The sequence below is a fragment of the Hibiscus syriacus genome, unplaced genomic scaffold, assembly GCF_006381635.1.
Source record: "Hibiscus syriacus cultivar Baekdansim isolate YM2019G1 unplaced genomic scaffold, ASM638163v2 tig00008957_pilon, whole genome shotgun sequence".
In the NCBI taxonomy this organism is placed as follows: Eukaryota; Viridiplantae; Streptophyta; class Magnoliopsida; order Malvales; family Malvaceae; genus Hibiscus; species Hibiscus syriacus.
In genome coordinates, this window is record NW_024062178.1 from 782908 (window position 1) to 854996 (window position 72089).

The 72089-nt window shown below is 35.5% G+C and overlaps 4 protein-coding genes, 3 non-coding genes and 2 pseudogenes across 8 annotated transcripts; 5 read left to right on the forward strand and 4 right to left on the reverse strand.

Annotated features, from left to right (window-relative positions):
* Window positions 1–7998: 7998 nt before the first annotated feature.
* TRNAR-UCU lies at window positions 7999–8071 on the reverse strand. Its single transcript has one exon. It is a non-coding gene; the product is annotated as a tRNA-Arg (tRNA).
* Window positions 8072–10919: 2848 nt separating this feature from the next.
* On the forward strand, window positions 10920–10991 carry TRNAD-GUC. The gene has a single exon. It is a non-coding gene; the product is annotated as a tRNA-Asp (tRNA).
* A 10173-nt stretch (window positions 10992–21164) lies between these two features.
* LOC120202646 (acyl-CoA-binding domain-containing protein 1-like) lies at window positions 21165–24383 on the forward strand. Of its 2 annotated transcripts, none has more exons than XM_039203062.1 (6): window positions 21165–21797; window positions 22192–22297; window positions 22431–22534; window positions 23369–23460; window positions 23566–23663; window positions 23957–24383. In XM_039203062.1, exons 1-6 carry the CDS (start codon window positions 21295–21297, stop codon window positions 24131–24133), a joined length of 1080 nt encoding a protein of 359 aa, XP_039058993.1. In that variant the 5' UTR covers window positions 21165–21294; the 3' UTR covers window positions 24134–24383. The 2 variants fall into 2 exon arrangements, with proteins under 2 accessions (XP_039058993.1, XP_039058994.1); XM_039203063.1 differs by having other exon boundaries at window positions 22434–22534.
* A 1767-nt stretch (window positions 24384–26150) lies between these two features.
* LOC120202647 (importin subunit beta-1-like) lies at window positions 26151–30213 on the forward strand. Its single transcript, XM_039203064.1, has 3 exons — window positions 26151–26259; window positions 26805–29212; window positions 29323–30213. Exons 2-3 carry the CDS (start codon window positions 26808–26810, stop codon window positions 29519–29521), a joined length of 2604 nt encoding a protein of 867 aa, XP_039058995.1. The 5' UTR covers window positions 26151–26259; window positions 26805–26807; the 3' UTR covers window positions 29522–30213.
* A 1122-nt stretch (window positions 30214–31335) lies between these two features.
* Window positions 31336–32482, forward strand: LOC120202570 (annotated as a pseudogene).
* A 7631-nt stretch (window positions 32483–40113) lies between these two features.
* TRNAL-CAA lies at window positions 40114–40197 on the forward strand. The gene has a single exon. It is a non-coding gene; the product is annotated as a tRNA-Leu (tRNA).
* Window positions 40198–41027: 830 nt separating this feature from the next.
* On the reverse strand, window positions 41028–41972 carry LOC120202650 (protein ABIL2-like). The gene is made up of 5 exons (XM_039203067.1): window positions 41902–41972; window positions 41745–41808; window positions 41567–41661; window positions 41376–41494; window positions 41028–41231 (listed from the first exon to the last, which is right to left on the reverse strand). The coding sequence occupies exons 2-5, from the start codon at window positions 41753–41755 to the stop codon at window positions 41061–41063; spliced, it is 396 nt and encodes a 131-aa protein (XP_039058998.1). The 5' UTR covers window positions 41756–41808; window positions 41902–41972; the 3' UTR covers window positions 41028–41060.
* Window positions 41973–49780: 7808 nt separating this feature from the next.
* Window positions 49781–51306, reverse strand: LOC120202649 (protein ABIL2-like). The gene is made up of 7 exons (XM_039203066.1): window positions 51161–51306; window positions 50976–51075; window positions 50787–50879; window positions 50630–50693; window positions 50452–50546; window positions 50261–50379; window positions 49781–50068 (listed from the first exon to the last, which is right to left on the reverse strand). Exons 1-7 carry the CDS (start codon window positions 51242–51244, stop codon window positions 49898–49900), a joined length of 726 nt encoding a protein of 241 aa, XP_039058997.1. The 5' UTR covers window positions 51245–51306; the 3' UTR covers window positions 49781–49897.
* A 2566-nt stretch (window positions 51307–53872) lies between these two features.
* On the reverse strand, window positions 53873–59320 carry LOC120202648 (annotated as a pseudogene).
* Window positions 59321–72089: the final 12769 nt, after the last annotated feature.

Consider the following 72089-nt stretch of genomic DNA (forward strand, 5'->3'; position numbering starts at 1 on the left):
AGGTCTGTAACCTTTTCCTCGTTTTGCTCTGCAACCTTTGGCAGTCAATTCTTCAAAGATAGACTTTCATTACTTGGTGTATACCCGGTTCATCCTGAGTCTTTTATAATGCACCAGAGTGATATACTCTTCAATTGTGGGGACCACATAGTCGTCTTGTAGATTGTCCTCTGCATTTTCATCTCTTGTATTACAACCCCTTTGTCCATTAATGCAAATTATTCATGTTTAACAAACACGTTTTTGGTGGATCAACACCTCTTTTAAATGATGCAAATGATGAAAACAAAAATAAAAAGAGTTAGTGAGGTAAATCAAAATAATAAAAAAACAAAAAATCCTACCCCACATGATATATATCCCGCATGCTAATTTCAAACAAATCTTAACCGCATATTTGTCTAGTTCGCATGCTTTGAACAGAAAGTAAAGCAGGAAATAAAATCAAAGCAGCCTAGGGTCTGAAATGAGGTTTTGGGGTGGGCTCTAACTCCTTGTAGTCTCCCGGTTTAGGTTCTAAAAAAAAGATACCCGAGTTATCCTTTCCGGTGCCCCCTTGGGCTTACCAGACCCTTAGTCCTAAACCCATCACAGGCTTGTGTGGACTAAGTTAAACTCGGAAGGATACATTCCCTTATGCCCATACGGAGAATAAATTCACACGAAGGCATAAGGTATATGAATCCCGAAGGTTACTTGCTAGGCTCATACGGTGAATAAATTCACATGAATGCGTCGCTTTCACCCCCACTTAAAAGGGTTCGGAGCTCGGGTATAGAGCTAGAGATGACAATTTTAAAAAATCTGAAATCATTAAAAAACGTTAGTACAACTATTTATTTGAAAAAATAATCAAAGATAAATAATAAGAATCGAATAAATAAATTAAAATTTAAACTTGTAATTTTCGCTAAAAAAGACAACCGGAAATTAATTTCGGCCTGACTCACTTACCGGTCCCCAGTGGAGTCGCCAAACTGTCGAAACCGTCTTTCCGGTGGGCCCCGAAATTGGGCTTCGACTTGAATTGATCGGGTTGGAGTCACCACCGACCACTTTAGAACGAATTTAGGTGGGTCGGACACCATCTTACCTGATCTGCGTTGTACCATAGACGTGTCGGGTTCGGGAGTCGGTTACGGTCAAGGAAGGATTAGCACCCTTGAACCGCCCTTTCGGTACCAATTAATTTATCGATTGTCTTTAATTGCGAAATTTTTAATTTTTAAATTGAAATTTAAAAATTCGACTCAAATTACTTACCTTTTGATCAGTTGTGACTTCTCTAAAAAATGTTAGGTAAACAAACTTAATTGAGTAAAAGAAAATACAAAAGGCTAAATTATAATGTTTTAAATAGAACAGAAAAAAATGGGTACATGCCAGAAATATAAATTAACAGAGTATAAAATAAAAGTAAATAAAATAAGAACAAATCACACCTACTAGTAACACAAAATAATTAAAAACATAAACAAGAAAGGTGTATTAGATTAAAAAGAAACGCCAATGGCAAGATTAAACATAACCGAAGTCAAAACGAAAAAATTACTAGGATTAAGACATAAATAAATAATAAAGAAAATATAAAAATGATTAGTAAAAATATGAAAAATAAATGGAAACAAACCACAAAAAAAAATAGAAAAGAATAAAAAGCTAATTAGATTAAAAAATGAAAATAAATAAACAAACAAAAGAAACATAATAGAAAAATATATGATTAAGAAAAGAAAAAAAACATGAAAGCAAATGCTACAAGATTCCAGAGAGGCCATCACGTGAAACAACTATATTTTGTCTATGTGAACCATATTATTTTATTCAAAATATTTGGAACCATCAATGGACAAGATATTTTGAGTGCACAGTTCAACTTTAAATGATAAAATCAGAGAATCAATTGGGTTACCCTACTAATTCCAACATTTATGTCCTCGAAATAGTAAACTGAACCATTTGATTTATCCTCTCCGCCCAACTAAAGGTTCAATAACACAAAATCTAATTTTATTTAGACCATAATGCCTTGTGTCGTTTTCCTCCTCTCTTCTCTCCATTTCTCTTCAAAAGCTCACCAATATCCACCCCAAATAAAATACGAAAGTAAAAACTGACTACCTCTTTAGCTTTCGTGATTCCGTGATCGGTGAGATGATATAGCGTTCAACATCGATGATAATGGTTCGATCTTCCTTTCTCTCGTTTTTTCAACCCGAAAATCCTCTCTCTTTTTTATGTGTTCTGCTGTGGTTTCGTGGTGATCTTTGTTCTCGGTTGAGGGTGTTTTGGTGTTTCGCTGTCTCTCGATTTACTCTCTCGGTGTATTGTTTTGGTGTGACCGTGTATTTTTCTGGCTGTGTTGATCTTGTTTTGTTGGTACTGTGGTTGATCTTTATTTGTTCGTGTACCGTTGTGCCTCGATGTACTATGGTTTTGTGATGATGGTTGATGGTATGAGTTTGTGATCGTTTTGTCTAGATTTGGTTGTGTTTAGCTGTGTTGTATGGTTTCGCTCGGTTTACTGTTGATCCTCCTCCCCTTTGCATGGCCTAACCGGGGGCTTTTTATAGCCCCGGTGTTGGCCGTTCAGGTTCTGAGATGAGCGGGATCGTGGTGGGTTATTGCCGAGTACCTCGGGATGGTTCAGTCCCGGGGATCTCGGCCGGACTCTTCTGGCCGTTTGGCATGACTGGCCGTGTTGGTTTCCCATACGGCGCAGTGCTGTGAGACATGTGGGAAACCCTAAGGGTCTTGGGCTGATTCAGGCCCAACTACTTGACCTGTGCGCTGGACTGGATTCTTGGACCTGTACAAACACCCAAAAAACGATAAAATAAATAATAAAAACAAAAACAAATAATAAATAAAAAGGAATAAAATACTATATGATAAAAAATGTTTTAAAACTTTATATAATATATATTTCAAAGATATTTTCAAAATCATATATTATATAAATTTAAAAAACGTTTTAAAACTATATGTTATAGTTTTCAAAAACGTTTTAAAACTATATTATATGTTTCAAAAATGTTTTTTTAACTATATATTATATAAAATTTAAAATGATTTTAAAACTATATATTATATAAGTTTTCAAAATGGTTTTAAAAACTATATAATATATATGGTTTCAAAAAAATTCAAAAATTATATAATATATATGTTTTCAAAAAATGTTTTCAAAAACTATATATTATATATTTTCAAAATGTTTTCTTTTTAGAAAACCATATATTATATAGTTTTCAAAATGATTTCAAACTATATAATATATATATATATATATATAAATAATAAAAAAGATGGACGAAAATGAGTGTCTACAAATATATTCTTTTGAATACATGCCAACTAAAACTTTATATATTAAAGTACATATTAATCACCTCTTTTCTGATTTGACATTGAGTAAGGAGAACTGACTTGTCTTACTCCACATCGCTCTTTACTCCTATTCATACCTACGTGTAAATCACTTACATGCTAAGTCGTTGACTTAGTGAGGCATATAAAACATATAATAAAACCACAAACCATTTCATATAACATAATGCATACTTATACATATATCATTAATATACTTATCAGTACTCATATCATTATTACTAATTTCTTTCTATCATGTAAGCATATATTGAACCTTTCTATACTCACCATCGAGTATCCATGTCATTTCACAACAAAGCATATATATAGTATCATAACAAGTTATTTATTATCTTTAAAGCCCTTGCATTAGCCCATGTAAAAATTTGAGAACTTAAGGTATGTGAGTACATTGAGGTTGTGCACTAATGCTGTCACCACAGCTCGTATCAATTCCCTCATGGGGCACCGAACCTTAGTTCAGTATTCGTCCCGAAGGACCAGTCCATAGATCCTGAAGAACCTAGGTAAACAGTCCATATGTCCCGAAGAACATAGGTAAACAGTCCATATGTCCCGAAGAACATAGGTAAACAGTCCATATGTCCCGAAGAACATAGGTAAACCCTCGACCCTTGGCATGTCAACTATACCACTAGCTCTCTTATCACATAACATGGGCATTAACATTCATAACAGTTCAATTTACTTATTCATATCCTTTCTCTTATGAACATATATCTTTTCTTTTCAGTCACGTATCAAATGTACGTGTAATCATTGATCTTATAATCACATGTTCATTCTCTTCGGTCACATACTATATGTATGTGTAAATATATATCTAATATCATATAACACGCATCACAAATGCATGTATTCACATAAATCATTTCTTATAGCTTTATTCATATCACATATTCATATAAGCTCATATCTTATTTCACATATACTTTCCATATAACTTATATATCTCATAATCACACAAATCATAACATTGATCACCAATCAAATAACATTTTAGGAGTTACTTCTTACCATAGTAACTCCATCACTGGCTCATCGCAAGCCAAATGTTTATTCAATAATATAAGTACAAATTAAATTGCACTCACCTTAGCTTTGCTTTGATTCGATTATAATTCTTCAATTGATCCGGAACAGGATCATGTTCTATATCTACATCATCATACATAGATCTATATTAGTATTATAACTAATATACTCTAATGGTTCACTCTTTAGACTAAGAGAAAAGGCAATTTCATCTTTTAATGAAGGTATGCATCGATGCACTACTGATGCATCGATGCATAAAATGCATTCGATGTTGTATTATTACTGGGATGCATCGATGTACTAATCGATGTTTCTATTTTAAAAGAGTGCATCGATGCACTTCCTGTGCATCGATACACCTTCAAACGATTTATGGGTTTTAACCTTGATGCATCGATGCACTATGAATGTTCATCGATGCACTCTGCCTAGAACCTCTTTTTGAACCCGAAAATCATCCACTCTTCACTCAAATGCTTCATATTTCATCCCCTTTCATATTCCTAACTTTCATATACATGTTTAAACTCATTTATAATAAATTATCTTGTCTTTAACCTTAATATCCTCTCCTCTTTATTAACTTCAAGAATCATACCAGATTTTTAACATGTTTTAAATCTAATTCTAACACTCCATATTCCTTAATTAGATTGATGACAAGTCAAATTCCTTCTCAAAATTCACTTACTAACTCTTTTCCAGAATTTCCTTAAGAAACTCATTTTCTTTAATCTTTCATAACTTCTTTATCTTTTGATTTTAGGACAACTTAAGCTTTCCATAAGCTTAAGTATTACCTAATGATCAAAACCCACTCTTAAAATTAACAAATAATCAGCTAACAAGGAATCTTACCTTTGCAAGCTTGGCTCTTCTCTCTCTCGTACATGAAGAAGAAGAAGAAGAAGAAGATGAAGATAATATCTCTTCATCCTTATCCCCTCTAACATATATATCCTTATCATATCTATTTTTAATTCATTTATTAGTCAAATGACCATTTTGCCCTCTACTTCATTTGATAATTACTAACAACTTTTAGGATTTATTTCCAGATAAATCATTGAACTAATCCATTCTTCTACTTTAATCACCAAATTTATGAAACTTTACCATTTAGTCACTAACCCATAGTTTGGGATGTTACACCTGAGAATTTGTAAGGCTTACCTTCGCACACAGCAAAGGAATCTGATAATACTTCCTTCAATCATACCCCCAATGACAAAAATAAACATGTATGCATTGGAGTAAAAACGGTAATTAATCCATTAATTATGGAAATGTTTCATATTTAGAAATCATGTAGAAAAATACTATAACTATAAACCATATCAGATATATAGTTTAAAACTATAAGATAACACTGTCAGGAAGCACACATGTAACAGTCTGAGAAATCAGATATGGAAGCCTACTACTGGGTCTGTCGATCACGCTCTGCTGCAGCGCTAGATCCTACGAATCGGAAAAATTCATATTGGAATCCTAATATAAATAATCTTAATCTTTATTTATATAATATACGAGAACCTACAGGTAAGTCTCGTAGTAAGTGGTTCGGGCTGATCTGACGAACGGACAACACTGGACCTAACTGATCCCCTCTCAGGTGAAACACGAGTACCTTCATAAAATATTTTACTGAATCAATTCCTTAACCAAATTTTAAATAAATAATTAAAAATGCTAAAATACTAAGCCTTTTGGGTTCACAAGCTCGATTCGGGAATTTCGGGTCAGAATTTTGCAAAACAGACTTCGGAATCGGATTCAAAACGTCGAAAAACATAAAATATGACTTTCTGAAAATTTGAATTCTTAGTCAAAACAAAGTCAACGAGTTTGACTGATGATTTGGAGACTTTCGAGTTCGAATTTGGTGAAACAGACCCCAAAAAAGAATTCGGGACATTAAAAAATGTCAGAATAGGTATACTCGAAAAAGATTAATGGTCGTTTAATGGCCGGTCAAAGTTATGGTCAAAGTTGGTCAACAATTGATCAACCATTTTACAAAATTATCACCATTTTAAGAAATATTTACAAAAATATCACCATTTTCAAAATAATTACCAAAATGTCACTCTTTTTAAAAAATTACAAAATTTTACTTTAAAAAAAAAAGAAAAAGAAAATAGCATCATTTTTAAAATAATTACCAAAATATCACCATTTCCAAACTAATTAACAAAATATAACCCGATCAACGGTTAACGGGTCGGGTCAAACCGGTTCGAACCGGTCAACTCGGTTTAAACTGGGTCAAACCGGTTTCAAGCATTGGTCGAGTCTTCCCCACGCGCAGTGGGGACGCGTGAGACCTCCTCCGACGTCCTAAAAATCACGGAAAATTTTCTAAAAATTATTTTGAGCGATTTCGAGATTTACAAAGTTCGGTTCAAATTTTTGAACGGCGGAGAGCTCGATTTCAACAAATCGGAAACTTTGACCGCCTCACCTCCTCATGCGCCGCCGTCTACGGAGACCAAGGATGACACCGGCGGACTCGAAACAGCACAAGGAACACGATAGGGCGGGAGGTGTCGAAAAAGGAGCAACGATTGGCAATGAATTTAAGATTTTCTCGGCAAATGTGCTAAAAAAAGTTGAGACTTTGACTTGAAATTCACGGCGTTTGGTAGTGTTTTACTTCAATTAATTTAAGGGGTTTGTTGCTCGCTCAATGATGAACACAATGGTGTTTTCAAAACGACGATCGGATGTCGTAAGGCGTCGGGATCGTGGTGGTTGGAAGTTGGGTGTTAGAAGGAATAAAAACTTATAAATTTTGCTTATGAACTCACCCCTCGCCTATCTGATTCAGCATTTAATAGACATTTTTTGAGTAAATTCAGGGTTTAATCCCTGAATTTCCTTAAACTCTATAACAACCTACAAGTTTTGAAAACTTTCAATTTAGTCTCCAGTTTTCACCAATTACATAATTAAATCCTCAAATTTCAATTAAATATTTTTTTCTCAAAATTCCGGGTTGTTACATAAACCTAAGAGTTTAAGGGAGAACAACACTCTTTAACCACTAATGTCACTCAATGAATTCATAATGTTTGGTAGTTTATCTAGAAATAACTGTGTATATTTACAAAGAATAATATGTAGAACAAATTGTTAAAATCAATGCTGAAATTGACTGGATTAATAAACCTTATGTTGTTAATACTTAGAGATTTAAACCATGTAGCTTTTGAAAATCAAAATTCTAATGGTTCTTTCGAGTTTTGAGGTACCGTGCTGATAATGATATAGTTAATGGAGAGGATAAAATGTGCGATGGGGACTGTAGCAAATGAAGACGATGGAGTAGATAGTATTTTTTTTGGTAAAATTTTTATTTTGTTTCTTTTTGCAAAAATAAATAATTCGTGTTCATTTGAATCATTAAATAACCTTTTTGATTGTCGATATATATATATATATATAACAAATTTTTTGTTAGTGAATAGATTATTGAATCATTAAATAACCTTTTTAGTTAAAAAAAATTGTAAAATTAATTAATTCGCTAATAATCAGTAACACTGTACTCGGCGGAAAAAAAAGCACACCCAGTGGGACTCGAACCCACAATCGCTTGATTAGAAGTCAAGCGCCTTATCCATTAGGCCATGGGTGCTTGTTGACAACGCTTGAACACTTTAATATTTAACCTTTATCAATATCGACAATAAAATGAGAACCCTTAACTACACCATCTAGAGATAGACCTAGATAAGACAAGTGGAGACAGTTGTCCCCTAATCTTTTAATTTTTTATGTATTTTATATATTTTTATTAAAAATATATTTTTGTTCCTCCTTATATTTATAAGTTCAGTCATTCTACAAATTTTATAAATCTATCTTAATATAAAATCTTATATCCGTCCCTGAACTACCATCGATAATAAAATGTTTAACTTTGTTTTTAGTATACATTATAACAATCTAATAAGGTGTGTTTGTATCAACGATCAATTATTTTAGCAGGATAAAATACTAGATTTTTAAGTAAAATCAAGAGTTCAAATTATAATATTTGTAAATAGAGCAAATTAGATTGAGATGCCACATATTAAATCTTTGTAGGAATAGATTTGAATTAATTGGTTAAGAAATAAGATATAAATGATTAATTAAAAAAATTATGCTTGTAGGGTCTTAGACAAAAGAAAATTGCTTTTCTTTCTATTTCTCTTTTCCACTTATAATAAGAGATGTGACCATCTATTCGGTTGTAATTAAATCAATTTAATAAATAACTTTTTACTCATTTATCATATTATATTTTTTTATCATATTATATTTTATTAAAATTATCTTTATTAGACAACAATTATTAGCTAATTATATTTTTTATTGACGTGATAATAAATCATATCAATACTAAGTATTGTTAGTTAATTAGCTAATAATTGTTGTCTAATGAAGATAATTTTAATTAAAAATTAAAATAATAAAATTAAACTCTAATAAATGTCAAAACAATCATTCAATTGAAGGTTAATTTTGATGTTATACCAAAAATTTGTGTATCATCACTTTAAAATAGTAACTAAAGTTTAAATTGTGAGATTCTTTTTTTATTAAAATGCATTGGGATAAGTAAACTACCATCTGCTGCCTCGTACTACCTTGTTGAAGCGCAGCGTCTCCTTGCGGCCAATCTTTTAATCGCAATTGCTTCAAGGTGGTGATCTTTCGATATACTTTTATCACTCCCGGAAAGTAAACTACCATCTGTTGCCTCTTACTACCTTGTTGAAGCGCAGCGTCTCCTTGCGGCCAATTTTTTAATCGCAATTGTTTCAAGGCGGTGATCTTTCGATATACTTTTATCACTCCCGGAAAGTAAACTACCATCTGTTGCCTCTTACTACCTTGTTGAAGCGCAGCGTCCCCTTGCGGCCAATTTTTTAATCCCAATTGCTTCAAGACGGTGATCTTTCGATATGCTTTTTCACTCCCGGAAATGTTTAAAGGCGGTGATCTTTCTATATGCTTTTATCATTCTAGGAAATGTTTAAGGAATGGCAGTTTAATTTAAAGCAAAGAAAATACATAACCGAAAATATTAAAAAGAATCTTAATATTTTCGAATGAGCACAACTTAAAATGTTAATATTTCCTTAATTTTTTTCGTTGCACACATTCTTCGTAACAATTATTTTTAACATTTTCGATTGAAAAAAAATGTTAAAAAGTTAACATTTTAAGTTACGCTCGTCAACATTTTAAGTTGCACTCAATCGAAAATATTAATAAAAAATAACATTTTCAATTACACCTTTCCTTAGATTTAAATTAAGCTAGTCGTATGACATAACTACACCCATGCTCCTACATTAGCGATCAAAGCTGCAATCACCTCTCTTTTTTTTCCTGAATCCTCTGCAGAGGGGATAGTTACAGTGCCAATAACATCTTGCCAACATGAAGAAAACACATTATGTATTCATTATAGGCATCTAGTTTAGGATTCGATATCTTGGTTGAAACCTGCAGTAACTCTCCTAAACCCTCAAATGCTACGGCTAGCCAACATTCTCTAGTCGTTGAAACAAAACAACCCGAAAATACTCTTACAACATCTCCAGCAAAACTAGCAGCTTTGTAATAATTCTCAAGAATACCTAGTTCCTCCCTCGTTACAACCAAACCAGCAGCTTCAAGTTCATCTATCGACCTGCCCGACATCGACTATTGTTCCTTGTACTTCGACGTTAAGTCAAATCGTTGCCTCTTTCTACTACCACAATCAAAACGTTAGCAGTAATTGGATCCAAAGTCAATGTCACAAATATAGACATCTGTCAACATTAGTGGCAACAGCTTACGTGCCAGGATGCACCAATGTGGCTTGTGGCACTATCTAAGTAGACGATGCGAAGAAGATGCCTCTGCTGATGCCACTGCACTTGTGATGGGCATAGATCAATCTCTTGAAAGGGAAAACTTCAACAGAGTTGACCTTATTTTGCCAAAGGTCGCAAAGGGCTTGCCAAGACCACTTTTAACCATCGCCCAACTACACTTTTGAAGCACCATTCCTCCGACGTCCTTAACTACCATCTGTCTAGTCATTCCCTCCCTCTTCCTTCTGTTGCCAAAGATCTCAAAATGCTTGCCATGCATTGGTCGGCCTTCGCACTCTTTCTTTTATCATATTTTCCGATTAAATACGGATCAGGGGAAAAAAGGCCTTGAAAGCTACCAAAATCGGAACTGATGACGTCAACTTCCGGCCCATGAGCCGCCACTAATAAACGCATCCAAACTCCTTTTAACTACTTCCCCACTGCTCGTAAAACATGGCTTACACTTCACCGTCCTCCTCCTCTTTCTTCACCCATCTCGTCTAATATGAACTGCCATTCAAGAAAAGTCTGCTCTTTACTGTATGCTAGTTTAACAAATAACCAGTTGTCTCTTGTCCGAACCTAATATAATAATTTTTAACTAAAAGTTTGTGCGAAGGATATCAAGTCGTTGTAGTATAGTGGTGAGTATTTCCGCCTGTCACGCGGACGACCCGGGTTCGATCCCCGGCAACGGCGTTTTCAATTTTTTTCCTGTAATTGATTTTTGGCTTGACCAAGAAGTCTTATGTCCCCCAAGTCGCACGGCGTTTTAACCGAAAGAACTTCTTGCGCTCAAAACCGAAAGTCGAAGACTCGCTCCTACATCTCGAACTCTCAAAGGACGTTATTCTGATTGGCCCATTTCGTCCCAAAGAGACCTTCCCAACCAGCCATCCCCTAGCTTGAAGAGACTCAACTTCTTTTTCTCGTAGCGCCTGATGCAGAGAGACCGCTCCGCAAAGATTCCCCAATACCACTGTCATCAAAATCCTCCGTACGACAGCCCTGCCCTCTCTAGGCTAGGCTCCTCTGTTACATCAACTAGATCCACTCCCACCGAAAAAAAATTCCTTTTTTTTGCCAATCCTAATTTCAAATACAAGACAACGACTGGGGGGAATGCCAACGGCTTCTCCCTATTCTTCCTCCCTGAACGCGAGGGTTTCTCCATCGTAAAGATGCGTATGCCAGAATTAGCCTAAGCGCAGATGTAACTTAATAAAAATAAAGCACTTTCTTCTCTTACGATATTTATTCGATTGCTCTTTCTCGTACAAAGTGAACAGAAAACCATATATTTTGATTTCTAGGGTTTAATTCTGGTTTTAGCCCCTATACTTTGCTGCATTTTGGATCTTAATCCAGAAAATTTTAGTTCCCATATTTCTACAATTTTGTTAGTAAGCGTAAATCTAAATCTATAACAATAATATGATATTGTTTTCAAAAAACAAATCTTATGCATTTGATTAAAAAATTAAAATTTTAAATCATGTCTCGTATAATATTTTTTTTAATTTACATAGAGATGGAGGAAATAAATTTTAGGGTAAATTACGCGTTTAGTACATAAATTATCAATTTTGATATGTTAGTTTTTGTTTCATTTTAGTATCTCATCGTTAAAAACTTAACGAATAAGCTAATGAAGTATAGCTCCGGTGGATGAACGACCAATGTTTCGTTTTAGTATCTCATCGTTAAAAACTTAACGATAGGCTAATGAAGTATAGCTCCGGTGGATGAACGACTAATCCGCGAACTATAAAAGAATGACGAGTCAACCATGCTCTAGTTTCAATCCCATCGACTATGCTCTAGTTTAGAGATATTGGAAGATGAAGAAATATTCAATTAAAAAATTCTAAAATTGTTCCGAATTCATAAATTTAAATATTTAAATAAGTAAATTATGAAATTTAAAATATCTTAATTTTCTCTTATTTTATTTTAGAATAATTTTCAAATATGTGCGAATTTAAGTTTACGTGCCCTAGTTTAGAATTGAGTCCTATAATAATGTTGTCTATATTTTAATTTAAAATAATTTTGAATTTAATTCGAATAAATTTATTAGACACAAATTTTATTTTATTTATCTCGATTTAAAAAAATCAAATTAGATTATAATAATAAAATACAACTTATTAACTCAAATAACTTGAGATGTATTAGATAATATATAAAAAGAAACTGACAGAATTTATATATTAATTCAATAAAAATTGAAACAAGAGACATAACATAATAAATAAAGGATCATTATCGTATACTACCATGGAAAGTTGTTTTTCCATTGGCAAATAATAACCCATAGAGAAAACCAGATTCCTCCCTGAGTAAACTTCAAATAAATAATTTTGAATTTTCATAAACACTCATTAATAAGAAAGCATAATTCAAAAATCCCAGCCCAGATAATTCATAAAAAAAAATAAAGAAATAAGGGTAAACTACCTATTTAATCACCCACCTATTACTCAATTTTGTTCGTAGTCACCAAATTATTATTTTTTTAAAATTATATTTACAGTTACGTTTTGATTCTATTTTGATTATCTACTATTAAAAAATTAATAGTGACATTGAGCGTAATTTTTTTATTATTTTCAATATCACATCAACTTTGTAAATAATAAAAAAGGTCACGGTAGCACCAATTTTAATTTTTTAATGGTGGGTGATCAAAACGTAATATTATATATATTTTTTAAAAAAATTGGTAGGTGGCCAAAATAAAAATTAAGCAATAAGTGAGTGACCAAATAAGTGGTTTACCCAATAAATAAAGTTTTAGACGGGAAGATTAGAAACATCGTTGGAAGCAGGGATATTATTAGCGGCCCTGGAGATGACCGACGACGAGACAGAATTGAAGCTCGAGAACATGAGAGGGCGGTCATGCGCCTCAGAATCTTCGGCATCGTCGGCCGTCGTCAGATTTATGCAAGCGAATCGTTCGAGCGATATGAAAAAAAATTGAGCGACGCTGGTTCCCAGCCACGACAAGAAGCCGACGTTGGTATCCATAGAGGTAAATTATTTGATTGATTTGGGGATTTGGGTGTTTCGGATTGGCCTTTAGGTTTTTTCCTTTTTACAGGAAGATTTCGAACTACGGGGTCTTCGAAATTCAAGCCATACCAATAGGTTTTGAGGAGGAAGCGATTTGTCAAAGCCTCGAAGGCACAATAAGGGAAATCAAAACGAATTTGCCTCTAAATATTTATTGCTCTTTTAGATTTCTTTGCTATTTTTTTTAATATTTTTACGATATAATTAGTAAATGGAATGAGAGAAAAAACCACTTTTAGGCTTTTAGCTTATATATATATATATATATATATATATATATATATATATATTATTTTTAAAATATTATTATGATTATAAGATAATATATATATATATATATTTAATTTTAAATATGAATAAATTGACACACATTTAAAGACAAAATTACTCCAACCCAAATCATCTCAAGATAATAAGGTTTCCTTTACCTTTGGAACCGCTACTTCGATTCATATATATATATATTATAGAATTTGAATGAGCTTCATGAAAAACTAATTATATAAGAAGAATGAAGAATGAAATAAGAATATTTTAGTATCAATTTGAAATATGGTCGGTGACGATGGGAAGTACAATGCTAAAAATGTAAAATTATTTAAAAGTTCAGTGATAAAATCGATGCATCTATAAAGTTCAGTGTCTAAAATGACGTTATTTTATATATCAAAACAACTGCACCAAAACGACATTATTTTACTGTGGCATGTCACATCAACAATTTTTAACCACGTCATCTTCTCGTTAGTAACTAACAGTGGAGTAACATAATTGAATGTATAATTAAAATTCGATATTGTAATTAATAAAATTAAAAATTTAGTAGTACAAAATGATCTAACTGTCAAAATTTAATAATATTTGAAGAAATTTTCAATTTTATTGCTTAAGATACTAGAAAGGTGTGATGGACCAGAAACGTTTTCATTATGATTTACTGATTTAGTTGTAGGTGCACTTAACCAAATAAAATTAATCTTAAAAGAATATTATTTAAAAAAAATAAAATTTTAAACGATAATATTTAGGTAAAAATAACAGTATAGAATAAAATGAATTTTAAAATATTTTCATTTAATGTTTACACTTTATTTTATTTCATTTTAACACTTATTATTTTTAATTATATCTAACATTTAACTTAGATTTTATTTTAATATCAATCATTAAAACAGTGAGTGGTCATCCCCAAAACCGTTGAACGTTCTATATACACGTGACATCTAAAAGAAAAAACGGAATCTATTGTCATGTAGATAATTCTGCTGACAACAACTACTACAAATGAGCCACGTGTTTCAGAACAATAAATAGTCAACATAAACCGCGAAACACTTAATTCTGTTCCAGTGGTGCGCACTACGCCCTCATTCGATTCCTTCTTCTTGTTCTATTATCATTAGACTACAACATTGTTTTGTTCCTCGGGCGCCAATATTTGGGAGCTTCTGTTATGCGGGACCTAAAAAAACAGTTAAAAAACGGCTTGACAGTTAAACAAGTGATTGATTAAAATTTAGACTGGTTATGGTATATTATTTAACCGAAAATATTATCAAGCACAATAACATATTAGGTAGTGCTTAGATAATGTAATAGGTAGCGCTTATATAATAAAATATGCATTTAACCGGAAATATTATCAAGTACAATAACAAATTAGGTAGCGCTTATATAATGTAATAGGTAGCGCTTATATTGACCTATTTTCTCATAAAAACGGTAAATTTAAACCAGTTACATTATAAATTGACCTATTACATTATAAATATCGGTTTCGATGTTTTCAGGATCGATACAATTTTAAATGTATCGACACTTTATGCGTGCAACTCGTTTGTGCTTTATTTTGAAAAAAAGTATCGACACATATTTAAAGAGTGTCGATACATAATTGTTAGGTTAATCGATTGACTGAATCGGCCAAGAGGGGGTGAATTGGCAATAAAAATTTTGTGGAAGCTTTTGCAGAAAATTGAAAGAAATTGCACAGCGATTTAGAGTGGTTCGACTTTATCAACCAAAGTCTACGTCCACTACCTTAGCTATCCACACTAAGGATTTTTCAACAAATTCACTAATTTGTTCTTTCTTTTGAGGCCAAAGAGATAACCTTACAACTCCCTCAAGAATATACCCCAATTCTTGAGAACATTATTTTCTCAAAGAGAAATACAAATTTGCAAACTTACAAGAAAAACCTCACAAGGCAAATATGTTTGCACAATTCTAGAACAAAGAAAGAACACTCAAGAATAAATACAATTGAGCACAATAAGTGTTCTTGAAAACAAAATGAATATTGAATGAAAAATAGGCTTGAAATGCTCAAACTTGAGGTTTTATGCTTTCTCTTTGATTCTCTCTTGATTCTAATTGCTTGATGTTTCTTGTTATTGATCAATGGCTTCTAAGCTTGCTTAAATACACCTTGAATCACTTCTGAACGTTGGGGATAATTAGAGAAAATAATATAGCCGTTTTAGTGTGAAAACAATTAATAAAACAGTTTGGAGCGTGGGGGAATCGGTACCCCCTATGGGGAATCGGTTCCCTAAGTGTAAAATTCAAATATTTCGACCGTTATACAAGGGGGGAATCGGTACCCCTGGGGGGAATCGGTTCCCTCCGAGCATACTGGAATTCTCGGAGCCAAATCATTCAGGGGGAATCGGTACCCCCTTGGGGGGGGAATCGGTTCCCTCTGAGCAATCTGGAATTTTTGGCTTTGAAATGGTTCGAAATACTTTGTAAAATTATTTTGAAATTTTTTTAAGTTTAAAACTTAATTTTACACTTTGAGTAAGGATTAAAAATGATCTTTGAAAGATTTGGAGTAATGTTTTGATATTCGAATAATTCTATCGAATATACTTAGAAAATCATTTGGAAAATCTTAAAATTCATTTAACTTAATTTGTTATATCGAAATATCAAAATGTTTTCAACAATATCCCCCTTTTTGATATAACAAAACATTTTAGTAATTTTAAGATTTTGAAATCAAGTTTTGAAAGTACTCCCCCTTACTTTAATCACTTCTCCCATTTATCATTTAAAAACACATTTAACACTTCTCTCCCTTTTTGTTAAATCAAAAAGACATTTTAAAGAATTTAAACAAGGTTTTGAAATCATTTAGCCAATTGATTATATATAATATAAGTTGCTAAGATCACAAGCAAGAGAAACGTTAGCCATTAGTTTTATAATCAATATTCATAATTAATGTGAAATGGCAAAATTAGTCATTTATCTAATCATGAAGTAAATGATGCAATAATGAATAAATTTAATCACACTAAATAGATAATTTCTAACCATTCATAAAAACAAATTCAAAGTCAATCAATCCACAAATTCAAACATTCTAAAATATTCAAAATTTTAAAACAATAAGTTTGGAGTTCAAAGCAAAACATATAATCACATATCAGGATCAGGAGGAGGAAAACGAGCTCGTATAGCGGCCATTTCGTTAGTGATGTCATTAATACGCGCGTTGGTTGCTTCATTGTTTGTACGCATCTCCCGAAGAATTCCTAATTGTTGAGCTCCCATTGTGGATAAATGGGACTCTATAGAAGTAAAGCGCGAATCCATGGTAGCATATCGAAAATCGAATGTCTCCATAAAGATTTGAAAATATGGAGGCATTTGATGCGTTTGTTGTGCTTGCTCCTCGGGCTGCTCAGGCTCATCTTCGGCTTCATCGATGTCTCGCATTAATTGCTCAAGCTCGAGATCTTCGTCAGCTTCGGGTGGAGCCTATGAAGAACTAGCTCCCGGAGTATTTGCAGAAGATCGAACCCATTCACCGGTTTCCTTATCCTTAATCCATCCCGCTCTCGTTAAGGAAAGAAGTTTAATTTGTTTCTTAAGGGGAAAAACGACATCTAGACCGACTCTAAGCCCAGCTTTGGAAAACAGATTACTCAAAATGCAACCGTAAACAAGAGATGAACAAAGTTTCTTGTTAGGAACAAGATTTACGGTTTCAACAATTTCAGCAAAAATAATCCGAGGTAGGTTAATTTTAATATTGTTTTCGAAACAATGTAACCACCAAAGATCTAAGGCTCTAAGAGTAGAATAACGACCTCCGGATGGTCGAAACTACCAAGAAATCATTAGATGAAGAAAACGTTCATGAAGGTCTAAGACACTTGCACTATCCCTTCTTTTATAACGAGATCCTAAAACCTGCTTTTCATTTGAAATACCATCATTATCTAATCCGAATGTATTGGCTATGTAAGCCGAGTCAATATATAAGAATTGTCCTAGAAGATAGGAACGAATTCCTATGGTTTCGGTTTCAGTTTGGTTTTTAACACAAACGGCATTAAAATAGAAAATACGAACAAGTTGATGGTAAACGATGGGTTCAAGGTCAAAGAGTTTATCAAATTTCCACTCTTGTAAAAGAGGAAGATATTTAAAATTAATAGCTAACATAGCTCGACGAGAGGGAATACGTTCTTCCCGGATTTTGTAAGAGTCAAAATATTAATAATACCAAAAACGATGATTTCTAGGACCAGGATGATTGAAACACGAATTTTGGATAGTCAAGTTAGGATCAATGGGATTAGGATTAGAAATTGGAATAGGAGGAGGATTTGGAGGTGGATTTGGTTGACGGTGTGAACGACTAGATGATGACCTAACACGTTTAGGATTGGACATGGTTTAGGAAATCAGAATAGAATTGATAACCTGCAATTTAGAAAACACATGTATGCAATTCAATCAATCCCAAAACTTAATTGAGTCCTCAATATTTCAAGGTTCTCTAAATCAATCCTAATGGGCAAAGTTTTTGAAAAACTTTTAAAAAATATGGTTTTGAGAAACAATATATGTATAGTTTTCATAACAACAACATAATTTAATCAAAACACAATAATTTGAAAATTAATTTTTTTTTTATTTCGAAAATTTAGAAAATTTTGGAAAATTCTTGTGTTTTTGATGAAATTAGTTGTAATATCTAGTTTCTAATCACTAAATAATCAATGCCCGATCTAAAATTCAACCTAGAACTAATTAAAACTAGTTCTATGTTCATAAATTGATAAAAAAAAGAAGTTTTGGAAAAATACCTTGAATGATTTCGGATTTGAGTGAGATTATATGAAGTTTGCACGTTTTTGATGATTCCAACAGGTTTAGAGGATGATATTTGAAGTGAATTCCGATTAAAAACGTTGATTTGAGGCAAAAATGGAGATTTGAGTGCTTAGAGGGAGAGAAACGGCGAATGGAAGAAAATAGAGGGTTTTGAACAAAAATAAGGGTTCTGCCCGTGTGAACTCCAGGGGGGTATCGATTCCCCTGTGGGGGGAATCGATTCCCCTTCAAAGGGGAAATCGGTTCCCTCAAGGGGAGATCGATTCCCTCTGCACCAAAATGCTAAAATCCGATTTTAAACACCCAAAATGCTAAATTAATTTCCTCTAGTGGTATTGGCAACTCATATATTGAAAATTAATCATGTTCAAACAATTCAATTAATCTTTAAACGATATTTGAACATAAAATTATTTTTTCATCAATAATCATAAACTCCCCCTAACTAATAGCAATGAATGCAATCAAAAATTACTATTATAAGGATTTTTCATTTATTATTAAAAGTGCTAAAATTATTTTAAACACTCAGTGAAGATAAATTGGTCAAACCTAATTCTCTCCTAAGTGTCCAAAATCGTTCTATGTCTAAAGGTTTTGTAAAGATATTCACTAATTGGTGCAAAGTATCAACAAATTCTAGAACTACATATTCCTTAGTGACATGGTCTCTAATGAAGTGATGTCTTATTTCAATGTGCTTAGTTCTAGAGTGTTGGATGTGATTTTTAGTGAGACAAATAGCACTAGTATTGTCACACTTGATAGGAATGGTACCTACTTCAATTCCATAATCAAAAAGTTGTTGTTTCATCCATAAAACTTGTGCACAGCAACTACCATCTGAAATGTATTTAGCTTTAGTGGTAGATAATGCAACACAATTTTGTTTCTTTGAAAACCAAGAAATTAGCATATTTCTAAGGAATTGGCAAGTACCGGAGGTGCTTTTTCTATCTAATTTGCATCCTCCATAATCCGCATCAGAAAAAACATGTAAGCTAAAGCTAGAGTCTCTAGGATACCAAAGTCCTAAACTAGGAGTGTCTTTAAGGTATCTAAAGATTCTCTTAACAGCTAGTAAATGTGATTCCTTAGGACATGATTGAAATCTAGCACATAAACAAACACTAAACAAACACTAAATACTTTAATCCAATTACCATTTCAACAATAATAAAAAAAAGAAATTGATATTTACTAGAAGTACATATATCTACCCTTTGGTTGCTTTCCACCCATTGACTTCATTTTTCCTTCATATATTAGTTTACGCAAATCAAATCAAATACTTGTATATAAAAATCGATAACCACTCTTGTGGTAAAACGGTTGGTCTTCAATAGAATTTGAATGGCCACTACAACAAGTGTCGGCACATTTATACAAACCTCAAATATCATTTTCTACCTATAATATTATATACAGGTATCTATATTTATTTTCTACCTATAATATTATATAATAATCGGTCCCAAAACCTCCCTATTTCCTTCAAACGAATGGGAACACTCAATACTCAAAGTATCGGTACATTTATACAACCTATAATATCATTTTCTACCTATAATATTAAATAAAAGTATCGATATTTATCATCTACCTAGAAGATCATTTTCTACATGTAATCGGTCCCAAATGCTTCTTTACTTCGAAAACCCCAAACAACAACACATAAAAACCCTAATTACTGTAATAATAAAAAACTAGGGTTTCAACAACGTGCTTTTCGATTTGAAATGCAGCAACAAACAAAACAAACTTCAATATATCTGGTTTTATCATTTCGATACCGGTTTTATCATATTTTTACCTATTATATTGTTATGGATCGATATATTTTCTTAAAGTATCGACACTTTTTAGACGCTATAATTTCTTCTCTTTTAAATTACGAAAGTGTCGATACTTATATTAATTTATCGACACTTTCAATATATATGGTATCTTTTTACCGGTTTATCATTTCGAGACCTCTTTTGTCATATTATTACCGGATATATTACTATGGATCGATACATTTGTATAAAGTATCGACACTTTTCAGGCGCTATAACTTCTTCTCTTTTAAATTACAAAAGTGTCGATACTTATATTAATTTATCGACACTTTCAATATATCCGGTAGCTTTTTACCGGTTTTATCATTTCGAGACCTGTTTTGTCATATTATTACCAGTTATATTGCTATGGATCGACATATTTTTATAAAGTATCGACACTTTTTAGACGCTATAACTTCTTCTCTTTTAAATTACAAAAGTGTCGATACTTATATTAATTTATCGACACTTTCAATATATTTGGTAGCGCTTTACCGGTTTTATCATAATGACACCGATTTTATCATATTTTTACCTGTTATATTGCTATGGATCGATACATTTTTAATTTGTATCGACACAAACCGACAACCTAAGTTTGCCTGTTGTCAAATTTTTTAATATTTTCTTCATGATTTCCACCTACAACATTGTTATTACTCGATATTTCAGATAACGTTAAACTAAATTTATTAAATATATTATAATATATCCGATAACACCGTATATTAGTCGTATATTAACTCGCATTTTCCTAAGACAATCCCCCGATATTTCCTAAAAAAATATGATATAAAATCAAAGAAGAACGAATTTGGATTTTTCTTTCTTCTTCAATTTTCGAGAAGAATTTTAAGTTTTTAGTTTAACTTCGATGCGAAGCTGAAGCAATCATTTATAGTGTTTTTTTTTTCAATTTTTTAGGGTTGGGTTTTTATTTTATTTCTGGGTTTTGGTTGATTGGTTTCATGGCTGACTGGCAACAGCTTTTGCAATCGATTTTTATAGGTCTCATCTTCTCTTATCTTCTCGCTAAGCTAATCTCCTTAGTCGTTTCTTTCAATGAAGATAACCTTTCGATTACCCGAGATCGAAGCGGCTATGTCCAAGGCTACGAGAAGATCGACGACCCGGGACCCGTGCCCGACTCGCTTCTCAGTACTCAGCACGAGGGACTGCACAAGTCAGATTCGGTGCTCGCCGAATTGGGGAGTCTTAGGAACGACAGCGACGGTGATGGCCTTGGCGAGGATGATGACGACGACGATTGGGAAGGGGTAGAGTGTACGGAGCTGGATGATGCGTATAGTGCTGCGACGGCGTTCGTGGCGGCGGCTGCGGCGGATCGGTTGTCACAGAAGGTACCTAATGAGGTGCAGCTGCAGCTTTACGGTTTGTACAAGATTGCCACCGAGGGACCTTGCACTGCTCCTCAGCCTTCCGCTTTGAAAATGACCGCTCGTGCTAAGTGGTAAAGCGGTGTTTCGTGGCATTTTCTGCTCATTTTTTTCCTTTTGAGTTTCTCGTATTTTTTTTTGGTTTGTTTTTGGGTTTTTCCTCTTATTTTCGCAAATGTGAATGTCATAGATGAGTTTGCTGAGTATAATTTAGTTTAATTAGCTTGCTAAACTTCGTTTTCATGATTCAAAACCGAACTTGTTATGAGTAGAAATCTGGGTAAAACTGATGATCATTTAATTAATTTCTTATTCAATTATCAAATGCTTGATTGTCTCCTCATTGCAAGGCACTTCCATGTAGTATGAGAGTTGTTTCTACTACATAACACAAGACCTTAATGATTGAGAGTGGCTTGAGAAATTCATAGTCCTAGTTGTTGAATTTGGCTATTTGTTTATTCTTAGGCAAGCATGGTACAAATTGGGTGCTATGCCTCCGGAGGATGCAATGCAGAAATACATTGATATCGTGACTGAGCTTTATCCGACTTGGGTGGATGGTTCGGCTATGGTGCGATTTTAAACTTATTGTGGTTCTTTCTACTATCTGTCCTTTTTGGCGGTACTGTTTATTTCTATCTACTTCCTTTTCGTTTTTCTCTGTTTTGCTGATGTTCTGGTCTCTCAACCTTTTTTGCTCCTAGAAGAGCAAAGGTGGGGCTGATAGTGCTGCAAGTAAAGATGCCAAAGGACCAATGGGACCGGTTTTCAGCTCGTTCATATATGAAGAGGAATCTGGAAATGAGTTGTAAGGTTCTTAAAACTTCATCATATTGGTCTTTCTAACTGCTATTCCTTAGGTCTACTTATGTCTTATAAAGGTTTACAAGGTAGGAGATAGGACCCTCCAAATACATGGAAAAACTTGGAAAAATAATCGAATATACCCATTTTGGACACATACCTATATCCGATTCTGTGTAACATAGTAAACTGGAACTTATTATAGGGCTTCTCATAATTGCTTGAGCGACATCCAGGTCTTAAGTTGCTATTGTTTGTAATGGCATAATTGGTTTTAAACATGCAAGTTTAGTATCTGAATAGAAAAAAACTTCCTTTTTCTTGAGCTATAAATCAACAGTGTGCAATTCTACTTGGGATTGTAATATTTTTTTCTTGTTATACTATTTTCTGGTTCTTACCACTTGCCTATGAAATCCAATATAATTATGGAGTCATCAAACAATCAAATCCTCCAAAATCGAAGGCCAGTTAACTTGGACTATGGATATGGAATGTGTTTGTTCCACGATTTATGATTATATATTCAAGTCTTGTTTTGGCTGTTTGTTGTTCTAAATTCTCTTCACAAGTGTCGATGTTGCATTTTCATATATGACGCCTTAGGTATTGTATAAGTTTCTATGTGCTGATTGTTGATATGTATGCCCTTTTGTTAACTATGGAATAGTTCCCGTTAGTACAGTAGTGTGTTAATATAAGTGATTCATTAATGAGTTAAAAGACTTCCCTTTCCTCCTGTCACGTAAACAAAATATTCTTTATTACATAGTTTATTGTTTTTGTTTATAGTAGTTAAGAGATCTGATTAGAATGCTAAAGTCTTATTGTTTTTCAGGAAGATGGATGCTATTCATACTTTTGCCAGAGAAGGAGAACTGGATAATTTGCTTAAATGCATTAAAAGTGGTGTTTCCGTGCATTTACAAGGTTTGTTTCTATTTAGTTGTATTTCGCCCTTTGAGGAACTAGACTTGCATAGAGGTTTGAATGACTTGTTTTATCGTGTTACTACTTTGCATATGATGCAAGCAGACAGTGAAGGCAGAACCCCATTGCATTGGGCTGTAGATCGTGGACATCTTAAAATTACGGGAGCACTTGTTAGTAGGAATGCGGATGTGAATGCTAAGGTAATTATTGTATTGCTTTCACTGTTTTATCTGTTTTAGCCTCCTAATATTTGGTGAAACTATTCATGCCTGATGGATCTGTAATGCATGAAAAAAGAATGTCTTTGCAATGTTTTTGAACTGTTTTCAAAATCCTGTCGAAGTAATGAGAAAAAAATTGTTTTCAGGTGGTTCATGCATCAGCTTGAACCTATTGAATGGTGCACTATGTTCTTTTCACACACATATGGATACCTTTCTTGTTCCGGTGTTCTAATCAGTACTGTTAAATTCTTTTTATTTTATATTGGAAGGACAATGAAGGCCAAACCCCGTTGCACTATGCTGTTATGTGTGAGAGGAAAGACATTGCTGAATTTCTTGTAAAACAAAATGCAGACAAAGATATGAAGGATATGGATGGCAACTCTCCAGTTGACCTATGTGATTCGGATTGGCCTTGGTTGCAACATGCAGGCAAAGCTGATTGATCTGTGTTTTAAATCAAGTTTGCTTTTGGTTAAAGTACTTTAAAAAAGTTTCTCATGGATGTATATGGCTATAAGTTACTTTTTGCTTTTTTTAACATAGTTATATGCTGATGTGGGGCACTATGATGCTCATTGCCCTTGCCTCCTTGATTACTGCTCTCTCTACCTCCATAAGTAGATCGAAGAGAGTTAGAAGGTAAGTAAAGTTTAGCTGGTGAAATGGAATTCAAATAGTTTCTTTTTGTTGTTGCATTATGAGTTGAATGAATGTTTTGGATAAAGCCTAGAACTTGGATGTTACCATTCAAAGGGACCGGATAGTTTGATTCATACATCGTGTGCCCGATGTGGGCACTGAACCTAGCTAGTTCTTTGATCTTATGGTAGATTTAGATAAAACAGACTTGGTCACCCTAAACCTGTTCTATCAAATTAAGACTTGATCTCCATGGCATGGGCCGGATGCTGGTTTGCTTAGCGCTTACTTTCGACTCTTATTCTCTCTTCAGCCTGTAAAATGATTGGCTGTACTTTACATGTTTTGCTTTCGATTTGATGTTGTTCCATGAATTCTCTGATCAAAACCCTTTCCTGGAGAAAATTGCAGGTCTGCATTTATCCTAATTCGTTACCAAATTTTGAACTGAAAGTTTTAACTTAACCAGTTCTCTGATGAACAAGATTGAGTAATTAATATTGTTAGTGACCGTAAATTAAAGTAAAAGTTTAAACATTGAACTTAATTTTTTAAAGTCTAATTCAACTTGGGATTTGTTCGGTTTAAAAATAAAACAAGTTTGGTTAAAAATTTTAAAAGATTTCTGGGAAAAAAATGAAGATACTCTCTTAAAATTCTTTGTAAAGTTGAAAATAATGATTCTTGGTAAATTCGGTCAGATTTAAATTATAAACATAAAAATAGTTTTTTTCTCAATGATTTTTAACTATTTAAATTTACGAACATAAATTTGCTCCTTTGATTTTAAGTAATTAATTTTAATTAATTTTTGTGTTAATGATTATAGAAGAATATTCTAGTCATATGTTTAGTTTATGATTCTACTTTTAAATATTGATTATAATTTAGAATATTTTATGTCTTAATAAAATTAGCTGTTCTTAGTTCTGTAAAAAAACTATTAAATTTTATTATCATAGTTTAAATATAGTGTAAAACCATATAAATCCAATTTTATTTTTCATATTAGTATTATAAAATGACAGATATTAAATATGTTCTCATCGAAAATAAATTTTTATTTATTAATTATAATTTTAAAAATAAAATAAAACATTTTTAGAAATAAAAATTTGTTTTTTGAAATCAAAATAATGATTTACGTGAATGTATGTTTGTTATTTGGAATTGAAGTCATCGAAAGAATCGGAGCAGAGAAAATGGCTCCAGATAGACAGTAATTAGCTGTAACCTTTCACCCAAAAAAAAGTATAATGTAATTGATTTTGTTTGATGACAGTATTTATCAAATTAAAATTTAGCAGAGGTCGATGGGATCTTGATCCTTAAGATTTCTAAAAATTTGCGTTTAACCTTTTAGATTTTTAAAAGTTTTAATTTAGTTTTCTTCAAAGGTTTTAAAATTCTTGTTCAGTTTAATTTTTTTAAGAAAAATATTTTTAATTAGATTTTTTTATTTTTAAAGAGAATAATAATCTTGAAATTCTTCACAATTTTTAATTTAAACTTTTATAAAATTTTCTGTCATAGTTCGACGTTAGAAATGCACTTACAGCCTAAGAATTAAGATCACAGAGTCTCCCCTACTTAGAAGTTTCAGCTTTCATCAGGCCAAAAAACTTTACGGTAAAGGTAATCTAAGCCGTTAAACAGGATGACTTTTCGCAAATCAAAGTTGGTCAACTACACAAGTGGGGGCCATTTAAACAGGGGACCAATAGCAACCAAATAATAAATTCTCCCCTTTTACTTAAAGAATAAGTAATCTAAATTTCAGATTTGTTTAGTACCATAAATATCTGAGTACAGCTCCCACACCCGCTTCTGCTTTATATTCCTCCATTTTTTTAAAAAAAAATCATTTCTCTTATCATCATTTAGGGTTTTAATCATAGCAGCCGCTTTTGCTCTCGTTGATCGGTGGAAGGTAAATTTCCAATAGAATTTCGAGGCTTTTAAGTGGTTTTGTTTTTGTATGTACTTAGATTTTTGGAATTAGGGTTTTAGCGAATGATTTTGAGTATTCAATGGTGAATTACTCGATCTGCTCTCTCATTTTTTTTATAATATCGGATTCTTTTTGTTCGTAGAGTATTACTTGGAGTGTTTAGAATTTTAGATATATTTTATTAAACAGTTCTTGAATGGGTGAATTTGTAAGTGATACTGATTTAAATATAATTTGATCTGGAAACTTGTTTAATTTCAATGAATTTATTTTTTAATGTCTATTGGGCACAACGGATCCGAAATTCTGAATACTGAAGTTTTCATATCAGTTGTATGTAAATAGAGATGACACTAGGGCTGCCTATTGGTATCGGACTTTTTAATTTTATGTTCTATTTTTCATTGACCATTCCATTTAGTATGATGTCTTTTTGCTTATAAAAATTTATGATTTACTGTTTGATTTTGATTGTCTGATTTCTCATTGATTGATATATTTTTTAATACTTTCACAAATACTAGGTGATGGAAGTTACACAGGTGCTTTTGAATGCACAGTCAATTGATGGAACTACACGAAAGAATGCTGAAGAAAGCTTGAAACAGTTTCAGGAGCAAAACCTTCCTGGTTTCTTGCTGTCACTCTCTGGAGAATTGGCAAATGAGGAGAAGCCTGTGGAAACACGTAAATTAGCAGGCTTGATACTTAAGAATGCATTGGATGCTAAGGAACAACACAGGAAGTTTGAGCTTGTTCAAAGATGGTTGTTTTTGGATGACAATGCAAAGAGCCAAATTAAGGCATGCTTACTTAAGACCATTTCTTCTCCAGTGTCGGATGCTCGATCAACTGCATCGCAAGTCATTGCGAAGGTTGCTGGCATTGAGTTGCCACAGAAACAGTGGCTTGAGTTGATAGGCTCTCTTTTATCAAATGTTCATCAGTCCCCAGCTCATGTGAAGCAAGCTACTTTTGAGACTCTTGGATATCTGTGTGAGGACGTCTCTCCTGATGTTATTGATCAAGATCAAGTAAATAAAATACTTACGGCTGTAGTTCAAGGTATGAGTGCATCGGAAGGAAACATTGATGTGAGGCTTGCTGCGACAAGAGCACTTAATAATGCACTGGGATTTGCTCTGGCAAATTTCAACAATGACAGGGAGCGTGATTATCTAATGAGAGTTGTATGTGAGGCAACCCAATCTTCAGACATGAGGATAAGGCAGGCAGCTTTTGAGTGTTTGGTTTCTATTTCATCAACTTACTATGAAAAACTCGCTTCTTATATTCAAGATATTTTTAATGTTACGGCGAAGGCTGTGAGGGAAGATGATGAATCTGTTGCTCTTCAAGCTATTGAATTCTGGAGTTCAATATGTGACGAGGAGATAGATATTTTGGAAGAATACGAAGGTGTTAATGGAGATTCTGATATTACTTGCTTTTACTTCATCAAGCAGGCTCTTCCTGCTCTTGTTCCTATGCTGTTGGAGTTGCTGTTGAAGCAGGAAGAGAATCAAGATCAGGATGAAGGGGCTTGGAATATTGCAATGGCTGGTGGAACTTGTCTTGGTTTGGTTGCACGGACTGTAGGAGATGATATAGCCCCTCTTGTTGTTCCTTTTATTGAGGAGAATATAACAAAACCAGATTGGAGGCAGAGGGAGGCGGCAACTTATGCCTTTGGTTCAATCCTGGATGGCCCTTCTCCTGAAAAATTAATACCTCTTGTGAATGTTGCCCTAAACTATATGCTAAGTGCTTTGATAAAGGACCCCAATAGCCATGTCAAAGACACTACTGCCTGGACCCTTGGGCGGATCTTTGAATTCCTTCATGGCTCAGCTATTGGTTTACCTATCATCACTCAAGAAAATTGCCAACAAATAGTAATAGTTCTGCGACAGAGCATGAAGGACACTCCAAATGTTGCTGAGAAGGCCTGTGGTGCTCTCTATTTTCTAACTCAAGGTTATAAGGAGGTGGGTCCTTCATCCCCTTTAGTTCCCTTTTTCCAGGAAATTGTGCAGTCCCTTCTCACTGTCACTCACCGAGAAGATGCCGGGGAATCCCGGCTGAGAACAGCTGCCTATGAGACATTGAACGAAGTGGTAAGGTGTTCAACTGATGAGACATCTCCATTGGTGTTGCAACTGGTGCCCGTCATCATGATGGAACTTCATAACACTCTTGAGGGGCAGAAACTGTCATACGATGAAAGAGAGAAGCAGAGTGAATTGCACGGCCTTCTTTGTGGATGCTTACAGGTCATGATCCAGAAGCTCGGTTCATCAGAACCAACCAAGCATGTGTTCATGCAGTATGCAGAGCAGATAATGGGTCTTTTCCTAAGGGTTTTTGCTTGCAAGAGTGCAACTGTGCATGAGGAGGCCATGCTAGCAATTGGAGCCCTTGCTTATGCAACAGGGCCTGATTTTGCTAAGTACATGCCAGAGTTTTATAAGTACCTGGAAATGGGTCTTCAGAATTTTGAAGAGTACCAGGTCTGTGCTGTCACAGTTGGTGTTGTGGGTGATATTTGTAGGGCATTAGAGGACAAAATTGCTCCTTACTGCGATGGGATTATGACACAACTTCTCAAGAATTTATCAAGCAATCAGTTGCATCGTTCTGTGAAGCCTCCCATATTTTCGTGCTTTGGTGACATTGCATTGGCTGTTGGGGAGTATTTCGAAAAGTACTTAATGTGGGCCATGTCTGCTCTTCAGAGAGCAGCAGAGTTATCTACCCATGTTGCAGGAGATGATGAATTGACAGAGTACACAAATTCCCTGAGAAACGGAATTCTGGAGGCATATTCTGGGATTTTCCAAGGGTTTAAAAGCTCTTCAAAAACCCAGCTCTTGATTCCTTATGCACCTCACATCCTCCAGTTCTTGGATGGCATATACATGGAGAAAGACATGTGAGTTCTACTAAAATAATACTATTTTAGACTCTTACTCTATCGAATGCCTCATCTTTTGAGTGTGGTTATTAACAATCTTTTTTATGTTATGCTTATATTTCCTGTAGGGATGATGTGGTAATGAAGACTGCTATCGGAGTCCTTGGAGACGTAGCAGATACATTGGGAAGTCATGCTGGTTCTTTGATTCAGCAATCTGTTTCATGCAAAGACTTTTTAAATGAATGCTTGTCTTCAGAAGACCTTATGATTAAAGAATCAGCCGAATGGGCCAAGTTGGCCATTGCTCGTGCCATTTCTGCTTGATGATGTTGCCATTCCTCATTTTATATTCTCTATTGGAAGCCCATGCATTTGTCTGTGTTGAGTTGAGGTTCTGGGATTTTGCATGTGTCAAGTCTTCACCATTTTCAAGACAACAGAAGTTGTTATTGGTCTTCAAGTCGTCGTTAACTCTTGCATCATCATCATCACGGGTTTAGATTCCATTTGTTTTTTGACATGGAAGCAGATTGGGGTGGCTTCCAAGAAGTTGATGTTCATCCCAATGAAGTCGAGGAGAAAGAGTATCTTTTGGTCCTCTGAACGACTGGCGTCAAACTGTACCGACTAACTAGTAGCTTTGGTCACTTCCGATTGCTGTCCATGAACACCCCTCGTGTCGAGACCGACATCATTTTTGCCCTTGGTTTGTTTTTCTGCAAGTAAATATCAGGCCTAGGGTTCAAAAATCCGCAGCAGCTTGAGAACAATCTCCAAGTGAAGCATTTCATTTTCACCATTTCCTTTTTATTTTTGTTGGATACGTCAGCATGTTTCTCTCCGAGTATATATACATACATACATACATACCATTCAGTGCTTGAGTTGCATTAAAGCTCCGTTGCTGCTTTTGTATAAGTGTTTGTTACCTAATTGTGAGTCAATTGTTCAAATACCATGCACTCACATGTCCTTTGCTTTGCCTTTCCTTTCTGTATACATTTTCTTTCAAAGTTCAGATAGTATACATGCAATTTGGAATGAGCACATGTTCTTGTATTTGACAGTAACGTTCATTTCATGCACTCGACATATTTATAATTTGTTATTCAAATTTGAGGTGGTAGGTTTAATTCGAATATACTTGAGAACTATTGCAGGTACTTCAATTCTTTTAATTTGGGCGGAAAATTGTTGGTAAGGGTGAACAAAACTCTCCAATACGAGTGTTTAAGAGCAAATGAGTGATCTGGTGTCGGAGATAGGAGAGATCTCAAAGAACGAGGAAAAGTCGTTTTTATTAAGGAGAGGGACGAAAAATTATCGTCTAGAGTCAAGATTGAACTATTAAGTTTTTTTAACTTTAAAACGAACATGATTTTAAAAAGTAACTAAATCATAAATATTAGGAAATTAAGATTTAATTTTACTAATTAAATCAGAAAAATGACTTTTAAGCCTTAAATTTCTTAATTTCAAAACTAACATAGTCCTAAACAAATGAAAAAAAGAGAAAAGATCATAACTTTAATTTTAATGATTTCAAAATTATCATAAATTAAAAGGCTTAATACTTATATGAGTGTTTAAACTATACCCTTTTTTTCGAACAGGTGTTTATAGTATTTTTTGGTCCGTCCAGATGCTTAATATTATAAACGTTATCACTTTAGTTATCGGACCGGCAAAAGCATTAATTTCCCCATCAAGTGACACATGTCACAATATGATAATTTTAAAAATATTTATATAATTAAAAAATAAAATTATATATTTTTAAAAAAGAAAACAAGTAAATTTTGAAATAATCCCAAAACATTAAAAACCTTCATTTCAACCATTAAACCCACGTCAACTGTCGCCTTTTGCCGTCGACGAAGTTCCACTCGACCTCACCTCCCTTCGGTGATCAAAAACCCCTATGAAATCAAAACCGATCGACGGTCAATCGACATCGAGACGTTTTATACCCCACGAACCCTAGGATAAAAATCGCGTTCCCATGCGATTCTGACGACCAATCGGCGACAACTACATCGACATATAACTAGGATGATGGCAAGGACCGGCGGCAGTGATCATGGCCGAAAAGAGCGGCATCGGGGTTAGTGTTAGGATTTAGGGTTTAGGGTATTACTATGGAGCTTCATAACACGCTCGAGGGCCATAAAGTGTCATCTGATGAAAAGGAGAAGCAGAGTGAACTGCAAGGCCTTCTTTGTGGGTGCTTACAGGTCATTATTCAGAAGCTTGGTTCATCAGAATCGAGCGAGTATGTGTTCGTGCAGTATGCAGATCAGATAATCCTTAAGGTTTTTGCTTGTAGAAGTGCAACTGTGCATGAGGAGGCCATGCTTGCAATCGGAGCCCTTACTTAAGCAACAGGGCCTGAATTTTTGAAGTATATGCCGGAATTTATAGGTACTTTGATACGGGTCTTCAGAATTTTGAAGAGTACCAAGTCTGTGCTGTCACAGTTGGTGTTGTGGGTGATATTTGCAGGGCATTAGAGGCCAAAATTGTTCCTTACTGTGATGGGATTATGACACAACTGCTCAAGAATTTATCGAGCAACCAGTTGCATCGGTCTGTGAAGGCTCCTATATTTTCGTGCTTTGGCGACATTGCATTGGCAGTAGGAGAGTATTTTGAAAAGTACTTAATGTGGGCCATGTCTGCCCTTCAGAGTGCTGCAGAGTTGTCTAATCATACAGCAGGGGATGATGAATGGATAGAGTACATAAATACCCTGAGAAATGGAATTCTGGAGGCATATTCTGGAATTTTTCAAGGGTTTAAGAACTCTCCGAAAGCTTTTGATTCCCTATGCACCTCACATCCTCCAGTTCTTAGATGGCATATACATGGAGAAAGACATGTGAGTTCTTCTAAAAGGTACTCTTTACTCAATTTTTGACGTGTGGTTATTAACATTTCTCATATGTTCCTTATATACCCTCAGGGATGATGTGGTCATGAAGACTGCCTTTGGTGTCCTTGGAGATCTTGCTGATACGTTAGGCAGTCATGCTGCTTCTCTGATACAGCAATCCGTCTCGAGCAAAGACTTTTAAAGCGAATGCTTGTCTTCTGAAGACCTTATGATTAAAGAATCGGCTGAATGGGCCAAATTGGCCATTACTCGTGCCATTTCTGTTGGAGGGTGGTGTTGCCATTCAGCTTCAGCATGTTTATTTTCTTTTGGGAAGTCCATGCATCTGGGTCTGTCGAGTTGAGGGTCTGGGATTGCATGTGTCAAGTCATAGCCATTGTCCGAAAACTGAAGTTGTCACTAACTCTTGCATCATCATCATGGGGTCAGATTCCATTATTAATCATGGAAGTGATAAATATGATTTTTCAGAGAAGTTGATAAACCTCTGCCTGTCATTGGAGGAGACCGACAAGGCTGTTAGCTCGGTGGTTTGCGGTTTGTACATGGCCAACATGTCGATAGAAGCATCTTTTTTTTTTTTTTTTTTGCCTTGGAGCAGTTTCCAGCGGTTAAATTGCACGTTACTGGATATAGTGTTGGGGAAAACGGGTTATTTCCCACACGAACGTAGTTTTAAAATTGACCTAAAATGTCAAGATTAAAACCACCAAAGGTTGCACAGCGAATAAACCTGTCAAACTATTGAATATTGAAACACAATGGAAAAGAACCGAATAAAAAACAATAAAGGAGAGAACACACTAAATTTACGAGGTTCGACGAGAATATCGTCTACTCCTCGGGCGCCACACTGGATGATAACTTCACTATATCGCCAATATTACAACAAATGGAATTCTTTGGAATTCCCAAAGTGGGAGAATGAAGAATACAAGAGGAAGAGAGAACTTGTTTTTGGGATAATTTCTAATGGAAATACTTAGGCCTATTTATAGTTGAGTTTCAAGAACAATATGTTCAAAGTTTGGCCACCTACCAAAGAATTTTTCAATGTGTACAAGTTAGCCACCAAATATGAAATTCACATTTTCAAAGTTTGGCCACCAACCAAGATGAAATTTCCAATAAGTTGGCCACCAACCAAGATGAAATTTCCAACTTGTCAACTTAATTTCTAGACAAATCTAACAAATCTCCACCTTGGCTTGAAATTACCAAGCCTACTCAACTTCTTCAACTCCCCAAATTTGTAGTGCCTCTAATTGCGCTCACAAGCGCCACACACCCGAAGGTGTTCATACTTTCAGGATGTTAATCAAGTTCAAACAATGATTGAACTTGATTACTGTTACCACCTTGGTCATCATATCTGCAGGATTTTCTGATGTCGCAATTTTCTGAAGTAGAATCTTTCCTTCTTCAAAGATCTCCCGCACAAAGTGATACCTCACGTCGATATGCTTAGTCCTTGAATGGTAGACTTGATTTTTCGCTAAGTGAATAGCCCTCTGACTGTCACAATAGAGACTAATGTGACTTTGAACAACTCCCAAGTCTTCCATCAACCCGTTAAGCCAAATTGCTTCATTTACAGCCTCTGAAACTGCCATGTATTCTGCCTCTGTAGTAGACAAGGTCACCGTAGATTGAAATGTAGACTTCCAACTTACTGGGGCTTTAGTAAGAGTAAACAAATACCCAGTAGTTGATCGATGCTTATCCAAATCACCAGCATAATCGGAATCAACATATCCAACCGTACACTGACCAAGTGTTTCATCCTGTTCAAAAACTAAACCAACATCCACGGTTTGTTGGAGATACCGTAGAATCCATTTCACAGCTTGCCAATGTCCTTCTCTAGGATCATGCATGTACCTGCTCACAACTCCAACTGCTTGTGAAATGTCAGGACGCGTACACACCATTGCATACATCAAGCTCCCAACTGCATTAGCATATGGAACTTTTGCCATATACACTCGTTCTTCGTTAGTTTTAGGAGATAATTGAGAACTAAGTTTTAAATGAGAAGCCAATGGGATACTTACATGTTTGGTATTTTCATTCATGCCAAAACATTGTAATACCTTTCTTAGATACTGCTTCTGTGTTAAACAAAGCTTCCCTCTCTGTCTATCTCTGCTTATCTCCATACCAAGAATCTTCTTGGCCTCACCTAAATCTTTCATCTCAAACTCTTGATTCAACTGAGCCTTTAATTTTTCTATCTCCTTTTGACTTTTCGAAGCGATCAACATATCGTCAACGTACAAGAGAAGATAAATGAAAGATCCATCTTTGAGCTTTTGCAAATACACACAATGATCATATTTGCTTCTAGTATACTTTTGCCTCCTCATAAAGCTATCAAATCGCTTGTACCACTGCCTCGGAGATTGCTTCAATCCATATAGCGATTTATTCAGCTTACAAACCCATTTCTCACGACCACCATCTTTGTATCCTTCTGGTTGTGTCATATAGATCTCCTCTTCTAAATCACTGTGCAAGAAAGCCGTCTTTACATCAAGTTGAGCTAGCTCCAAATTCAACTGCGCTACCAAGGCCGACAATATTCTAATGGAGGAATGCTTCACAACAAGGGAAAATACTTCATTGTAGTCGATTCCCTCCTTTTGAGCGTAGCCTTTAGCTACCAACCGTGCCTTGTAGCGAACATCTTTCTTGTTATGAGATCCATCTTTCTTTACAAATACCCACTTGCATCCAATGGCTCTTTTACCTTTCGGTAATTGTGCCAGTTTCCAAGTGTCGTTCTTTTGGAGAGATTACATTTCTTCATCCATGGCACTTTTCCACTTATCACTTTCCAAGCTTTGTATTACTTCTTGGTAAGTGATAGGGATATCATCATCAACAACTGGAAGAGCATAGGCCACCATATCAACAAATCGAGCAGGTCTACGAATTTCTCTCCTTGGCCTTGTAACTGCAAGTGTTTCTGGTGTCTCCAATGGTTCTTGGGTTTGAACCTCTTCATCTTCTGATTCTTCTATTGGAGTTGAAGAATCAGCTGCATCAACTTCTGGGATCATCATCTGCTGAAACTCCACCTGTTTTGGAGTATGCTCCACCTGCTGCGGAGTACTACTTGTCTGGACAACTTCACTTGTTACCTTCTTTACTAGGGCAGATTCATTAAAGGTAACATCTCTGCTACAAATTACCTTCTTGGTGTCTAAACACCAAAGGCGGAATCCCTTCACTCCATAGGTGATTCCATAAAGAGAGCCTTCTTTGCTCTCGGATCAAGCTTGGATTCCTTCACATGATAATAAGCAGTGGATCCAAATACATGTAAGGAATCATAATCAGTAGCAGGTTTTCCAGACCATACCTCCAATGGTGTTTTTCCTCCTATCGCTGATGACGGCAGACGATTAATGAGATGGCCAGTATATGTCACAGCCTTAGCCCAAAATGCCTTGCCTAACCCAGCATTAGACAACATACATCGAACTTTCTCCAATAGTGTTCGATTCATACGCTCTGCCACCCTATTCTGTTGTGGTGTATGTCTAACAGTGAAGTGTCGAACAATACCATACTCATGGCAAACGTCAAAGAATGGGTCACTTTTATATTCCCCTCCATTGTCCGTCCTAAGACGTTTGATCTTTCTACCAGTCTGGTTATTTATCATATTTTTCCATTTCAGGAAAATTTGAAGCACTTCATCTTTAGACTTCATCGGATACACCCAAACTCTTCTGGAAAAGTCATATACAAAAGTTACAAAATAATGGTTTCCTCCCAAAGACGATGTCTTTGAAGGACCCCTTACATCTGAGTGAATATAATCTACAATACCTTTTGTATTATGTATAGTGGTGCCAAACTTCACTCTCTTCTGCTTTCCCAGAACACAATGCTCGCAAAAGTTCAATTTGCAAGCCTTTGCACCTTTCAACAATCCTTTCTTTGCCAGAATTTGCAAGGATTTCTCTCCAGTATGTCCCAACCGCATATGCCACAACTGGGTTGCGTCCAAATCATCACCTCCAGAAGCTACTGCAACTGCTCCAATAATTATACTACCTTGGTAGTAATACAAATTATTTTTCCTGATGCCCTTCATCATCACAAGTGCGCCATATGTGACTTTTAAAACTCCATCTCTCATAGTGACTACTGAGCCTTTGGATTCTAAGGCTCCCAACGATATGAGATTTTTCTTCAAATTGGGCACGTATCGGACATCCGTCAGAACTCTAGTTGATCCATCTTGATTCTTCAATCGAATTGAACATATCCCAACAGTTTTACAAGCATTGACATTGCCCATATAAACAACTCCTGCATTTAGTTCCACTAAATCGGAGAACCACTCCCGATTAGGGGACATATGATAGGTGCAACCCGAATCTAATATCCACTCATCGGAATGGAATGTTGTTGATGAAGCAACCAATGATATGTCAGAGTCATGTGCATTATGCTCTGCACCACATGCATCTGGAGCAACTTTTCCTTTCTTCTTTAGCTTCGGACAATCTTTCTTCCAATGGCCTTTCTCATGACAAAAGACACATTCATCTTTTTCCAGTCTGGACTTCGACTTTGATCTCCCTCTCCACTTTGGCTTTTGACTTTTCGAGCGACCTCTTGCCACCATGGCCTCCGCTGCTTCATACTTGCTCTCCTTCTTGGTTTTCTTCCTGAGTTCATAACTATACAAAGCAGCAGTTACATTACATCTTTAAGGGTAACATTATCCTTACCATGAAGTAACGTTGTCTCAATGTGCTCAAATTCATCTGGAAGAGATGACAACAACATCAAAGCCAAATCTTAAACTTTGAAGGTTTCATACATGCCCAATAAGTCTTCCACTAGCTCATTGAACGTAGTGATGTGTTCATTCATACTGGTGCCTGGTTGATAATCAAATCTGAACAATCTTTTCTTCATGTGGAGACGATTCTGAGAGCTTTTCTTCAGGAATTTTTCCTCCAAAGCTTTCCACATCTTACTTGCAGAAGTCTCGTTCTTGTAGCCATATTTCTGCTCCATGGAAAGACAAGATCGAATCATGCTGCACGCCAAATGAATGATTGTTCCCCATTCTTTCTCCTCCATATATTCAGGCTTTTCTTCCTCAATGGCGATGTCTAGACCTTGTTGGAATAAAGCGTCTAACACCTCGCCTTGCCACATGCCAAAATGACCGGATCCATCGAACAACTCCACCGAGAAATTTGCATTTGACATCACCCTCCTCACCGGTCCAGATGAAGAGCTTGATGTCTCAACTGATCCGTATTTTGGCATTTTAATTCTAACGAACAATATTCAATATCACGAACTGTATCTTTTCAGCAACGGAACCACCAGGATAACCTCAACCGAAGCTCTGATACCAATTGTTGGGGAAAACGGGTTATTTCCCACACGAACGTAGTTTTAAAATTGACCTAAAATGTCAAGATTAAAATCACCAAAGGTTGCACAGCGGATAAACCTGTCAAACTATTGAATATTGAAACACAATGGAAAAGAACCGAATAAAAAATATTAAAGGAGAGAACACACCAAATTTACGAGGTTCGACGAGAATATCGTCTACTCCTCGGGCGCCACACCGGATGATAACTTCACTATATCGCCAATATTACAACAAATGGAATTCTTTGGAATTCCCAAAGTGGGAGAATGAAGAATACAAGAGTAAGAGAGAACTTATTTTTGGGATAATTTCTAATAGAAATACTTAGGCCTATTTATAGTTGAGTTTCAAGAATAATATGTTCAAAGTTTGGCCACCTACCAAAGAATTTTCCAATGTGTACAAGTTAGCCACCAAATATGAAATTCACATGTTCAAAGTTTGGCCACCAACCAAGATGAAATTTCCAATAAGTTGGCCACCAACCAAGATGAAATTTTCAACTTGTCAACTTAATTTATAGACAAATCTAACATATAGATGATTAATGATCAGTTTCAAAGTGCTGCTGCATTTCAAGACATCTCATCACCATAGCTATTCAATCTCCGGGTTCTGGTTCTGGTTCTGGATTCTGGTTGAAGTCTTCTTTCGGTTTTGGTGGGGTCTGGGGTTGACCATATATACTGCATGCTATTGGGAGCATTGCATCAAGCATTTCATTGTTCCTTGTCTTTTTCCAAAAAGAAGATTCAATTGTTAGCACAAGTCAGGAGTCAATTGCTCAAATATCATGCATTCATGAAATTTGTGTTTTGAAATTGCTTTGGTTTTTCCTGTTCAATTATTACTTATTTGTTCCTGAAATTAAGGCTATGCTTTTACCAAAGCTATATAATTCGAAGTGCAAGCCAATGTTACTTGGTGTCGGGTATATCGCAGATGGGTTCGTTAACTTTTTTCATTATCAGGAGGTTCAGAGAAAATAAAGTTACCACGTCGAGCAGAGACCGTACAACCTAAAATTTTCCGACAGCCAAGGCGGATAACATCAAGAATAGCAGCTTCTTCCATGCCTTCAGCACCAGCATTCATCTGTTCTTTACCGCCTTCATAATTTGCTTGAAGAAGGTACACATCATCTTTCTCATTCCGTTTTGACTTAGTTAAACCACTCTTGATGCTGTCTCTCAAATTCGTTAATGCCGTCGTAGGAGTCACTTGCTAAGTGCAGGTGGTTGGAATATGGTTTTTGTAAAGAGAAACTTCAAGACATTGTCAATGTTTTCTGGCTTCGACTGGTTAGTGATGAACTCGGAACAATGTGAAGATCTAATCCAAGTTTTCATCACCTATGTTATTTGGACTTGAATGTCTGATACAGGTTTCTCTCTCTTTCTCTCGAAGGATCATATCCAAGTATGCATCAGAAACGAGTTCTTTAAGAAAAGTTAAGAATCAAAGCAATGTCCGAACCATAAGAGTTTCAGATAAGGGAAATCCTTAGTTGTAATTTGAAAATAGTTGCAGTGATGTGAAGATAAAGATTACTTACACCTGAGGGTGTTGAAAGGAGTGGGGAGAAGAATGGACGCTGCCATTAAATTGGGAAAGGAGTTGTAGTGGGAAGAAGCACTGAATTTTTGTTTGCTTTGTGTTTTCCAGTTTAATAGGGTGGTTGTGAAAGGACGGCGGGTAGAAACTGAGATGCCATTATGGATTCTTTGGAAACCCCATTAGTAATTCATATCGTATAGTCATAAGGCTTAATGGTATCTAATACCATGCATTCAATTTGTTTTTCTAAAAAAAATCGATGTAACTTTCATTTTTATATATTCGTCTTTTCACTAACAAAACTAAATGTTGATTTGTTACAATATTGACGTAGCGAATCACGTTGGTGTGATGGTTCGATGTATTGATGTGGCACTCTATGATAGATATGACAAAAATGGTTGAAATAATGCCATTGAGGAAAATAATTTTAAAGATAATCCATCGTGAACATTATTTCTTAGATTAGGAAGATGGCTACAGTTTCAAGGACATGTAATTTCAAAAGTCTCCAAGAATGTAATGAATCTTCAGAAGACTTCAAGAATAAGCATGAAAAGTGTATTTCATGGGAAGGTTCGGAAGATTTCAAGAATAAGCATGAAAAGTTGAAATAAATGGGAAGGTTCAGGACGCATAGCAATCTCTAGTTTTCAATTGAAGTCTCATTGTATTCCTGGAATCTTCTGAAGGCACTGAAAAATAATTTTTTTTGTTGTCCTATCTGGGCGAGGAAGTCTGTAGATAATAATATGGTAAAATGACTAAATTATTTTTTTTTATCAAAAATTGAGAATTAAATTGATTTTTTTTTTAAAAATTCAAGTGTTTATTTATTTCTTTTAATGAAAATTATTTTAAATATATAAATATTAAAAAAATAAATATAAGAATTACTAAGAAAAAATTAAAAATATTATTAAAATTTTAAAAGTTTAAAAACATATACAAGTTATAAAATTACAAAACTTGAAAGTACATCTGCGTATGATTGACATTGCTTGCAACTTCATTAAAATACTTAATTAAACTATTAATGGAAAAGTCAATGAAGTCAGGATGGCCGAGTGGTCTAAGGCGCCAGACTCAAGTTCTGGTCCTCGTGAGAGGGCGTGGGTTCAAATCCCACTTCTGACACTTCATTTTTAAACCACACAAATGGGCTGTCATAGTAATTCATTGGTATTATTAACAAAAAAATATATATATATATATATATATGAGTTCGAAACATATGAATAATCGAGTGATTATTTTATAGCCTATAATAAACCTTATAATCAATGAATCGTTTTATAATTATTAATAAGTCTCTCATTGAATAACTATTTATGCACTTTAATCAAATTTATTAAATTGGTTAATTATATTATATTTTATTTAAAATAGATTAAGCGACTAAGTGAATCTTCTTCTCTCAATAAATCTTAAATTTGAGAGGTGGAAAGATTATGAACACCTTCTAATTCCCTCGTATTAATAAAAAAAAATAGTATATAATTTTATCAAACCGAGATTTAAAAACGGTGGGGGAAAAAAAGGAAGAAAAAGAAGTTTGACTGGGCTGAATTGTTATCCCTAATAATTACTATAATTTTGGGCCTGATCAACTGCTTACTTCTTCCATTAACCCAATTTGCATTGATTCTCTCAACTTCCGATTGTGAAGTCCTCACATGGCCGCCGTCTCAGACTTATATGACACTCAAAACCAATGGGAATTCAGCTGGTAATTTTCTTCTTACTCTCAAAAGTCCATCTAGTTTTCTTTTTCAATTACTAGTTTACCAGTGAGTAGAGATGCCAACAGGTTTTGCTTGTCACCCGAATTTTATTTAATACTTTAGTCCTCAACACCGACTCGAAAAACTAAACCAAATATATATAATAAAAATATATTAAAGATGGTTATAAATTTATAGCTCCATCCTTGCCGGGGATAACAGGCTGATGACTCCCAAGTGCTCTTATCGACGGAGTCGTTTGGAAGTTCTCTTTTCTCAATATTCATCCAAATAAGTATATAGCATCTCATCTTTCTTTGATTTCCGACGACTAAGCAATGCTTTGAGAAGTCTCTTACTTTTTCCGGGAGACTGATCGATGTCTTTGGGGATATCTTTTTCCGATTGAAGACGCATCGAAGCTGATTTTCGAGGCTCTGATGGATACTAACAGCAAAAATCAAACTCATATTAGAATATATATATATATATATATATAAGGGAGAACATAGTATAACTTATAAGCAGAGTTGGCACTGCATGACTTGAGCAATGCTTCATTGACAGGTTAGTTAATTCTTATATGCTCACCCGCTGCATTGCACTGGCTGAAATCGGAGTAGTCGATCGGCTCTTATTTGGGGTTGTGGGCCTGCTAACTGATCCAGATCGTAAAAGCGGAAACCGATGTGGCGATTCTGTTCGCTTCTCTGATCATGAATGTAAACTTCATCAAAGAGTTCATAACTTATGAAGTAAAAGGGGGAAAAAAGTATCCGGACCTTGTTCTTTCTTCGGCATGGTGTTCGTAAACGAAAAGACTGGGGATGGTTGTGGAGGCCGCGGTGAAGGTGACGGAGAACGCACTTTTCTGCAGCTGTCAATAGAACAAGTAACGGATTAAGTAGCTATGATTTACTAATGCATTGCACTAGAAATGTAACGTTTGTTAGCCTTTACCCGATCGACATTCCGGTTTCTGCGACCGAAGATGTCTGGGATTCTTGAATCGTAGCGCGGACAGCTTAGAAGGAACCATTACAAGTAGGAAGCTACATTAGAACCTTGTCCGAATCCAATTTATAAGAATCGACACAAGGATAGAGTGATCAACTACCATTCCTTAACTGATGCCAGTCATCTTCATCATCTAGGCCACATCCTACTAATTTCGACTTCGTTCGGTTAACACTGTTTGTTTTTAATTTTACTTTTCTAACACCGTTCGACCAATATTTCCAAAACTAGCACCCTTTCTGCTGAGTTGGCAAAGGCGCGTCCCCGGGGACGCGATTTACCCGTGTTTTCGCTGAGTTGGATGCCACGTGTGAAAGGCGCGTCCCCGGGGACGCGCCTTTGCCATATCAGCAGACACGTGTGGAAGGCGCATCCCCGGGGACGCGCCTTCCATTAAATGTCATAAATGCCCCCATCCGTTTTTCCTAACTACCCCTCCTCCTCCCCTATATAAACCCCCTCAACCCTCACTCATTCTTCACACCAAAATCATCTTCTCCTCTCTTATATAACTCAAATTCTCCAACTATTTGAGTTTTAAATTTGTTATTAGTGGTAAGAAATTTATTTTTATGTTAGTATTTTTTAAATAGTTATTTTTTTATATTAATATATTTATGTAAATATTATTTTTTTATTTAAATAATATTTATAATTATTATTTATTTAGAATTATTAATTTTTTTGCTAATTATATTGTTTTGTCTACAGTTATAATGGAAAACGAAATGCTGTTGCGATTGGATATTGATCATATCTCCAGACATTTTAGCGATATGGTAATATTTTTATAATTAATGTTAATATTTAAATTTATTTTTATTTTAAAGTTATTATGAATTTATATTAATTTTTACTTTTTATAATATATATTATTTAGGATGCTGATCGTATTTTAGAAACTTTTATTAAAAATCCACGTATACCGACACCGGAACGTATTTTGCCATATTTGGCTTCTGCTGGGTTCGGGTATATTGCAACAATTATAGGCGGTTGCAAACTCGAACCTGTCCTAATTTCTGCACTGATTGAGAGGTGGAGGCCCGAGACACACTTTTCACCTTCCATGTGGAGAGGCAACAATTACATTGGAGGATGTCTCTATGCATCTGGGGCTTCCCGTCGACGGAAATATGATGTGTGGTATGGCGGATGGTGATTGGCAATCAATGTGCATTGATTATCTTGGAGCTGCTCCGTCAGAGTTTAATGGAGGTAGAATAGTTTTATCTTGGTTGAAAGCTAATTTTGAGGTTTTAAATGAAAATGCTTCAGAGGATCAAGCAAAGGCATGTGCTCGGGCATATATTCTACGAATAATTGGAGGAATATTGATGCCCGACAAATCTCGCAACCAGGTGCATTGTATGTGGTTGCGGCATTTGATCGATTTTGATGAAGCTGGAAGATATAGTTGGGGTGCTGCAGTTTTGGCATTTCTCTTTAGAGAAATGTATCGGGCGACGAATTATAAGAAAACTGCTATCGGTGGATGTCTTCTGCTTCTACAATCATGGGCGTGGTTCCGCATGCCTTTCTTATGCCCGATCGTGAATGAACCATACGTATTCCCCTTATTGTTGAGGTAATTTTCGAACTAAATTTTGATTTAAATATTTTCAATTAAATAGGGTGATATTTAGTTTTATATTATATTTCATAGGTGGTCGATGAAAAGAAAGGACCATAAAAGTATACCTACTGTTTTAGAGTAAATTCGTTTACTTATTGATACGAAAGCTGGGTCTGAGGTATGTTTTTTAAATTTGTTTAATTATTAATATTTTAATTTAAAATGTTAGATATAATTAGAATATTTTATTTATTTGAATTGTATATTTATATTTCAGTTTCAGTGGATACCTTATGCGAGCGATGAAGTGAAAGCTTGCATCCCACCCCACCTTAGTGGGTCATTAGAGGTATGGATATCGATTATACCTCTTATATGTTATGCTATTATTGAGTGGCATCCAGTTGATCGCGTGCTCCGTCAGTATGGTTGTACGCAATATATTCCTGGAGCTCCTAGAAATTTAGACGACGTGCATAACATAGATAGACGGGGAAAGAAAGATGTTAACTGGGTGGTGAGACACAGAGATTGGATTGCGCTTTGGGAGAACCGATATACACTGTTGGCCCCTCGACAATATTACGCTGAAACTGGTCATATGGTTACGGATAACTATATGGACTGGTTTAATGAAAATGGGAAGCCGTTTCTACTTTCGGCGGAAGCACGAGGGGTTAACATTCCTAGGCGCCGAGAAAGACGTCAACCGTCTCAATATCATCGTCCCCCGACGCGTGGACGGAGAGAAGGCGCTACCGGTTCTGCATCAGTCCCACCACAACATCCTTATTCGCGATGCCGCAGGGGTACATGCCCAGCCCTCCACTTCATATGCCAAGCCCACCAGTTTATATGCCATCTCCGCAGGGTTACATTCCGAGCCCGCAGGGTTACATTCCTAGCCCGCCAGGTTACATGCCTAGCCCGCCAGGTTACATGCCTAGCCCGCAGGGTTTTATACCATATGGAGGTGCATATACGACTATGCTTAATGATCCAACATATGCTTCATATGCATCTTATTTGGCTGGTGGTGCTTCTCCGCAGACACCTCAATCTTCATCTGGATCACATACATCGATGCCAATGTTTCCACAGTTTCCACAGTTCCCGGGGAGCGGTGGGATTGTTACTAGCACTCCTCCAGGGTCGTTATTTTATACAGGCCCTTCAGCCCCTTCAGCGTCATCTACACCAAATGAAGAAAATGCTGCTGATGATGATAGTGAAGATGAGGAGACTGAAGAACAAGTTCCACGAAGAAATCCTCCATGAAATAGGCAACCACCGCCATGTGGAACTCATTCGAGACGACGACATCGGTGATCCAGTTATATTTAATGTTATTTAAATAATTAAATTTCAGAATTTTATGTAATTTGGTTATGTTATTTAAATGTTTCATGGTTGTGACATACATATTTTTTAATGTTATTTTTTATTCACATTTAACATTAAATGTTTGATAAATGTTTTAAAATACAAATTATATTATTCGAAATTTAAAATAAAAATAAAAATAATATTATTCAAATTTAAATTTAAAATATAAATTATAGTATTCGAAATTTAACATTAAATTTCAACTTAATATTCCAATTGTATTCGAAATTAAAAGTTATATTCCAATTATAGTTCACAATACTTAAATTGAAATTAAATTTATCCATACATATGATTTTATCATTAACATATATATTAAAACGTATACATTAAAATCAACTTATGTTGAGTTCATCGATCGACGGAATCAACCAAGAGGGGGGTGAATTGGCAATTTATTCAATGTCACATTTCAATGCTCATTCCATACAATTTCAATGTCACAATCAACTTATCACTTCACATTTATTCAATTTATCAATAACATTTTATCTAATTTATTCAAATTTCACATAACGTTTTAATTTAAGTTATTCTTAACTTGTTGAACATTCAAAAGAAGTTAAATTTAAGTTATTCCCCGAGGGACATGAGGGACATAATAGGGCAATGATAATATTCTCTGACGAAATAATGGAAGGCGCGCCCCCGGGAACGCGCCTTCACGTGAATAGTGAAATAATAGGTACTGATATATCTAGTGTCCCGAGGGACATGAATGACATAATAGGGCAATGATAATATTCTCTGACGAAATAATGGAAGGCGCGCCCCCGGGAACGCGCCTTCACGTGAATAGTGAAATAATAGGTACTGATATCTAGTGTCCCGAGGGACATGAATGACATAATAGGGCAATGATAATATTCTCTGACGAAATAATGGAAGGCGCGCCCCCGGGAACGCGCCTTCACGTGAATAGTGAAATAATAGGTACTGATATATCTAGTGTCCCCGAGGGACATGAATGACATAATAGGGCAATGATAATATTCTCTGACGAAATAATGGAAGGCGCGCCCCCGGGAACGCGCCTTCACGTGAATAGTGAAATAATAGGTACTGATATATCTAGTGTCCCCGAGGGACATGAATGACATAATAGGGCAATGATAATATTCTCTGACGAATAATGGAAGGCGCGCCCCGGGAACGCGCCTTCACGTGAATAGTGAAATAATAGGTACTGATATATCTAGTGTCCCCGAGGGACATGAATGACATAATAGGGCAATGATAATATTCTCTGACGAAATAATGGAAGGCGCGCCCCCGGGAACGCGCCTTCACGTGAATAGTGAAATAATAGGTACTGATATATCTAGTGTCCCCGAGGGACATGAATGACATAATAGGGCAATGATAATATTCTCTGACGAAATAATGGAAGGCGCGCCCCGGGAACGCGCCTTCACGTGAATAGTGAACCGATTATAGAAACTATTATATGCAACGTATTATAAACTTTCAAAACAAACTTCAGTTCACAATCTTTCAAATTCTCAAATTCCCAAACTCTAAATTCTCAAATTCTCTGAAAATGAGTCGTCTTTCTGCTGTTGTTTTGTATGATGGAGAAATTAAGGAAGCTGAAGAGGGGGTTGTTTTTGAGTCAGATCATTATATCCCCTTAACCTTGAAGAGAAACATCACAATTGAGGAGTTAATCACAAAAATTTCGTTAAAGATTCGTGTAGCAGGCCAGAGAAGACTATCTTCACTTCAATACAGATTTCCTACTGAACTTTTTCCGCTCACGTATACATCATTTCAGCTTTCAAACGATGATGATGTTTCTATGATGGTTGATGCTCATATGGGGAGTTCACAATCTCTTATTGAAATGTATGCCACTTTTATTGAGGTTCGTGTAACTCGTGGTCTCTCATATTCCTCTCACTTTGGCATTGCATATCAAACTGATCAAGTTGATAGCCCGACACAACTTATCTGTAATGATTTCACATCATTAATGGCGGATCCAACGCCATATACCATGCCATCAAGTTCAATAGGAAGGCATTCATCTGCAACTGCTTATGATCTCAACCCACGTGGCTTCACCAATAATCCATATGGCAACATCTCTTCTACTTCAAGGGGCAAACATTCATCTGCCAATGTTTTCGACTTACATATGGAAATGCCATCGAGACGACAGTCTATTCACATCCCACATGATACAATGGCCTCAAGTTCAAGGGGAGGACACGCAAGCGGGAACTTATTTGACCTCAACATTGGATTATCGGAGGAACCCTCATCTCCACCAGAAGAACCTCTTCGGGAGCCAGGTGCAGATGGTGTTGAAACGGGATTATTCGTTGAACCTGACTCACCACAGTTTAACGTACATTCTGATGATGACGAGGATGACGTTCCGATAAATACAACACCAGCTGAACTTCCTGCACATATGTATGAGGCTGATTACGATGCAATGTATGAGCCTGAATTTCCAGATCTTCCTGATGTTGGCAACTATGGACTTCAATCATCAGTCAATGACGGTAATTTACATATTGGAATGGAGTTCGCATCGAAGGAGGAAGCAATGATGGCAATAAAGAGTTACAATATTCGTAACTCAGTTCAGTCTCGAGTTGATCGATCTAACACGGAGAAATATGTTTGTTACTGCGTCCAACGTCACAACGGATGTCAATGGATGGTCCGTGTATCAAAGAGGAAGAGGAAGAACAACTTATGGGAACTAACCAGATACAACGGTCCTCATACATGTTGTGCAACAGGTATAAACCAGGATCATCCAAACTTGGACTCCAACATTATTTGTCAAGCAATCATGCCCATTGTGAAGCAAAGCTCTCATATAGCTGTTGCAGTGTTGATTTCTGCTATACAATCACAATATGGGTACACTGTCTCATATAAAAAAGCGTGGTTGGCAAAACAGAATGCCATTTGCAAACTTCATGGCGAATGGGATTCCTCTTACAACGAGCTGCCCAGTTGGTTTCATGTTGTGCAAAGACTTAATCCCGGGACAATTGTTGAGTTCGAAACTCAACATCATTACGTGAATGATCGAATGGTTCGCGATCACTGCCAATTTTACCGAGTCTTTTGGACTTACCCTCAGTGTATTAATGCAGTCAAGTACTGTAAACCAATTGTCCAAATTGATGGTACTTTCTTGTATGGGAAATACAAGCAAGTTTTATTATTGGTTGTGGTCCAAGATGGAAACCGCAATATTCTTCCTGTTGCGTTTGCCCTCGTTCAAGGAGAAGACACTGAGTCTTGGGCTTTTTTCCTTAAAAATTTACGTTTACATGTTGTCACCAGGGAACGACTATGCATTATTTCAGACCGAGGAGCCGGGATAAAAGCAGCAATGGACTCTTTGGGTACAATGTATAGACCTCCACATGTTCAACATCGTTATTGTGTCCGTCATATTGCTGCAAACTATTACGGAAAATACAAGAAGAACGATGAACGTCAGTTAGTCGTGCGGATGGGTATGTTACTTTTTCCCAATTTTTCTATCAATTTCTTATTACTTATTTATACTTCATATTAACTATTACATATTCCTAATGGCTTAGGTTACGAACTCTTACCTCAAAGGTTTGAGTCGATGCTACAAGAGCTGTTTGGCAAAAATAAGAAGGGGTGCGAGTACATTATGGACATCAGCAAAGAAATGTGGACAAATGCATATGACGGGGGGGTATCGCTATGGTCATATGACAACAAACTTGGCTGAAGCAATAAATTCAACCTTAAAGGGGGCGCATCATTTACCAGTCACGGCGTTGGTCAAAACGACTTATTTTCGTTTGGGTCAACTCTTTGCAAAACTCGGTGGACAAGCTCTTACTTGGATGCAAAACGGACATATTTACCACCCAAGACTAGTAGCCGATTTACAGAAAAAAGTGGCTACATCAAATGGGATGTTAGTTACAAATTTTTCTCGCACCCGTGAATTGTTTCGTGTAACCGAAATGCCACGTCCGCTGCAAGGGATTGAAGCTAACTCTTTCAGAGTTAATCTGCAAGAGAGGTGGTGCGATTGTGGTTTCTTTCAAGCACTCAAATATCCATGCTCTCATGTCATTGCTGCTTGCTCACATTCGCATTTGGACTACAAAAATTATGTTGATCCCGTATACCAACTTTCACAAGTTTTCAAGGTATATGAATTTGAGTTTCCGCCCATAGGAAACGAAAGAGACCCAAATGAGATTCAAACTTGGCTTACAATTGTACCAGATCCATTGCTATTGAGGGACTCAGGTCGTCCAAAATCTACTAGAATACATTGTGATATGGATATTCGGGAGAAGTCAACAGAACAAAACGATGTGGGCATTGTAGAAACATCGGGCACAATAGAAAAAATGTCCAGCTCTGTATCATCATATAACCGTTAACTCTTATGTAATTAAAGTTTTTAAATGAATGTTTTTATTTCTAATAATTTAATGTTATTGCATTTATATAATTTGTCAATGTATGTACACCTAAATAAATTTTTTTAACTTTTAAATACATAAATATATTTAATATAATTATTTAATATAATATTTAATATTATTAGTTATAATTTTTTCGTTATAACTTTTAAATTTATTAAATTAAATTTTCAATAAGACTAATTTTATAAAATATGTAAGTCTTGATGATTAAATATGTAATCATACTAATTATTAACTTATGCATCAATATTTTCGTTAAATATGACTAGATTGATAACATTTAAATAATTAACTGATAAAATTAATAGATCGATAATCAAAATAAAAAATACTCGAAACTTGATAATTCTTACATTATAATAGAAACATTTTACATAATATATTATTAATTTATAATAATAATAAAAATAAACTATTTATTATAAAACAAAATACGTGTCTGCTGAGTTGGCAAAGGCGCGTCCCCGGGGACGCGCCTTTCACACGTGGCATCCAACTCAGCGAAAAATACGGGTAAAGCGCGCCCCCGGGGACGCGCCTTTGCCAACTCAGCAGAAAGGGTGCTAGTTCTGGAAATATTGATCAAACGGTGTCAGAAAAGTAAAATTAAAATCAAACGGTGTCAGTTATGTAAAAACCCCTCCCAAGTGCTCTTATCGACGGAGTCGTTTGGAAGTTCTCTTTTCTCAATATTCATCCAAATAAGTATATAGCATCTCATCTTTCTTTGATTTCCGACGACTAAGCAATGCTTTGAGAAGTCTCTTACTTTTTCCGGGAGACTGATCGATGTCTTTGGGGATATCTTTTTCCGATTGAAGACGCATCGAAGCTGATTTTCGAGGCTCTGATGGATACTAACAGCAAAAATCAAACTCATATTAGAATATATATATATATATATATATATATATATATATATATATATATATATATATATATATATATATATATATAAGGGAGAACATAGTATAACTTATAAGCAGAGTTGGCACTGCATGACTTGAGCAATGCTTCATTGACAGGTTAGTTAATTCTTATATGCTCACCCGCTGCATTGCACTGGCTGAAATCGGAGTAGTCGATCGGCTCTTATTTGGGGTTGTGGGCCTGCTAACTGATCCAGATCGTAAAAGCGGAAACCGATGTGGCGATTCTGTTCGCTTCTCTGATCATGAATGTAAACTTCATCAAAGAGTTCATAACTTATGAAGTAAAAGGGGGAAAAAAGTATCCGGACCTTGTTCTTTCTTCGGCATGGTGTTCGTAAACGAAAAGACTGGGGATGGTTGTGGAGGCCGCGGTGAAGGTGACGGAGAACGCACTTTTCTGCAGCTGTCAATAGAACAAGTAACGGATTAAGTAGCTATGATTTACTAATGCATTGCACTAGAAATGTAACGTTTGTTAGCCTTTACCCGATCGACATTCCGGTTTCTGCGACCGAAGATGTCTGGGATTCTTGAATCGTAGCGCTGACAGCTTAGAAGGAACCATTACAAGTAGGAAGCTACATTAGAACCTTGTCCGAATCCAATTTATAAGAATCGACACAAGGATAGAGTGATCAACTACCATTCCTTAACTGATGCCAGTCATCTTCATCATCTAGGCCACATCCTACTAATTTCGACTTCGTTCGGTTAACACTGTTAATCGTTTCCCCAACTGAAAATTTCAATAAAAGACTTAATAATTGCTAAAAATGTGGGGGGGGGGGGGGGGAAGGATGACGATTACGAGTAACAGAGAAGAGTAGTTTGCCTGGCAAGATGTACCGTTTATGGTACTTCGGTGTGTTAACGACTAGTGACTGTTGGCAAATCCCTTCAAGGTCGATATAGTCTCGGCATGTCTGTAGTCTCTATAATACCGCATTTGAACTCAAACCCGAGTCCTAGTAACATATACTATTTCACTAAGTGCTGAAAATAATCCCATCTTATTACCTGTTCGATGCAAGATACCCGGAGCTCCGTTCCGGATGTCGCCTCGACTTTTTCGTGCACAAGATCGTTAACCTTGAGTGTCATTGATCCCAAATGATCTATTGTGTTCACAAGAGCTTTGATGGTATAGTCTTTCAATGTTTGGACCACCCTGCACATATATGAAAATCTTAGTAATTAAACAATGTGATGAACAAAAGTAAATGCAAATACAAAACTCCGATTGGAACTCACAGTTGCTTTTGATCATCATTGCTGTAGGTTACCTCAAAATACTCAGCTGCTGAGTAGAGCTGTGTTCTCAGATTTTTCAAGTCCTGAAATAAAGTAATGGTCGGAAAACTCGGGTGTGAATGCCGGATTTCGAGTACCATTTTCTCGCACTCGTTTCGGATATACGTCGAACGTGAATACTACAAGGAGAATGATTGATTAGGAATGTAAAAATGCAAGCACTAACAGTACCTTGAGACTTTCAGAGAACAACAAGCTTTGCTGCATAGGAATTTCATCAGAATTCGATGTTTCTCGAGACATCAGTATTTCAGCAGCGTTTTCCGTTAAATCTTCAGAGACGATTGGACTTGTCTTTCCTCTTGATGTCCAGCTAAACTTTCAGGTACCATTTATATAACCTTCGAACCCGATGCTGTTACGACGTACAAGGAATCGTCCGCTTCGATCCTTTTATCCGTAAAAATACACGTCATGACGATAATGTGAATACTTATACCTCGAAATTGATTCGTGTATCAGACGTGGGAATTCATGGCTACCATGATTGTCAGCTTCATTTTAGAGTCAAACATGAAATTTGTGACCCTAGATTCACATAACATGTCATGGACCGACTGCATTTGCAATGCATTATTTAATTAAAAGCTTAATCCTGTTTTGATGTGGGATCTTGGAGAATTCTGACAGATACGCAGTAACCATTTGATTAGAAAACTTGTCTATTTGTTCACAACAGATCTCTATCTGATACAGATAATTTACTGACCAAACTCTTTTGTTGTATCCTTGGGTTTGTCTTTTGGTATTTGACTCCATTGCTTGAAACAAAGTTCTTTGTTTTAGGTTCATCATGGTATTCTGATAAAATCGAACCCAACACTGAATTTATAAATAAAAAAATCGAATCGAATCGAACCGAATAGAATAGAATATAATATATCCTGAATATATTAATTTGAAGATATATATTTTGGTTCCCTTGCTTCTTTTTCTTGGAAGCCGAGGGACCCCATTCCTCTCTTTTGCCCACCTCTTGCGGAGGAACTGATGCAGAGTTCTTCCTGATTTAACATTTCAACTATCATATCCATTTTTGGATAAAGTATTTGATATTTTTTTTTCAATTTGATATTTTGTTTTTTATTCCAAATTGATTTATAAATTTAAATTTGTATCATTTTAATGATGTGACACTTTAATATTATATGACATGTCATTCAAGCTTAGCTTAAAATACATCTTTGAAAGAACTAAAAAATGTTAGTTAAAAAAAAAGGTTTTATTTATTATTATTATTATTGTTTGGAACCAACTATATTATATATCCCTTTGTAAAGTGAGTGTTTGTTGCCGAGATACCCCATCAGTATTGAGGTCCACTAATTGATAGAATAATTAAAGATGTCGAGATTTATTAACTGATCAAATTGTTAAGAATATTTATGTTGTCTAATTTTGTATGAGTTTGAATTCGATATTTACTTTAAAAATATAACACATGTCGTTAATAAAAAATATATACCCCTCCTGCATATTTGGGCACTGAAGCTCTCCCAGTATCACACAACTTCTTCGAAGGCAAGCGATGCTGGATTCCATGCTTCAGTTTTTAGCCTATTCTAAACAGTGACTAATTTGTTGAATGAAATTCATCTCATATGTTAAATGGGTTATTGAGTGAGATTTGAAGTAGTATTTGTTCGAAATGATTTTAACCATTCGATAATGAACGTTTAAATATCTTTATCGACAACATGTTCGAATTCAAGAGTTAGAACTAATAATAACAATTATTCTTTTAATCGTTAAGAAAAAAATCATTTTTTTTAATTGGGTTGAACGTGAAAAGGGGCTTTTTGCATGTTTGAAATCGTGGAGCATGGTGGCATTAGTTGATTCCGATCTTTAGATTTGTGAAATAATGATACGTGCCGTGATTGTTGGGTTGGAAGAAACTTTCTTTATCAAAGGAAGCTGCTTCTTTTATTCAACTGATTTTTCTGTTAAAATCAAAATCCATTTGGTTTTATTGTTAAGATTAAATTAACTGATCAAATATTTTTTTAACTGAATAAATTGACTTAATAATTTTTTTAACTTTTATAATCACAATAAAATCAAATATTTATATACAATTAATTAAATAATTAAACTTAATAATTTTATATTTTATCATTTAATTTCATAATTATTTTATAAATATCAAAACTCTAACTGCTTCAATGAGTCTAGTTGCTTGATCAACAATCAATTGATCTAGTAGAATAAACACTAGATTTTTTAAACAGAGTCAAAAGTTCAAATCTTGACGTTATAAATGGAGTAAATTAGATTGAGATAATCGCTCTCGTAATGAGCTTCTATATTACCCAATCTAAATTAGTCAGCTAATAGATCAAATATCGGTGTGATTTACAGAAGGAAAAAAACTCTAGTTGCTTGTGTCCTACCCAATAAAGACCAAACAAAGTTTAATTTATTTCAAAAGTGGAGTATTAGGTAGATTCTGTAGTATTCTGTTCATAGGTATTACACCTAACCAAAAAAACATGCATCTGCAAAGCTAAATTATACTCTAAAACAAAGAAAACTAATGCAACATCTCAATGGAAGCTCAAGGCCAAATTTGAGAAGCTGAACCCTTCAGTTTTCCCACTGGTTCACCATAAACATGTCCATCCAGAGCTCGGTTATTCAACGAATTCTGGGACCATTTAAGGTTCCCCCCCCCCCCATTTTTTGTGATTCGGACATTCCGTTTTCCGGTTTTCCCGATCATGGAATATACGGAGGATCGATGCAAGCCCATTCGAAAACCTGCTCATATTGAATGGCAGCAGTTTCCCAAGTGGAGTCTCTTAGCATACCTCTTCTCATCAATGCTTCCCATATTGACTTGTGATCTCTGTAGGACATTATAGCTGTCCTTAACGCCTGCAGTAAGATGAAACTTTCCGATTACGAAAGTCGACTATGGAAGTAAACATTATGGGTTCAGATCGACTACAGTAGCTGATAAATGACATAGCCAGTACCCACCACTGCAATATGAAGTTAATGAAAAGGCTTAAAGCAGTCGGTTTCGGATAAAACAAAGTCTCGACGACGGGAAAATAAATGAAAATTTAATCCTATATAGTTTCGCGATAAAGCATATGCATAACATTAATATACCTCGAGCATACGATCTTTTGCAAGGGGAGAAAAGGTCCACCTGCAGCATATTTCACAACCATTTTAAGACAAACTACGTGCAGAAGAACACATAAAGAACAGTTTCATCCTTTTGTCTATATAAAGCATGCACAAAATCTACGGGAAGCCCTTGAAACTGAATTTTCGGATGGAGAAAACGGCCACGGAACGTTTCATACCCCGTGCCTTCACTGTTACCATCCCCAGCATACGGACTGAAATTCTCTACCGTGTCCTGAAGAATAAGTTAAGAGGCATGTAATGCAACCTAAATCGGATAAAAACGGAATCTTGATATTGTTTTTAACTCACTCTAAGTCCTCCTGTGGCATGGACTACTGGTACAGTACCATATCTCATTGCATACAATTGATTTAATCCGCAAGGTTCATATCTTGAAGGCATCAACAGTATGTCGCAGCTGCTCGTTCCAGGAAAAAATGGTGTGTTAATGGTTATCTTGGTTCTCATCTAACATGTTATCAATAAAATGTTCAATTACCCTGCAGTGATCCGATGAGAAATCGGAACGTTAAATCCGACCCAACCGCGGAATTTATCTCTGTAAGTTGTCTCTGCTGTTCTCATCCAGTCTTCATACAGAGGGTCCCCAGAGCCAAGCATTACCTAAAGGAAGTTCAAAAGCTTAGTTCACCTTTTAAGTTGAAAGTCGAATAATTAAACAACATGATATCTGGACTAGATAGGACACGAGATAGCACTAAAACTTTGCTTGTTAAATGACATTGTCACAATGCACCCGATTATCAAGTCCCCACAACTACTAGATTTGCAGTCCATATTCCAATCATTGCAGAGATCCCCCGGTGGATCAAGTAATGAAAACTTGAATGTATCAAGGTTATTAAGTAAATGCGAAACTCACAAATTGTACATCATCTTCCATAAGCTCGGGAATCCCCCAACGGATCAGGTCAATTCCTTTCTGGTAGTCCAATCTCCCTATGAATCCAATCTGTATATACCAACTTCATGAGAAATTAATGAAAGCATGTTTTTTCTTTTTTTACTACAAAGAAGAATCTAACAGAAAGTGAAATCTTACCAAGGGACATTCAGGCCTAATTGGAAGACCTAATTCCTTTTGAAGAGCGGTCTTGCATTGAGCCTGAAGTTAACAATAGATTAGGACAAGAATTATTCAGAATTTCCAGTTTTTTCGATTGTGAATGGCCAAGACTAGAAGCATGAGAGTAATTACCTTCCCAGAGAGATCATCAGCAGAATAATGGAATCCAATATGCTTATCTGAAGATGGATCCCATTCAGAAACATCAATGCCATTCACAATTCCTGATCATCATCAAATGTTTAAGAAATATCCAGTTAAACATCTAATTTCATCCAAGACAAAGATAAGACCTGGACTACATTTGTACCTGCACGGCCTAAAAGCTTCCGGATTTGCGAAACCAGATGACATGATGGCCAAATTCTATTTACAAAGTTGAGAACACTTACCATTTAGAACAATCCTTCGACTGCTTAATAGCTCATTTAAACCATATCCGCCTTCAACCGTTGTTATTTCCCATGCATAGCCCTACAATTGAAAAATATAGTAGACAGAATCCGTCTTTTAAGATTACAGAAACTGCAGGCATTAAGTTAAACTTATCAAGTAGAGGACAGTGTATACTTCCCTATTGCAATTCGTTGCAATCTATCTGAGTAGAGCAGAGACTTTTCAGTTCGGATTAACGTTATACGAGATTGGAATCATCAGATAAAGTTTCAATGATAACATTTAAGCTATGTTACTCAGGCTCGGCTGTGAATGTCAGACAATTTTTCCAATATTTATGACTGGATGTGTCATTTAAGAGTGTCGAACAAGGATACTTCAAGAAATATTAAGAAGCAACCTAATATTAAAGTGTAACATTTAAGATGGAAATGCACCATAAAATAGAAAAATATGTAGAACAAATCACCTTGCTAACAGTAAGTATTCGATCAGCTGTCACGATTGCACCTTTTAAAATATTGACTGCCTCTCCTGGGTCAAGAGCATGTGTCCGTGCCCATGTAGGAAACACCCATTCCAGTGCTCCATACCACTCCTGAGGCAATCCCAAATTCTTATATGTCACTGCAGGTTCCACTCCCTTGCACATGGAAAACAATATAGTTAAATCATTATTGCAGAAACTCACTTGCACAGTTCAATTCATAAAAGTTAAGTGATGAGTCTTGCAGCCTTAAGAAATCCAAAAGGCGAGTTTTTTCTCTAAATCGGTTTTGATAAACCAGAAAAAGAGAGAACCAAAGAACAAGCAAAGTAATATGAAAAAAAGCATCTACCTGATGTCCAAGGTTATGAATTACAAGGATGCTCCGAGTATCTTTATAAGTTCCGTATGGACGGTATTTGGAAGCCAAAATTCTGAAAATTTAACATGTGAAATCAGCAGTGCGGACTGATTTAACGTAAGCATTGAAAAGATGATACATCTCAGACAACTATAATAGAAAAAGTAATTGATAATTGACGATGTTTCTATCACATAGAGATAAATCAGATATAAAGCTAGACCGATGAAACATCAGAAAACAAATGCAATAATAAGTAGGTGTCATCTTACACCGGAACTAGACCGGCATGCCAATCATTGACAAGGAAAAATACACTTCCCCCCATATGTATACCCTCCCAGTGGAAGCACTAATGGAGCTTCACATGCAGCATGGCAAAGGAGGGTAAACCGAAACTGTAAAGTCAAAAACAAGAAAGAGATGATAACTAGAAAACATAATATCAATTTCGTGTTCAAGCACACAGTAACTGGGACAACCATTAAGTATACCTGGTTATCGCCAAAAGCACCATGACTATCACCGTAAGGATTTCCAGGTCTATGGTATGAAGGGTGGTCCACAAATACCTTGCAATAGAAGGAAACCGTTTGCCAAAATGATCCAACAATTTTTATATATATATATATATATATATATATATGAAAAACCTAAGTCACTCTTCAGTTTTCAATTCAATTCACTCCGAATGAGAGCTTTCTTCAAAAAAGAATATGGGTGCACTTGATCCATTTCCCTTTCAAAATGTAATTTAAAAAAAAACAATAATAATCACATGTAATGTTAAAAACTTCCATTTCATCAAATTAAGGGATTTTTTTATTAATACGTAATAAACTTTACATTATCTCATTATATAAACGTCCAATGATCAACTTACTCTATTCCATAGGACTAAATGCATCTTTTTGGTATAATACAAAGACTCCTAGCATATTTTATTTAAGTGTTAAATTTGAAAAAGTATCAATAAAGAATGTAAAATGAGGTGTCATGCGATAGTACAATGCGACGAAGTTGCATAAGGGAGATTCTTACCCAATCAACACCATTCTTATACTCATGGAAGAATGCAACCTCTTGCTCTCCTTCGAAGCAATGTACTTTGATGCGCCTATCAAGATCAAAAGCACCGGCAAAGTTTTTGTCAGCAGACGTACAATTGAGGTATCTAGGAGAGACAACCATGACACGATGCCCGCGGCCAGCCAACACCACAGGCAAAGAACCGCAAACATCTCCTAATCCACCTGTCTTCGAATACGGCGCTGCTTCTGCCGTAACAAATACTATATTATAGGATACTCTGGATGGGATTTTTTCTTCTTCAATTACCTCATCTTCTTCTTCACGCTTGACATCATCTTCTTCTTCAGGCTTGACGTCCTCGTCTTGATGAGATTCAACGGAGACTTCACCTATGATTACTAGAGTTAACTCACTGAAGTTGTTTAAATCATTAAGCACAAAGGTACTGGTGAAGATACTAATTAAAGCAGATCAAATTTAATTAAGAATATTGTATTGTCAAAGTGGTAAACTTGTGTTCCCCAAATGACTGCTGAAGGTACTGAAGTTACAACAATTTCTGTGCCTCGTGAAAGGGAAATGCCCAGTTTAGCGGATCGGCATTGAAAACCAAAACATGCACGTGACATGTCCGGCAAGGGTATTTTCGGCATTAAAATGGTTCTTGAAGTTTATAAACCGATAAACCAGTTAAATAATATCATCATAAAACAGTCCAATTTATATATCTAAGAAAAGAAAAAGTGGAAAACTCCTGGAGTGTTTCACAAATCATATAAAAAGAGAAAAGCTTCATCACCAAAGGATCGTTATATTATAAACAAATTAGCAAAATATAAAAGTTCTAGATTCATTTTTATCATTTTATATAGTATTTGGTATCTGTTATAAATCAAATAGAGAATAAAAAACAAACAAACAAACAATAATAATCCCAATCGTTTAGAAGGAGAAAATACCTGAAGGTGGAATCAAATTCAAGGCGATGACAGAGCCGGATTCATCCCTGTCTATCCCCAGAAGAACACCTTGTTTTTCTTCATCTTTTTCTTCTACTACTTCTTCATCATCAAGATAATCGGAATTGAAATTAGACCTGCCAGTCATATCCGATTTCACGACCGTCAACTTACTATTTCGAAAACTATTTCTCATCAAATGACTGAAATGAACAAAACCCCTAGAACTACAAGGATTTAGATAAATGTTGGCAGATAGTTTACAAGACACTGCATGGGTTAATTGCAGAGACTCCATTGCCAAACAGAGAATTCAACAGAAAAAAAAAGGTTTTGACGGTAACAAGAGAGAGGAGGAGAGTACGAAATATAAAGATGAAAATCCCAGAAAATGGAGACCACTTCTAGTCTTGTTCCATAGACAAACCACCAAAAAAAGGAAAAAGAAAAAGCCAAGAACAAAATCAGTAAATCACACTACTCACGTTTCTCTGAGTTTTCTGAAGCCGACATTTTTAGATGCTGTTGGTGGATGGTTCTTCACCACGTCATCCATAATATCGATTTGTTTGACGTGGTAATTGTGGAGAGAACAGAGGGAAAGTTAAAGTTTTAATCTATGAATTTAAATAATATACTGAAAACCAAAATTATTGTATATTTTAAAAATATATTTTTATTAATTTTTAATTGGAAATAATAGGATAATACGATTCTTAAAATTTTAAAGTTAACAGTAAATATTATGACCTCTTAAATAATAAAATTTTTGATATATTATTTTAAAAGTAGAATTTTAAAGTTAATATAATAATTATAATTTTATATGTTTATGGGAGCTTTAAGAACGTGGCACGTGTATTGGCCAAAAGGATTGCTAATTGTATGGGTGAAGTGATCGGAGAAAACTAGTTTGTCTTTATGGCTGAAAAACAGATTACAGATTGTGCTCTGATAGCAAATGAAGTTATAGATGAGTTGAGGAAAAGTAAGAAAGAAGCTGTTTTGTTTAAGGCAGATTTTAGCAAAGCATACGATACAGTTGACTGGAACTTTTTGAGTCTAGTATTAAAAAAATGGGCTTTGGCAAAAGATGGAGGAGATGGTTCAATCTTTGTATTTCAACTCCCTCGATTTTGATTCTAGTAAATGGATGCCCTTCAAAGAGTTTTTCAATTAAGAGAGGTCTAAGGCAAGGATGTCTGTTGTCGCTGTTTCTGTTTAATGTAGTTAGTGAGGCTCTTAGCGGACTACTATAGAAATCAATTATCTCTGGCTTGTGTGGAGGGGTTTATATTGGTTCTGGAGTAGGAGTGTCGCACATTCAATTTGTTGACGATCTCATTTTCTTCTCGGAAGCGAATGCTGGAAAATTAAAAAATCTATCACGGGTGTTTAAATTTTTTGAAGTTGCGGCTGGATTGAAGCTAAATATGAATAAGTCAAAGCTTTATGAAATTAATGTAGATGATAGTATGGTTTCTACATGGGTTGATTTAATCTCTTGTGGTTGGGCAAGTCTGCCTATCACGTATTTGGGGCTTCTACTAGGGTACAAAAAGAATTCCAAATTGATGTGGCAACCTATTGTTGATAAAGTTAGAAATCGACTTCAAAGTTGGAAAGGTAAAATGCTTTCGTTTGGAAGTAGAATTACATTGATTAAAGTTGTTTTGGTTAACTTGCCGGTCTATTTCATGTCCTTATTTTCAATTCCGAAATGCATAGCTGAGTTGATTAATTCTCTTATAGCTAGATTTCTATGGAATATTAAATCCAATAGAGGGATTCATTGGATCAATTGGACTAGGGTCTGTGGTCCGCAATCTTATGGAGGATTGGGTATTTTTTATGTAAAGTATAGAAATAGAGTTTTATTGAACAAATGGATTTGGCGCTTTAGTGAGGACAAGGACTGCTTGTGGAAAAAGATTATAGTTGCGAGGAATAACTATGGTCCAGAATTTATTTTGCCAAGATCTGTAAACAATCGGAAATCTTCTTGGATGAGGCGTGACATTATTAACCCGATAGTTTTGTATGAGGACGGGTTCTTATCTGAGGTAAGATGTATTATGGGAAATGGTTCCATAATTGATTTTCGGACAGATTATTGGACTGATGTACGTTCTTTAAAATAATCCTTTCCTCGAATTTATGGAATTGCGATTAAAAAATCTGGTACTGTTGATGAGTTTGGGAATTGGGTTCGTCGTGCCTAGGAGTGGAAAATTTAGTTGAGAAGAGGATTATTCGTCTAGGAATTGGCGGTATGGAATGAGTTCAATTTAGTTCTGGAAAGAGCTACTTCATCAGGACCACGATCGAACAGCTTCAAGTGGACAGGTTCGGCTGACGGTCAATATAATACGAAGGATTATTGCACTAAATTGGATTCAGTTGGCAAAGAGGCTAATCCAACTTGGGATCTGGTTTGGTCTAAGTATGTACCGTTGTAAGCACCATCATTTTTTATTCCACCATATTTTATTCAACATCTCATGCCACTACCATTTTTTATTCAACAACCCATGCCACTACCATTTTATATTCAATATCCCATGCCCCCACGTGAAGCACCCATGTTTCCACTAATTCCAAGCCTGCTCCACGCCAAAGCTGGCCCATCCCCTGCCAAATGCACCATCACCAACAACAAGCAACTTTAATTATTTGCATTTAGCTTGTATTTAGCTAGGGAAGGGTATAGAAAAAGGAGAGGATTCGAACAGCAAGGGGGTGAAATAATTGTAAGGCCTTTTGGCTCTCGTTTTTTTCCAGTAGAAATACAAAAGTATTTTATTTGTTTTTCATTTTCGGTTTATTATTTCAGTTATTGGATTGCCATACAAATTAGAGTTGGGTTTCTAGTTTAGATATTTGTGTTATGTGATTTCCATGATTTATAAAAAAAATAGTAAAAGATCGGGAGTGCTTACCTTGTAGTCGTGGGTTCGTCGGGGTGTTTCGCTCTTCAATGGGCGCTAAACGAAAAAATGGCCACCCGTTAGTGGTGGCCTGAGCTGCTCCGACTCGCTGGTGAGTTGGTTGCTGAGGTAGGGAGCGAAGAGGAGAAAAGGGACGATGAAGCTAGGGACTTGAGTTCTCAGACGATTTGAAAATTAGGGAGAGGGATTAGTTTTTAATTTAGTATTTGTGGGCAATTCACGCAAAGGTCCTCATTGTAACATCCTCAATACCGGGTTAGTGACTAAATTGGAAAGTTTCAGATTTTGGTGATTAAAATAGAATAAATGAATAGTATAAAGATTTATATGTAAATGATTGTGTAGGATTGAATTGAAAGGAAGAATGAATGGAAGGGCAAAAGAGTCATTTGCAAGGAAAATCAATTAAAGAAGGGATAAGGATATATATGAGTACAAGTGGGATGAAAAGAAGAGAACACCAAAGCCTTCCAGAGTTATCTTCTTCTTCTTTCTTCCTAGTACGTGTGAACCAAAGCAAAGGTAAGATTTCTGATTATTGAGTTTCTTGTTAAATTTAATATTGGGATTTGATTATTAGATGATAACTAAGCTTAAGTTATCATAACATCAAAGGATGATTGAGTTAGGAGAGATTTAAGATTTGAAGTTCTTAAATGAAATCTTGGAATATAGTTCATAACTAGAATTGAAAGTTATATTTGACTTGTCATCAATCTAGTTAAGATATACGAAGTGTTAAAAACGGAATTCAAGCATGTTGATTTATTAATGTAATTCTTGAATTACATATGAATGATAGGATTTGAAGGTTTAAGATGAAATAAATGAGTATAAATTGGTTTAAGGATGTGTACTAGAGTTAAGAATGAAAAAGGGGATTAAACATGAAGGATTTAATCCAAATGAATGAACTTTCGGGTTCAAAAAGAGGATTCTGGGCAGAGTGCACCGATGCACATTCATAGTGCATCGATGCATCAAGGTTAAAACTCAGAAATTGTTTGAATATGCACCGATGCATTGGTAGTGCATCGATGCACTCTTTTAAAATAAAGACATCGAATGCAATTCGTGCATCGATGCATAAGTAGCATCGATGCATCCCATTAATAGTGAAACATCGAAATCGGTGCATCGATGCATAAGGAGTGCATCGATGCATCCCAGCAATAATACTACATCGAATACCTTTTATGCACCGATGCATCAGTAGTGCATCGATGCATACCTTCATTAAAAGATGAAATTGACTTTTCTCTTAGTCTAAAGAGTGAACCATTAGAGTATATTAGTTATAATACTGATATAGATCCATGTGTGATTATGTAGATACTAAAAGTAAGCTTATTCCGGAATGATCAAAGGATTAGAATCGAATCAAAACAAAACTAAGGTAAGTGCATACTATATATATATTATAATGGAATAAGACTTGTGATAAGTCTAATCCCTATGTTGATTTTTATAATATAATAGTTGTGAACATGCATACATGATAATTGTTGTGATACATGCATAAGACATATATATGTTCATGTGATATGATATGTGATATGACATATGATATGAGAACATGATATGAAGTGATGACATGATCACGAGAAATGACATGGGCTACATGATCACAATAGAAATGAAATGAGTACATGAACATATGGAAAATAAGAATAATGCCCATAGTATACGATATGAGAACTATAGGTGTAATTGGCATGCCAAGAGTCGAGGGTTCTACGTGGTCCTTCGGGACATATATATAATTATGTGGAACCTATATGTGGTACTTAGGTACACTGATTGGAGCCATTGTATTATGTATGTGGTTCTTAAGGAGAAGTCCTTAGGGACGTAGTCCTTCGGGATGTAGGAGTCCTACGGAACGAATACTGAACTAAGGTTTGGTGCCCCATGAGGGAATAGATACGAGCTGTGGTGACAGCATTAGTGCACAACCTCAATGCACTCACATACCTCTAATCTCAATAATATACGTGGGCTATGCAATTGAAATATCGATTTACAGTGAAAGTGATACAAGAAGGTAAGTTTCGTATGTGCATTATATGTTATCTTGCGATAGATACATGCATATCGAAATGTCATGATCCAATTGTAAGTATGAACATTCATAAGTTTATTGTTGCATATTCATTTATTGCCTCACTAAGTCTATGACTTAGCGTGTAAGTGATTTACACGTAGGTACCAAGAATTAGGAAAAGTGGAAATAGAAGTATCACGGACATCAATACTACTAAGAGATCAGATCAGAAGTAATTGACAAAGTATGTACTTGGTTATGTATAGAGTGTTGGCATGTAATAAGTGTTAATTACGAATACTCTGATCGATTTTGTATTTTATGGTCTTATGTAAATTAAATTATTTCGTTTTAATCAAAGTTTTAAAAATTCCCGGGATTTTCAATAAGAGTCAAAGTTTGAAAAGTCAATGTGACACCTTGGACTTGTATTCGGGTCGGATATGAGTTAAGGGTGTTACATTTAATGGTATCAGAGCTACGGTTTAGTCGATTCTCGACATAAACCGAAGTCTAGAGTATCTTATAAGATATACATGCCAACAAAATAGTGGAAACTTCTGATCTGATGGAATAGTAAGTATGTTGTTTTGCTAATAGAACTATATGGTTGTATTTTTATAGATGTCCGGACAAAGTAGATCTAGAAATGAAGCGGGAGACGATAGACCCGCTGAAAGCAGTAATTCACCTGCCCTACCCTGGCCAGGCAGAGTGAAGAGCAGACATCCTCTGGAATGCCTGTCAATGATCAAGATATATTTTTTAGAACGTTAGACGCGGTATTGACGCGTTTCCAACCTCCTGTTACTTCAACTCCAAAAATGAATATTGCGAAAGAGTTGAAGGGATTAGGAGCTCCAGAGTTTAAAGGGGAAGCCAATGAAGGTCCTGTTATTGCGGACCTTTGGCTTAATGACATGAAAGTCATGCTTACGGGACTTCATTGTTCCGATGCTGAGAAGTTGGATGGGATAATTTCCTTGTTGAGAGGACAAGCAAGGATCTGGTGGACCAATGTTACATTGAGAATGTCTAACTCCCAAGTAACTTGGTCTTTGTTTTTAGAAGAATTCAAGCATAAGTACATCGGAGATCAATTTGTTCGTCAAATGAAGCAAGAGTTCATGAATCTGAAGCAATGAAATCACACTGTATATGAGTATGAGTGTGAATTCAATAAGTTGAGCCGCTTTGCTGCCGAGCTAGTTCCTACTGAAAAGGATGCTTGTGAGTGGTTTGTAGAGGGTTTACATCCTCGGTTAAAGGAAATGTTGATTGTCTTGAATTTATCATCATTTCAAGAAGTAGTTAACCGTGCCAAGGCTCTGGAAAGAGCTCAGAACGAGAGGTTTAAAAATTCAAGAGCTCAGATAGTCAAAAGAATGGGTGTTTCTTCGAGTTCCGCACCATCAAAAAGGGGCAAATATGCTGGTTTTCGACCCCAGGTTAGATCATAATCAGTGGCATCCTCCGCTAGAGGATCAAATCAAATGAGAGGTAGACAAACTCAGTCAGTGGAATCTGGAGCTGGGAGAACTAATCAGAGTCAAGCCATACAATGCCCGTATTGTGGAAAGAATCATTTAGGGGTATGTCGAATGATTTCTGGAGTCTGCTTTAGATGTGGAGACGCCGGACATTTCGTTCGAGATTGTCCAATGTCAACCAGTGAATCTGTATAGCCAGAGAGGTCTGTTTTTGTAGCCCAGAGGGAAGAGGTAGAGGCAGAGGAAGAAGTCAGTCAGAGTCCTCTGCTCAACAGGAGATACACTCCACAGCTCGAGTGTACAACCTCAAGACCAATGAGGATTATGATGACCCAGATATTATAACAGGTACATTTCTATTGTTTGACAAAGGTGTTATTGTATTGATTGATCCGGGATCTACATATTCATATATTACTAGTACGTTAGTAAGAGAATTGAACATTCCTTTAGAAATTACTAGTAATGAAGTAATAGTGACGAATCCACTAGGGCACAGTGCTCAGGTAAATATGGTGAGCCGAGGGTGTCCCATACGGATTCAGGGAATTGAGTTTCCTGCTAATCTGATGGAATTACCTTTTGACGAATTCGAAGTGATACTGGGGATGGATTGGTTATATCGTTATTACGCTAATGTCGATTGTAGATTGAAAAGAGTGACATTGAGAAGTTCTGAAGGAATAGAAGTTATTGTATTTAGTGAAAGATGGAATCCATTAACAAGTGTGATTTCATTAATGACTGCAAAGAAGTTACTGCTACAGGGATGTCAAGGGTTTATTGCTAATGTACTGGATGTTAGAACCAAGGAGAAAGGAATTGAAGAGATTCCTATAGTCAGAGAGTTTCTAGATGTATTTCCTGCAGAGTTGCCAGGTTTACCTCCTGACAGAGAGGTAGAATTCCAGATTGAGATAATACCAGGAACAACGCCCATTGCAATGGCACCATACAGAATGGCTCCAAAGGAATTACAAGAATTAAAGATTCAATTAAAGGAGTTATTGGACAAAGGGTTTATTAGACCAAGTGTATCACCTTGGGGAGCTCCAGTTCTATTTGTTAAGAAGAAAGATGGATCAATGCGTCTTTGTATCAATTACAGACAACTCAATAAAGCTGAACATCAAGTTCCGTCAGGATTGTTATAACCAATTTCAATTCCTCAATGGAAATGGGAAAACATAACGATGGATTTTGTGACGGGTTTGCCTTTAACTCTGAACAAAAAGGATTCAATCTGGGTAATCATGGATAGATTGACTAAGTCAGCCCATTTTATTCCAGTACGAACTGATTTCTCCATGGATAGGTATGCTGAATTGTATATTAGAGAGATTATACTTTTGCATGGTGTACCTATTTCCATAATTTCTGATTGAGATCCTAGATTCACATCACGATTTTGGAAGTCATTACATGAAGCACTGGGAACTCGGTTAAACTTTAGTACAACGTTTCATCCTCAAACTGATGGTCAATCTGAGCGAACTATTCAAATTCTGGAGGATATGCTAAGAGCTTGTGTTATTGAATACAAAGGATCATGGGAAAGGTATTTACCACTTGCTGAATTTGCATACAACAATAGTTATCAGTCAAGCATCAAAATGGCTCCCTATGAAGCTCTATACAGAAGAAGATGTCGTACGCCCTTGAACTGGTATGAACTTAAGGATCGAGAAGTTATTGGTCCTGAGTTGATTAAGAATACGGAAAAGAAAGTTCAAGTAATTCAGAATAATCTGAAAGCTGCAGCTGATAGACAGAAATCGTATGCTGATTTAAAAAGGAAAGAAATTGAATTTCAAGTCGGAGATAAAGTGTTCTTGAAAGTGTCTCCGTGGAAGAAAATATTGAGGTTTGGACGTAAAGGAAAGTTGAGTCCTCGGTTCATTGGACCTTATGAGATTACTAAGAGGGTAGGATCAGTAGCATATCAGTTAGTTTTGCCACCTGAAATGGAAAAGAGACACAATGTTTTTCATGTCTCAATGCTTAGGAAATATCGATCTGATCCATCTCACATTGTGACTCCCGAAGAAATTGAAGTCCGACCAGATTTAACTTATGAGGAAGAACCTATTCAAATATTAGCTCACGAAGTTAAACAACTAAGGAACAAGACTATTCCATTGGTTAAGGTCTTGTGGAGGAATCTCAAAGTAGAGGAAGCAACATGGGAACGTAAAGAGGACATGAGGATTAAGTACCCCTACCTCTTTGGATAATGAAAAATCGAGGACGAATTTTCTTAAGGGGGGAGAGTTGTAACATCCTCAATACCGGGTTAGTGACTAAATTGGAAAGTTTAAGATTTTGGTAATTAAAATAGAATGAATGAATAGTATAAAGATTTATATGTAAATGATTGTGTAGGATTGAATTGAAAGGAAGAAGGAATGGAAGGGCAAAAGAGTCATTTGTAAGGAAAATTAATTAAAGAAGGGATAAGGATATATATGAGTTCAAGTGGGATGAAAAGAAGAGAACACCAAAGCCTTCCAGAGTTATCTTCTTCTTCTTTCTTCCTTGTACGTGTGAACCAAAGCAAAGGTAAGATTTCTGATTATTGAGTTTCTTGTTAAATTTATTATTGGGTTTTGATTATTAGATGATAACTAAGCTTAAGGAAAGCTTAAGTTATCTTAATATCAAAGGATGATTGAGTTAGGAGAGATTTAAGATTTGAAGTTCTTAAATGAAATCTTGGAATAGAGTTCATAACTAGAATTGAAAGTTATATTTGACTTGTCATCAATCTAGTTAAGATATACGAAGTGTTAAAAACGGAATTCAAACATGTTGATTTATTAATGTAATTCTTGAATTACATATGAATGATAGGATTTAAAGGTTTAAGATGAAATAAATGAGTATAAATTGGTTTAAGGATGTGTACTAGAGTTAAGAATGAAAAAGGGGATTAAACATGAAGGATTTAATCCAAATGAATGAACTTTCGGGTTCAAAAAGAGGATTCTGGGCAGAGTGCACCGATGCACATTCATAGTGCATCGATGCATCAAGGTTAAAACTCAGAAATTGTTTGAATGTGCACCGATGCATTGGTAGTGCATCGATGCACTCTTTTAAAATAAAGACATCGAATGCAATTCGTGCATCGATGCATAAGTAGTGCATCGATGCATCCCATTAATAGTGAAACATCGAATGCAATCGGTGCATCGATGCATAAGGAGTGCATCGATGCATCCCATCAATAATACTACATCGAATACCTTTTATGCACCGATGCATCAGTAGTGCATCGATGCATACCTTCATTAAAAGATGAAAATGACTTTTCTCTTAGTCTAAAGAGTGAACCATTAGAGTATATTAGTTATAATACTGATATAGATTCATGTGTGATTATGTAGATACTAAAAGTAAGCTTATTCCGGAACGATCAAAGGATTAGAATCGAATCAAAGTAAAGCTAAGGTAAGTGCATACTATATGTATATTATAATGGAATAAGACTTGTGATAAGTCTAATCCCTACGTTGATTTTTATAATATAATAGTTGTGAACATGCATACATGATAATTGTTGTGATACATGCATAAGACATATATATGTTCATGTGATATGGTATGTGATATGGCATGTGATATGAGAACATGATATGATGTGACATGAGCTACATGATCACAAGAGAAATGACATGAGCTACATGATCACAAGAGAAATGACATGAGTACATGAACATATGAAAAATAAGAATAATGCCCATAGTATACGATATGAGAACTATAGGTGTAATTGGCATGCCAAGAGTCGAGGGTTCTACGTGGTCCTTCAGGACATATATATAATTATGTGGAACCTATATGTGGTACTTCGGTACACTGATTGGAGCCATTATATTATGTATGTGGTTCTTAAGGAGAATTCCTTCGGGACGTAGTCCTTCCGGATGTAGGAGTCCTACGGGACGAATACTGAACTAAGGTTCGGTGCCCCATGAGGGAATAGATACGAGCTGTGGTGACAGCATTAGTGCACAACCTCAATGCACTCACATACCTCTAATCTCAATAATATACGTGGGCTATGCAATTGAAATACCGATTTACAGTGAAAGTGATACAATAAGGTAAGTTTCGTATGTGCATTATATGTTATCTTGCGATAGATACATGCATATCGAAATGTCATGATCCAATTGTAAGTATGAACATTCATAAGTTTATTGTTGCATATTCATTTATTGCCTCACTAAGTCTATGACTTAGCGTGTAAGTGATTTACACGTATGTACCAAGAATCAGGAAAAGTGGAAATAGAAGTAGCACGGACATTAATACTACTAAGAGATCAGATCAGAAGTAATTGACAAAGTATGTACTTGGTTATGTATAGAGTGTTGGCATGTAATAAGTGTTAATTACGAATACTCTGATCGATTTTGTATTTTATGGTCTTATGTAAATTAAAGTATTTCGTTTTAATGAAAGTTTTAAAAATTCCCGGGATTTTCAATAAGAGTCAAAGTTTGAAAAGTCAATGTGACACCTTGGACTTGTATTCGGGTCAGATATGAGTTAAGGGTGTTACACTCATACCTCCAACGTGTTTTGTGTTTAAGTCATCAAGTCATGGGTTAATTATCTATAGGTCCTTAAATTTTGGGAATATATTTATATTATGGTCACCAATTCATGGGTAAACTCTTGTTTGGTCCTTGTCTATAACAGATGTATCGTTTTGGTTAAACTTTCGTGGGTAAATACCTTATAGGTCCCTGTTATTGTTGCTGTGTTTTATTTATATCATTAAGTTGGTTGTTTGTTTGTTTATTTTAATTCGGGCTGCATGTTTTGTTTTATTTTACTTTAGTCATTTTGATATTCTATTTTATTTTATTTATGACACTTTGTTTGCATTTATTTTAATTTAGCCACCATTTCCTCATCTATTTTATTATTTGATTATGATATTCTCTTTTTTACATTAGTTTCAATTTAATCACTTTTTAATTTCTTATTTAAATACTAACTTTTATTTTCTTGTATTTTAGTAATTTTACATATTTTAGTTAATATTTTTTCTTTTAATTTAATCCTTGATAGATCATCTTTCAGATTTAGTCCATAACTTTTTAATTATTTGAATCTTAAAATTAAATAGAGCCTCTATTTTAGCTTAGATTTCAACTAGCCTTTTTATTTAGGGGGTAGTTCGTGTCGGCCCTCGCGTAAACACCCGAGGGACCTTCTTGATTATTCGATTCAATAATTAATTAAAATTAAATAGGATTAATATTAGAGCCTACGTTTTAGGCTTGAGCCCCTAGGTTCTTTAATTTTCATAATTTAATACTTTAAGCTAGAAAAAGCCTTAATTTATTTTTAGTATAATTAGGATTAAATAAAATTTTGCTTAATTGCATTGTTTTTTAAAACTTAAGGCACTGTTCACTTATTAAGGAGTTAATAGTATATCATCCGCGATCGTGCTCAGGGGGTGACTACTGGTAATTCCCTAAATAGGTCGACATCCTTTTCAAAACCACATCATGTTTTCTAAAAAAGAGGCAATGTCCGGTTATTAGGCACAATAGTTGATCTCCCCCATTTACGCTCGGGGCGAATGTTATCGGTCTCAATAAACGAATATCCTTTTCAACTCTGCATCCGTAATGATTTTCAAATTAAATAAATATTGAACTCAAAATTTCCAATTTTAAATATAGAGTAATCAACTAGGTACCAATTTTTGGGCGCTTGTGGGGTGTTAATCCTTCCCCACGCGTAACTGACTCTCGAACCCGATTTCTAGATTTTTGCATACCCTAAAACTCGATATTTTATTAAAATAAAATATTTTATTAAAATTACTCGATTTTTACGGTGTTCCAATCTCACCTTAAATGATTGGTGGCGACTCCTCACATTTCGAAACGATTTTCAAAGAGAAACCCCCCGAGTCGGTATCGGTCTTTCCCTTCCCGGGCGAAAAACGGTGGCGACAACCGTTTAAAATTTCTGTCTTTGTGTGGAAAGATATGCATCAAAGACTGTCGGTGGTTTCAGAATTGATTAAGCGAGGTATTTTTTGTAATGGTCATCATCTCTGCATATTCTGCAATTGCGTTATAGAAGATCAAAACCATGTGTTACTCCATTGTGGTGTTTCTTGGCAAGTCTGGCAACGATGGTGTAAGGTGTGGGAAGTCAATATTGTTTTTCCCATGAACGTTAATGAGCTATTACAAATCTGGTTTTCACATAAAATTAGATTTAAAGTTCGGGTTTTATGGCATATTGGTTTCTTCGGCTTGATTTGGAATATTTGGCTGAGTAGAAACAAATCTCGGTTCGAGGACAAAGTATTCACATTAGAGCAGATTTTTTATAACATTCTGTTGCAGATAGGAGTTTGGATGAATTTATTGTGGCCATTGAAGGTTCCGTGTGTGCTGGATTTTGTTCGTAGTCCAAGGTCCTTTATATTTGAATGCTGCCATGGTTGAAGTGTTCTCTTTGTATTAGTTTATCAATATAGGTGTCAAGACGAATTTGTTATTTTGCTATGTTTTGTGTGTCATTGTTGTTGTATTGCTTATTAGCAATTTGTTGTTCTTTGGTTTAGCTAGCAATGGTAGAGTATTGTAAATTAGGTTGGTTTTCAGATCGACCAAAATGAATTCTGTTGGTTTGAATGGGGTGATATTTCGA

Excerpts from the sequence above, each read along its gene's own strand:
- LOC120202646 (XM_039203062.1), top strand. The coding sequence starts at position 21,295 with ATGGCTGACTGGCAACAGCTTTTGCAATCGATTTTTATAGGTCTCATC. Across the intron at positions 21,798-22,191 it reads ATGACCGCTCGTGCTAAGTG|GCAAGCATGGTACAAATTGG; the intron begins GTAAAGCGGTGT and ends GTTTATTCTTAG. Across the intron at positions 23,664-23,956 it reads ATGCGGATGTGAATGCTAAG|GACAATGAAGGCCAAACCCC; the intron begins GTAATTATTGTA and ends TTATATTGGAAG.
- LOC120202647 (XM_039203064.1), top strand. The coding sequence starts at position 26,808 with ATGGAAGTTACACAGGTGCTTTTGAATGCACAGTCAATTGATGGAACT. Across the intron at positions 29,213-29,322 it reads ATATACATGGAGAAAGACAT|GGATGATGTGGTAATGAAGA; the intron begins GTGAGTTCTACT and ends TATTTCCTGTAG.
- LOC120202650 (XM_039203067.1), bottom strand. Across the intron at positions 41,495-41,566 it reads CATGCCGAAGAAAGAACAAG|AGAAGCGAACAGAATCGCCA; the intron begins GTCCGGATACTT and ends ATTCATGATCAG. Across the intron at positions 41,232-41,375 it reads CAGCCAGTGCAATGCAGCGG|TATCCATCAGAGCCTCGAAA; the intron begins GTGAGCATATAA and ends TTTTGCTGTTAG.
- LOC120202649 (XM_039203066.1), bottom strand. The coding sequence starts at position 51,244 with ATGACACTCAAGGTTAACGATCTTGTGCACGAAAAAGTCGAGGCGACA. Across the intron at positions 50,547-50,629 it reads GAAACCGGAATGTCGATCGG|CTGCAGAAAAGTGCGTTCTC; the intron begins GTAAAGGCTAAC and ends TTCTATTGACAG. Across the intron at positions 50,069-50,260 it reads CAGCCAGTGCAATGCAGCGG|TATCCATCAGAGCCTCGAAA; the intron begins GTGAGCATATAA and ends TTTTGCTGTTAG.